The sequence below is a fragment of the Jatropha curcas genome, chromosome 11 (genome assembly GCF_041381405.1).
Source record: "Jatropha curcas cultivar XTBG-Jc1 chromosome 11, XTBG_Jcur_1.0, whole genome shotgun sequence".
Lineage (NCBI taxonomy): Eukaryota > Viridiplantae > Streptophyta > Magnoliopsida > Malpighiales > Euphorbiaceae > Jatropha > Jatropha curcas.
In genome coordinates, this window is record NC_143161.1 from 26,881,619 (window position 1) to 26,953,081 (window position 71,463).

Below are 71,463 nucleotides of genomic sequence, written 5' to 3' on the forward strand. Positions count from 1 at the left end.
AGAACATAAGTCAAAAAGTGAAGATAGTGATGAGAGTGAGTACCTAGAGGAGAGTGAAGCTTCATCTGAGGAACGTTCTGAATGTGAGGATGAGGAAGCAGAAGATGTAAGTGATATGCATCACAAAATGTACAAGAGTTACAGCAGCACAAAATCCAACTCAAGCAAGTTAGAGTAGCAACCCTATGGTTAGAGGAACACAACAAATACCTCCATAAAATAGAAAGAGATATGCAGATCCAACAATGGCTTCTCAGGCTAAAATATATGTTGCCCCAAGAGGGATAGGAGTTTACATAAATGAAGGGATTGGTGCAACAACATATCACGTTTCATATTTACCGTCAATTATTTTGTTTTGGTTGAATGAATTTTTTAATTCTTTCCAAATATTGTGAAATTCTTAGTTTTTTATGGTAATTTCCCCATTATGGTAATTTCTGCACATTTGATCTTTATGCAGTCATCACTAAACAGTGGCCGCAGAGTTATAAGTTATGGATCACAGCTGAAAACTCTATTGTTGTAACTGGGGATTTGGGGTTCAAAGCTCCTAGATTGAAGTGGAAGGAAAAAAATGCAGTCACAGCTAGGCAACTACAGCAGCAGAGACTTGATATTCAGCATCAGCATAGGCAGTCCCAACCTGCAAGACCACCAGCCAACTCTTCTGCAATGAGTCAGCCATCACAAGGAAGCAACTACCCATCTCAGCGTAGCACAAACCTTTAATGAAATTGATATTTTGCTATTTTGTCCACTGTATTTGGTAGTTGTGAAATGATTATAACTACTACAAATAATTACTCTTTTTGTCATTTTGATATGTCTATTGGATTCAGGTTTTTGTCCATTGTAGTTGGTACTTATGAACTCTGCTGTTGTAAAGAGTACCAATATTTAGTCCTTTTGGGATTTAGATTGGATTCGGGTTTTTGTTAATGGAAATTGACCAATTCCAGAAATTGCATTTGTTGTATTCTGTTAATTTCATTGAAGAGTACCAATTCCAGAAATTGCATTTGTTCTCTTCTGTTAAATTCATTAAAGAGAAGCCACATTACTACATTGTAAATTACAGGGAAAAACAGCAAGCAACAACCAACGTATATCTTCTCAAAATATTACCACTTTCATTTCGAACTTAAAAATTACAAAGTAATAGGAGATGAATAATGACGAGGAGTACAAACTACATAAAAAGTACCAACCCCAATGTGACATCCTACCGAGTCGAGTCTTAGCATAGAGTCGAGTCGAGTCGAGTCGAGTCGAGTTGAACCAAACCCGGTTGGGGTAGAATGAGTTTATAAGTGGACTTATTTGAGTGAGAGAAAAAGATAAAGCATGTGGGTGAGGATTGATTTGTATTAAACGATTGAGCTTGGGTCCTTAGTAGTAACCTGTTAATAATTGAGGTACCATTTAGGAAGTTTTCCATAAAATCCTTTGATTTTGATGGCCTACCCGTAATACACATTTTCACTTTCCCATTTTCATGTTTATCTTCATCTTCTTCCTTTCCTCTTCCACCTTCTTTTCAATTTTCATGGTAGTTAAGCCTTAACTTCAACTTTTCTTCTATCCAAGTAAGTAAACCTTCTTTAAGTTCATGATTGAATCATTCGGTGCTATTATTTTAGAATTCATAAGAATTCTTATTTATAGGTGAAGGGAGTTCTAAGAGTGTAGAGAAGAGAAGCTAAAGAGGAGCTCAAGCTTTGTGGAGTAAAGGTTTGATATCTCTTGTTATTTTCCATTTTTCCTTGTATGAGAATTGTGTGGTGTGTTGCTATTGAGACAATCTTGCTTTATGTTGAGTGGGAGGACTGGTAATGGTGAGAAAACAGGGGAAAACAGGGGAAGTATTGAATAAATGAAGTGAATATTGAGTTTATGTTGAAACAGAGTTTGCTGGAAATTTTACCAGTAACTTCATCTTGATTTTGACCCCATTTATTGATGGAATTAGGAAGTGTCATAGAATAGTTATTTGTTCCTCTATGTGTTAGCTTTACATGGGTTTTTGAATCATCCAAATCGGAGTTGTATATTGAGAGTTATGATCAAAAGAGTACAGACAGTGCAGGCTGGAAACGCGCGCGAATTGCATGATGAGTTCGCGTTGCCTTCTCGCGCTCGCGAATTTGAGTTACGCGCTCGCGACTTTCACCTGAAACTCTCTGACTCTCATTTGGCACATCTCGCGCTCGCGACTTTCAAGTGCGCGCTCGCGACTTGTGCTCGCAAACTCTCTGACTCTCATTTGGTACATCTCGCGCTCGCGACTGTGAAGTGCGCGCTCGCGAACTTGGCCCTTGGCCTGTAAGAGCTCGCGTCCTTCATCGCGCGCTCACGTATTTGGCCTGGGAACTTACTGTCTTTCATTTTGCACACTACGCGCTCGCGACTTTCAAGTACGCGCTCGCGACCTTCACCCGATAACTCACTGTCTCTCATCTGGTGCTTTACGCGCTCGCGACCTTGCAAGGCGCGCTCGCGACTTGGCCTTTCATGCACTTTTGGATTTCATTTTCAATGCAATTGTATTCCTTTGCTTCACTTACATGCCTCCAATCATTTTAACATCAAAATACAACATTAAATCATGTATCAAAACAACATTCAAGCATGCAAATGATATGAAATCAAATATACATTATGATTTATGAAGTTATGAGCTATTATTATGATGTTGTGTTATATTATTTGACATACCAACATTATGCTCCATTGAGGTTAGGTAGAAACCATGTAGATAAGGCTATGTCGCGACATAGGATAGCAGATCTGCGCCCCATACAGTTTGGTACTCCGGCTACAGGCCGTTGAGTGGATATGATTATACAGGCTATAGCAGCCAAGCATACAGTATTCATCCAGTTTCATACAGTTTTTCTTATCACTTTGGTTTCACTATAACCTGATGGAGCCATACAGATATCTTGACATAACATTTCATAAATTATACAGTATGATAAACAGTACAAAGGATAATCAAGGTATCATGAAAGTATCATGATGTGTGTGCTTATATGTGCCATATGTGTTTACATGGTTCTTTCTACACATGTATGTGTTTCTTTGTTTCTTTATTTGTTGAGATATCCACTGAGCTTTATTTGCTCAGCGAGTTACCTGTTTAACTCGCAGGTTTTGAGACTGGTCAGTAGAGAGTCAGCTTACAACTGCTGCAGTTCATCTGTAGAAGACTCAGTCTTCAGGGTAGCTACTCATTTGGATGTGTATTTTTGTCTACCCATTTTATGGCGTGTACAGGGCACACAGTTGGGCCCATTTCATTTTGTAAACTAGTATCATGTTTTATAAATATAAAGTACATTATTTTTGTATACAGTATCAGCATGCTATTATATTCAATATACATTATGTTTTCAGCATGTCAGACCATACAGTCAACCAATTTGTAGCGCCTCGGTTCGGTTCATTCGGGTTTACGGGTGGACCGGGAAGGGGTGTTACACCCAATGCCAAAAACCACTACACAATCAGCCTATTCTACCTTAAATGAAGGCTAAAACCTACTTCCCCAATCCACACTACTGTAGTTTCACATAACCCATTTCTTCACTCTATCCCACATTATCATCACAACAAACAACACAAAAGACCAATGCCAATTTGATAGATAGTCTTGTGCTTCTTCCTCTCTTCTTCATATTCACTGATACGCCTGAGTAAGCCCATAATTGCATGTTGAACATTGTCTAGCAATGGTGGATCCAACCATTGAAAAAAATGCATGTGCTCGATTTCTAAGATAAACACAGCAAATAATGATTTCTTAAATCTCTATTATTTAAAAATAAAAAATAAAAATTCGAACTTCAATACATGACTTACCCTATATCTCCTGCAACCAAAAGACCTCCTTCCTGGGTTCGCATTGGTGCAGGAGACCTTAATCACTGTTACGTGATCACAATTACAACTCAAAATTCGGAACTCTGAAGTGAATTCCATCTAATTACAAGAACCCTAATTTATTATTCTTGGGAGAAATAGAGAACCAAGAGAGAGAGAAGGAAGAAGAGAAGGGATTAGTTAGTTGATTAAAGGCGTTGGATTTGTGCTAAACAGTGTGCAATACAACGTCATTTCTTACACGTCGGATTCAAAAATCATTGTTCAAGCTCTGTACAACGATTTTCCCCACGCTCCACTGATCCAGCGTGGCAAGGGGTACAATAACTACAAAAAAAAGCAAGTTAAGGAGCATAAATGACAATTCAATGAAAGTTCAGAGGGAAAATTATGCATTCGGCCAATAAGAAATATAAACATAGAAAATTGAAATCTTCTATTTGGAGATGATCTTGGTCTCGGTAGAAGATGCTAATCTTCCAAGTAAAAATTAGCTCGTTTTCAAATATAACGACAAAAGAAACTTTTCATAATAATGTTCCCGACATTATTTTTTCGAAAATTTGTTACAACTGATACCCCACAGAAGAGTTTAATATCAAATTTTAATGGAGGAACAAACCACACAGCTAAGCTCCATTGGTAAAGAAACTTACCTGAACTTTAAGATCTGAAGTCTCCAACTACAAACAACCAATAATCCATCTTGTATTTCGAACTGCCAAAGAAATAAAAGATCCACATAAAAGCTCCTCAATAACCACAAACAATCTCATAAAAGGAGAGAAATTAATAACCCCACTAAGAGGGTACCAAAAACATGAAAGGAGAGAAATTAATAACCTCATTAAGAGGGTACCAAAAATACTAAATATCTACTGACTATTAAGATCTGAAAGACTAAATTTAAGTTTTGTTCCAAACGATCATATGTTTAGAAATTATTAGAAAGAAAATTAAATAAACTAAGAGAAATAATAGAAAAGAATGAAAAGAAACCATTATCGACCAACAAAGACGATCGGCGGTGGTTCAAAAAATAAAATCTAAGAAAATGTCAAAATAGAGAGAGAGGATGACCAGATTAAATTTGAGTTGAACACATAAATATTATCAAAAAGAGATAGGAAAAACTTAGTGTTACTAATCTAAAAACCCAAATATCATGTCTTTCCCACACCAAGGCTAATTAATTTACATTTTCAAAGTTGCCATCCCATCATCATGAAAAGAAGTCCATCTCCTTCTTTTTCTATCACTTCATGTCTTTCCTTCGTTTTTTTCCCCTTTCCTTTTAACCAAACAACTCAAAAGCCTAATCTAAACTTAAATTTACCAATTTTCTTCTCATAATGAATGTTAGATAACCAATGCCAAGCATATTGAATCCATCTCAAAAACTCAAGCAATATCACACAAGCTATGAGATTCCTTATAGTTCGGCTTCAATGAAGGGTTGTTTAGCAATATTAATTGTTGTAGTAGCAGTTAGCTGTTAGCTATTAGCTTTTAACTGGTTATTGTTTATATAGCTGTTCAGTAACAATAACTGTTCAATTAACTATTTAACTTAAAATGACAAAAAAGACAACAATTGTTTAATTAGATGAATTCGGAGGGAAACATAACGGATATGATTGTTAAAAAAATTTGATTAAATGGTAAACACTAAACATTAAAAGCTAAATATTTGAGTATTTAAGATTTCATAAAAAGTCTCTTCAACCTTTCATTAATCATCGTTATTATTTTTTAGAGCCTATAACTTATTCGCATTTATTCATTACTAGTGTTTTTTATGATGTACGTTGCACGTTATTATTATTCGGTATTACTTATTGTTTATACTCATTAATTTATTCTTATATAGTATTAAGTATGATTATATTATTTCTCTTTTATTCTCTAAATATTTATATAATGTTAAGACATGATGTTGTGTATAACAACTTTAAATTAAAATTTATTTCTATTTAAATAATATTTATATTATAAGCGAATAATATTTTTCTTAAACTAATTTTAATATGATAGACAACATTAAAAGTCAAGTATATTTAATAAAATAATTATAGATGATAAAATGAAAAAATTATTATTAATTATAAGATTAGACTTCAATTTTTTTGAAAGTGATAAGGTTAGATTTTAATTAGCATCGATTTCTTTAAAAAAACTAAATAGTAATATGATCCTATGTTATTAGATGTTGATTTGAGTTCATGAAAATCAAATAAAAGAAACAAAATTCTAAAATAAATAATAAAAAAGAACTCAAATATACCTCAACCTCCGAATGAACAAATTCCGATCTGTGAAAAAAAAAAATCAAAATTTTAAAAGTGATATATATATAAAATGTGTGAAACAATACTTTTTTTTATAGATGTTTATATATATATATATATATATATATATATATATATATATATATATTGCATTTTGAAGTTTATTTTAAAAATTAAAATAATAATCTACTTTTTGAAACAATTAATATCGTAATAATCAATGATTGAAAATTCAATTAAAATAATATATAATAAAAATAGTGTCCATAAAACATTCATGGTGTACTTGGATGACACTAGCTAGTATAGAATTTTTTTAATTATTTTAACATAAAAGATCAAATTAGAGTGTACTTAAGTGAAATACCCCGAATTTTTATTTTCAAAGATTTTTCATTTAAATTTAATAAACTGACAGCTTGGAAATGAGTTTAATTAATTAAATGCAAATTAATAATTCGTACACTGATAAACCGAATCAAAAATCAACTGAAAAATCAAAAAAAAATCAAATGGAAATCGAGATTTGGGCTGAATCGAACCGAATCAGCCCAAACCTTCTAGAATCCTTTTCATCCTTTTATCTCCAACGCATACTTCACCCTCACCCCTTAGCATTTCTGCACCTCCACTCCACCGACACTGCCACTGCCTCCTCCTCCTCTCTTCTTTCTTTCTTTCTTTCTTTTCTGTTTCTTTTTCTTTCCTGCGCCTGCGACTCCACTGCCGGCAGAAGCAGATCGTGCCTCCATCAGCTCGATCGGACTCCGCCGCGCGCCACAGCCATTCTCCTTCGCTCGATCGCTGCTCCTCGCGACCCCGGCCACAGCTCTGCCACCAGATCGCGCAGCGCCACCACTGCAGCTCAACTTCTCCTGCGTCGATCTCAGGTGGTCCAGCCGCTTCCAGTGCGCGTAGCTCCGATCCGGCACGCGTAAATTCCCGATCTAGCGAAATCCAACAAGAAAAAGTATATTTGCGGTATAAATCAATTTTTGATAATTCCCAGAATTTATTTTAGTAATTTGGGTATAATTTAACTTAGTAATTTTAGTTAATTAAATTAATTTTAGTAATCTTGATTAGTTAATTTAATTTAGCAATTGATTAATTAATTTAATTTAATTTTAGTATTGATCTATTGCTTAGTTAAATTAAAAGTAATTAGTGTTGATTTATTAATTTATTAAAAAAAATATTTAAAATTTTATACGGTATTAAACTAAATTAATTGAAAAGTCAGATAAGTTAGATATATGGAATTAAAGAAAATTTATAAATTTATGTTGGTACGGAAAATGTGGAGGATGAGATTTGTTGATTGAATTGATTGCCCGATGGATGGGCTGTGTGGTTGGAATTAATTGATATAATGTTGATATTTTAACAGGTGGATAATCCAATTTTTAGGGGAGATGCTGCCGAAAAGTCAGTAGAAAATAAATTTTATTTTAGAAATTAAATTACTTAGAGATTAAATTATTCATAGAAATTAAAAATATAGAATAAGATTATGAGAGTGATAAATAAACAAATAAATAAATAAACTAGAGGAACGAATTTATATATAGTTCAGTAAATTAAATACCGACTAAAGGTATTAACGTTATGAATATTATATGATCAATTGTATTATCATTATTAATATTATTATTCTTATTATTAATCATACTAATATTTTGATTAGTATTATCATAAAATATTAATTACCGAATAATTAGACGTTTTACTTAATAAATGAATCAGAAGAAATAAATCAAACAAAGATGCACTATAGGCATACAGTTTAGTTTGATAAGTCAGTGAACCGACGAGTAACGAAAACAAATAAATGAATGTCAACTGCATTTCCCAAATTAGAATTCTTATGTAGAATTTTCTTATTATATAGATACTTATAAAGTTTCGGACTGTGAAGACAAAGGCTGGAAGCGCACAATAAGAAAGGCAGTCCTTTTAAGGACAACAAAAACTGTGAGTAGTGTTAGATAACTAGTATCATCCGCCTGCATTCATGCATTCACGGCTAAATGTTATCATGCATTATTTTGTTGAATTGCCATATTATGATGCACTATTTGTTGATATAAAAAAATTATTTGATTACTTGTGCTATGAATGTATTGTGCCTTGTTTGTGTGGAATTGGGATGACGTGGACCACCATGGGTTTGTGAGGACGGTCTGTGATATGGATCCTGAATATGATATGATATGGAATTTGACCGTCGGCCGGGAAAATGGGAGATCGGCGCCCCCGTGTGCACCTGATGATATGGATTATATGGAAAACCACAGGATGGCCTCTTGTTGTTGCGCACCTGATAATCTAGATTTGATTGTAGCCCGCAGGGTGGCCTCCTGTTGTGAGCACTTGATGATCTAGATTGGATGGAGACCACCGAGTTGCCTCCTGTTGGTATAGAAAAGAAAAGAGAGAATGGAAAAACAATGAGAGGACTGGTCAGTGAGGATTAGACCAGTTGGCCGTATGGGGGATCGGCTCCCTGGTGCACATGTATGAGAGGGCGAGCCATGTGTGAGGACGGCTCGTTGGGGTTTTAGGTGGTGCCACTGACTAATTTTCACGTGATGTGATTAAATGAAGGTGATAATAATTGTGATTGCTATTGTATTGTCATTTGTGTGACACTGCATGATCATAAAATTAATCGGTGATCAAATAAAATATTTCAGCATTTGTATGATTGTGTGGGGTGAGAGGGTTATCTAACCCTACTCATTGAGTTTGGCGCTCACCCCTGCCTACCTATTTTTTTCAGGTAATAGAAGAAAGAAAAATCCTATGGAGTTGAATTATAGAAGATTGTTAATGATAAACGAAAAATGATGTAAATGTACAGGTAGAGTTCCGCAATTGTATTATAGTTGGGTTGTAAATGAACTTTATTAGGGATGCATAATTGAAATAAATTATTGGGCCTGTATCCACACTTATGAATAGGAAACGAGGCTTACATAATATAGGCTTACTACGGGCTTCGGGGGCCTTAAGCCCACCCAGGTCCTAGTGCCGGTCCGGTCCATGGAAATGGGTCGTGACAAAAAAGACAACAATTGTTTAATTAGATGAATTCGGAGGGAAACATAACGGATATGATTGTTAAAAAAATTTGATTAAATGGTAAACACTAAACATTAAAAGCTAAATATTTGAGTATTTAAGATTTCATAAAAAGTCTCTTCAACCTTTCATTAATCATCGTTATTATTTTTTAGAGCCTATAACTTATTCGCATTTATTCATTACTAGTGTTTTTTATGATGTACGTTGCACGTTATTATTATTCGGTATTACTTATTGTTTATACTCATTAATTTATTCTTATATAGTATTAAGTATGATTATATTATTTCTCTTTTATTCTCTAAATATTTATATAATGTTAAGACATGATGTTGTGTATAACAACTTTAAATTAAAATTTATTTCTATTTAAATAATATTTATATTATAAGCGAATAATATTTTTCTTAAACTAATTTTAATATGATAGACAACATTAAAAGTCAAGTATATTTAATAAAATAATTATAGATGATAAAATGAAAAAATTATTATTAATTATAAGATTAGACTTCAATTTTTTTGAAAGTGATAAGGTTAGATTTTAATTAGCATCGATTTCTTTAAAAAAACTAAATAGTAATATGATCCTATGTTATTAGATGTTGATTTGAGTTCATGAAAATCAAATAAAAGAAACAAAATTCTAAAATAAATAATAAAAAAGAACTCAAATATACCTCAACCTCCGAATGAACAAATTCCGATCTGTGAAAAAAAAAAATCAAAATTTTAAAAGTGATATATATATAAAATGTGTGAAACAATACTTTTTTTTATAGATGTTTATATATATATATATATATATATATATATATATATATATTGCATTTTGAAGTTTATTTTAAAAATTAAAATAATAATCTACTTTTTGAAACAATTAATATCGTAATAATCAATGATTGAAAATTCAATTAAAATAATATATAATAAAAATAGTGTCCATAAAACATTCATGGTGTACTTGGATGACACTAGCTAGTATAGAATTTTTTTAATTATTTTAACATAAAAGATCAAATTAGAGTGTACTTAAGTCAGCTGGATTAAGTAGTAGGTCACACTATTTATAGCCAAACCTAAATTGATTTTAGGATACAATTGCTATTAAAGCTAAAAATTGAAGTGTCCAATCCAAGGGAGAGAAGTCAATTTAGGGTGAAATTAAAAAATAATTGAAAAGTTTGGGGTGAATATATGATTTAGCCAACTGCTTTTGGTAGGTAACTAGCAGAATATTAAATTCTAATTCTAACAGCCTAAACTAACTTTGAAAAGTTGTCTTTTATGAGTATTTTGGAAATTCTGGAAATTTTAAATAACCTCACGAAAATCTGGAGCAAAATTTATAAATTTCCTCTTATTTATATTTTCCAATCAGTAGCATAGCTGGCTTCTCTAGAGACATGCCTGCTGTCCTCTCCGGCTGGTCTTGTGAATTAATTAACTGAGACTTTAGAGTTGAAAAAGCTACGCTGCTGTTGCTACATTTCACCTGTATCCCATTAGCACCTCTTTTCAATGTGCTTATAATTGGGGAGACTGCAAGGTAATTTCACTTCATTCTGTAGTCTTCTCTTGCTTTCGTACTTTGGCTGTCTTTAATTTGGAGTCAAGGTGTTCGATAAAATGCCTGTTTAACTATTGGCTCATTTTTGCTGCTGCTGTTACTCCTATGACTTCTGTTACATTGATGTAGGAGATATTTCAGGGCGTAATGTTATTGATTTTGAGATACCCATAGGTTTGCCTAGAAGCAAAATTGAGAAAAGGTACGGCCTTTTACTTTGTTGTCGCAAGTGGGTTTTGGATGAATTGTGTATAGGTAGGTGGGAAAACAAATTTATGTGTTCTTAAGTGTTTGAGATTTCCCCATGTTGATTTGAGTGTTTTGTTCTCAACTTAAATTTGGCATTTTGGTCAAAGACATACATATGCTATAGAAGGAATTTAAAAAACGACATTACTTTTATGCAGGTTCAAACTAGATTTGACGACTCTTGATTGTTGTTTCAGCAAATTCTAAATTCTGATAGCTTCTTCTGCATTGACATATCTTACCTTGCTTCCCTTGTTAGAGGCCAAAGAAAATACTGATTCCCATTCGTGTATGAGCTTTAGCTGCATTATTCAATGCAACAAAACCTTCTAATTGTTCTTCAAATTTTATACATGCTTTAAGCCTAAATTCAGTTTCTGAAAAAAGTTCCTCATTAAGTTAAATTTCTGTATTAGTTCGACTATAATCCTAGTTCAGGTTGAATTTCGTGGAATCAATGTGGAAGTCTTGATTGGATGGAATTTTGATGAGAAATGGTGCACAATTGGTGGCTTTTCTTTGGCACTTGTGTAGTTGATTCGTTCTTGCACATGTGATGCAAGTTCTAGATTGAAGAAAGTTATCGTCCATTGTTTAATTATACAATTCTGAAATTTGACTTTAATATAAGTTGATTCACAAATTTAATTTTTTCAATTTAAGTTAAAATCAAGCAGTTCTTGGCCTTTCTCTCTTTCATTTCTGCAGAAACAAGCAAGACCTTCTTTTCTTATTCTTCTATTAAGAAGCACGAAAGGAATATATAAAATGGGTTGCAGTTGCAAGTCCTTGTTCTTTTGTGGAAAGTTGATGTCTACTTCCATTGCTATTACCCTGCCACCAACTACTCTCAATAGAAGTTATAGTCATAGAAGCTCCGTTATGCAATCATTGCCTCTTTTTCCTTTCCATCTTTCATCAAAAGCCCTTCATGCTGATGCTATACTTCATCTCAAGGCATTACCAGAAACTAGGACCAAATGTTGCAATCGGGAAATAGCAATTACTGAAAGCAACCCTTTACCTTTCAATTTTCCTTTGGAGAGTAGTGATGGTGGTCAGAATAACAACAACAACAACAACAATAACAATAACAATAATCCTGATGATCCATGGTGGTGGAATGATGGTTGTGATTCTTCCAAGAATCAAAATCCCTTTGTCTGGTTATTAAGCTGCTCTGTGGTGTTTTTGTGCTTTATCCACTTGCAGTTTGCTTCTGCTTCACTTGCAAGAATAATTCTCTCTTCAGATAGCGAGAAAGAAGATGCTGTTGATGCTAGCATCTGGGAAATTAGAGGAAGCAAGTGGATTAGGATCATTCCTGATTTCTTCAAAGATGAATTCCTCATTGCTTCATCATTGCATGATAATGCATCACTATCATGGTTGAATATTGGGGAAAACTTATGGCTGCAATGCAAAGTGCTCTTTATTCGTCTTATGCTTCCTGAAGGATTTCCTCTCAGTGTTACATCTGATTACTTGGATTACTCTCTTTGGCGGGGTGTCCAAGGTATTGCCAGCCAAATAAGTGGTGTTCTTGCCACCCAGGTACACATCATTCTTAAAGTATTATTTGTAATATTTTTTTCCCTTTTCTTTCAATTCATTCCCTTTCATTTGTGGTGCTGCAGCTACTTAAATTTTTTCTTCTGCTTATTAACAAATAAATAGGCATTGCTTTATGCTGTTGGGTTGGGGAAAGGAGCAATTCCAACAGCAGCTGCCATCAATTGGGTCCTCAAGGATGGACTTGGGTATCTCAGCAAAATCATCTTATCCAAATTTGGGCGCCATTTTGATGTAAATCCCAAAGGATGGAGGTTGTTTGCAGATCTTTTGGAAAATGCTGCCTTTGGATTGGAGATTTTGACTCCTGCTTTTCCTAACCTATTTGTTTTCATTGGTGCTGCTGCTGGAGCTGGACGCTCTGCTGCTTCTCTTATCCAGGTATTTCAACCTACTAATGCTGATATGCAGTGTTAAACAAGACCAACAATTTCTGGACTTGAAACGTCATTACTTTCATGTGAACCTATTTTTAGTTCTGCCTATAAAGCACTTTACAATATTTTTTTGCTACTTCTATAACGATGTGGTAGATAATTAGGACAATAGAATATATTGCCAAAAGAAAACTTTGGCAAATTTTTCTTGGAATATGATTTTTCATGTTACGTGTAAGTTTCAAGTTGTGACAGGTATATACTTTATTTTGGCTCTTTTTTTTTTTCCAATTTTTTTTTCTTTCATATGCAATTGGCATTGAGCATTTCTTTTACTTTCCTAGGGTGAAGCTCTATTAAATACTGTATGCAATCGTAATATCACTTTCAGCATAACCTATGTCATGATGTAGAGTTGCTGATAGTTCACATAATTTACAGGCTGCTACTAGAAGCTGTTTCTACGCTGGTTTTGCTGCTCAAAGGAACTTTGCTGAGGTAAAACAACATTGTTTGGGGTTACCAATCCTGAAATGCAATTGAAGCTGATAGTAGAGGAATCTCTTGCTCCTATCAGTCTTCATGAATTCATGTGCCATGCCTCTTAGCTAATGCTAGCATGTGCCGATTTTTTTTTTTTTTTTTTTTTTTTTGGTACATTTCTACCTTGGTCTGTAGTATCTCTTTCTGAAGCAATTATTAATTTTAGGTAATTGCAAAGGGTGAAGCTCAAGGAATGGTGAGCAAGTTTATTGGTATCATGCTTGGGATAGCACTGGCTAACTGCATAGGCTCTTCTACTCCACTTGCCCTTGCTTCTTTCAGTGTGGTAACATGGATCCACATGTTCTGCAATCTGAAGTCATATCAATCCATTCAACTGAGAACCTTAAACCCCTATCGTGCAAGTAATTTTTGTCTATTCTCTCGTTCATCCTTTCCCTCAATTGGATTAGTTTCCTAATGATGTCTTGGACCAGCTCAACATTTGAAATATGTCTACAACAATTAATTTGAAAAAAAGGATTTTATGATGAACCAGCCTGACCCTGAGACTGCTGCTGGGGTTCACTGATTTAGCTGTAACTGACAAACATTATTCTCCTCCTCACTATTGTCATCAGACTGAATTAGTTCATCAATATATATATACATATATCGTATCATGGAGAAAAATTCCCTTCCATTATTTTTGCAGGTTTAGTTTTTAGTGAATATCTGCTTAGTGGCCAAGCTCCTTCCATCAAAGAGGTTAATGATGAGGAACCACTTTTTCCAGCTGTACCTTTCCTTAATATTAACTCTGTGGGCAAAGTGAGTTGCTTTCTGTGTGGAAGTCTGAAGTTCCTCCTTAAATAGTTGATGTTATTTCTGCCATGAAAAATTATAATGTTTTAAATTGCAAGTTCATTTAGTTATATTCTATTTGTGTGGATTTATGTCTCAGCCGCACTTAGTTGTACTATCTTCAGAAGCAAGGGCTGCAGCTGCTGAGATTGAGAATCGGCTGCAGCTAGGGTCAAAGCTCAGTGATGTTGTGAACAGCAAGGATGAAGTGCTTGCACTGTTTAATCTGTATAGAGATGAAAGCTACATTTTGACTGAGCACAAAGGAAGATTCTGTGTAAGCTTTTGTACCTCCTTTACTTTAAGTCTGAATTTTTTGGTCTCACTTACTGTCTCAACTGAAGGAGCAAATTAGTGCTAAAAGTTTTCTTTTCTTCACCTCTATACATAGTTTTATATGCTTCACACTTTGAGTGTTAGTTTGTATCTTCTTCGTTCTGCGTGCTCTATGGAAGAGGTGAAAAAGGCCCGAAATCCCTGCATTAATGATCCTGCTTCAGATTTTTCTTGTTTGAAAATTGTTCCTTTCAACTGGAAGCCATTGAACTTCTTGCATTCTCGGAGTGGGCTATCTTGGATTAAATGATTTCAGGGAATATGACCACCCTAGTTTGATTTGTATGGCATACATGTGTCTATTGTTTAAATACCATTTTCTTCTCTTTTTGAAGGGGAGAAAAAAGGGAAAAGGATTAGCACTCACACTGTTGCTGCCTTTATTTGAGAGGCAAGTTTAATACAACGCATTGAACTTACTAGTGTTTTTGAATGTTGTGTTCGAATATTGGCTGGGATCAGGTGGTGCTTAAAGAAAGTTGTTCAGGGCAAGACATGCTCAAGGCACTGTTCCAAGTGAATTATTTGTACTGGTTAGAGGGAAATGCTGGACTTGAAGCCAGAGGTACATCTGCTGATTGCAGACCAGGCGGGAGGCTACAGATATCTTTGGAATATATGCAACGGGAGTTCAGCCATGTCAGAAATGATAGTGAATCTGTTGGTTGGATTGCAGATGGACTTATTGCAAGGCCTTTACCAAATAGGATATCTCCAGGTAATTTGGCATCTCCGATGGCAAGCTGACAGGCGATATCTCTATATCAGGTGAGAGTTTTGCTGGCAAAAGATGGACATGCAAATGAGGTATCTTGATTATCATGTGGCTTGTTGATATCTTGATGCAAACTGCTACTGATTCTCATACAATTGAAAACTGACTTGCTCAATAATCATTAAAACAGAGGTAGGAAGCGACAGTGAACACAAATATGTCCTCTTTTTACAGTTAGGCTCTTGTATTGAATTTTGGTTGTTAGAGTGAGTTAGGCTCTTTTCACTCCCCATATCTCTCTCATATGATCAAATTAGCCCAGGCGAACTTTTCATGATATAATAATGCGTTCCAAACCCCCGCACCATTACATTAAACGGATCGATGCTTCGTAAAGAACTACTGCGAAAAATAAATTTGTATTTTGGTATTGCTTCTCTTCTTTATTGTTCCACACAGCTATTCCATGTCATCACTGAGCTTTCAACACAAAGGATCATACTTTCTTTATACAACATTCCTTCTCTTATCTACTACATATTATCATTATCTATTCAATCACCCACCTTCTTACACACAGAGGTTTACATTAATTTATTACACATTTACACAGAGGATTACAACTTTATATTATTAATTTATTACACATGCAAACGCTTATTAGTTTTTTTACCTGAAGTTGTACAATAAATTCTGCGGAGGAATACTACAAATAAAATACTGTACTAAAAAGTAAAAATTACAAGCTAAATAACCAATTATGATTACTAATTAATTTTATTCTCATTATTTAATTTAAATTTAAATTTTAAGTAAATATAATTTTTATGTATTAATTATCAGAATTTAAGTATTTGAATGTTTTATTATTATTATTATTAAATATTATATTTTTATCAATCATCAAACTATATATTAATCATTTAATTTGATAAGGGGATTTTATGTGATTTTGCTTAGCTCAATCATTTTTTTTTTTTTTGAGGGTATTCAGTTGAATTTATTTTTAAGTATTAATTATGGCATAAAATTAAAGGAAGCAGAGAGTATATAGTGAGAATGTTGAAAAAAATAGTTGAACAAAACTCTAATTATTTAATTAATTATTTCCTGCTGAACATTGGAATTAACATTAAAAAAAAAAAAAAAAAGACTAGTTGGACTTGGACTTGATTAGTGCTTGAGCTTCAGAAGGGGATGGAAGGGCAGGAATTGCTCCTTTCTGAGTTGTACAAATTGCTCCACATGCATTAGCAAATGTCAATGCCGCCTTCAATTTCTCTTCATTCTGCAATTCATTCATAATAATAATACTAATTAGCCTTACAACTTGAATAAATTATTATTTAACATATATATAATATAAAGGAAAAAAGGAAAAGTACCTCAAAAATTGAAGTATCTTTAGCAACAGAGCACAAAAATGAACCGACAAAAGCGTCACCTGCTCCAGTTGTGTCAACTGTCTTAACAGAAAACCCACCCAACTTTCCTTTGCAACTCTTGGTGAAGTATCTGCAACCCTTTTCTCCATCTGTCACTACTAGTAACTTGAGGCCTTCATGCCACAATTGAAGCACCACTTCTTCTTTGCTAGGATCTCCTTGTGTCAAGAATGCCACCTCATCATCACTCACCTAAACCAAATTATTATAAATTAACCAACATCCGGTTCGATCTGCAAGCAAAAGTGAATTTATTACATATTATAAAGAATTGATTACCTTGATAAAATCAGCTTCTTTCCATATGCTTTTGATGCCGTCTCTAGCAGCATCAGAAGAAGGCCAAAGAGGAAGCCTTAAATTAGGATCATAAGAAAGCAAAACTCCGGCGGCTTTGGCGGCTTTCATGGCTGCCATGTGAGCCGATCTGCACGGCTCAGTTATCAAACTAATAGATCCATAATGGAATATCTTGGCTTGCTTAATAAGATCAAGATTCAATTCAGATTCTTTCAAGAGCATATCAGCACTAGGGTTTCTGTAAAACATGAACTCTCTTTCTCCATTTTTCTTCAACGTCACAAAAGCCAATGCAGTTCTTGCATTCTCGTCGAAACGCACGCCTTCGCTGTTAACTCCATTCTTCTTCAAGATATTGACCAGCATGTGCCCAAACTCATCGTCTCCGAACTTGCCAATGAAGGCAGAGCTACCACCAAGCTTGGTTATGGCACAAGCAACATTGGCGGGTGCACCGCCAGGTGCTTTGATAAAACCACCGGACTCCGCCAAGGAAACGCCAGCTACGTCCGGCACAAAATCAATGAGCATCTCTCCAAAACACACAATCAATGGGCTGGAGTTTGTCATTTTGTTCTCTTCTTTTGCTTTGCTATTTCAACTCTTTTGCTTTGTATAAACACACAACGAATGGACGAAGAGGGCTCTGTGTATTTATAGGCAGGCAGTAAGCGGAGCAAGTAAGGAAGATCTCTATCTAGCGATGCATATCTTAGTAATATCCATATGGATAGTGTTTAGCTGTATAAGTAATCTTCGGTTAAAAAACCAAAACACTATCTTAATATTATAATCCAATTTTCCACAAAATAAAAATGGTCTCAATATTATTATTATTATTATTATTATTCTAGCCAAAACTTAATTACCAAAAAAACTAAATATATTCTCAAAATAATAATAATAATATAATTCTGAAATATATTAAACTTTATGGTTCTCATTTTCATTGGGTGCTTTTTTTTTTTTTTCTTCCTCTAGTTTACTGGTTTGATATTTAATAATTTAACTAAATTTGATAAATTTTCTTTGACTTTAATAGTGATTTTGCGAAAAATTTATAAGTTCTGGATCGATATAATTTTATGTTTCTTCATTTTTTATTTTACTATCAAAATTAGGATAATTAGAGAATATTTTTTTAATAAAGGATAATTAAAGAATAGTTAATTTTTGAAAATTTTTTATACAAAAAAAAAAAAAAAAAAAAAAGGTAGTTGGACCCATAACTAAAATTTCTGAATTTTTTCTTTTGACAACTTAGATATATTTAAGTATCATTTCCAATATGTAAACTTAAATAAACTAATGAGGGAAAGAAGTAGATAAGCCATTCAGATAAAGCAAAATTAAGAGGAAAGAAACAACTTTGCCGATTTTACTGTATTCCATCTAAATTAAAGATTTTATTGGCTTTTTGACAGATGAGATAAACATTAAACAACCAAAAGCACACAAATTTAGATATATTTAAATATCCTGTTTAGGATAAATTAGTTCCACAAAATCTGTATAATTTTTTTTTTTTTTTTTTTTTTTTTTAGTTTCAGATTTCCATATTTGATAACTTAAAAAAGAAATTCTATTATTTATAAATGAAATTATATATTTTGGTTGTATTTTATAAAAAAAAAAAAGGAATTTAGTAATTTTGATATTTCAATTTTTGAATTTCACATTTCCATCTTTGGCCCACCTAATCCTTGGTATTTATCTATAATTAGAAATTCTACTCCCTCAAATATTAGTTCATTTTTAACCGAATATTGCTCTCTCCTAACCGCACCATACCTTCCTTCCCTTCGCTTCAAGAAGCCTTCCCTCGTACCATCCATACATTAAAGAAGTACCTCAAATATCCACAATTCATAGGTTTAGGTAGAAAGAACAACCTTGCAAAAGACATTAGTATTATGATTAAGCCAACACATGGGAAAAAGTAACTAACTACTTACAGTTAGAAAGCTTGTAATTTTGAATAGAGTGCAATTTACAAGAGGGAAAAGAAAAATAACGATACAGCATCCGATAAAACCATATGAAACCGAAATCACAAGAGATAAAATTTCAGAAATTGATAAATTTAATCAAATTGAAGCGAAATTTTTGTACAGTGTGCTGCTTAAACTAGCAATGTACATTTTCCTTTTCATTTTCTTTATGATCATCAGAAGCTATGCTGTTTTTACATGGAGATAATTTACATTCAATTATGAAATGTGAGACTTTTACAAATAAAGAGCAATTTTACAAATAGTAACAGTGGCTGACTACCGTATAAGTAAACATTACATGCTCATGGCTCTGGATGATACTTCTGCTTCGCCTTCTTGCAACTCCGTGTCTGCAGCCTCAACATTTTCCTACAAACATAACCATAAATATTTGTGCACATGAGAACCCGATTACTACCAAATAATAACATTACAGCAGGAAATATATTGTGTCCGGAAATTTCCCATTGCCCTAAAGATGATCCAAAATCGAAACTTGAACCCAATACTTTATTTATATCAGCATATGCATAGTGATACATGCATCATGCCGCGTACATTTATTGAGGTAGAATTCAAATGAATTCCGCAAATTTCATGAAAATTCATTTACACTGAATAGGATCTTAGTATATAGACAAGAAATGTACCATTGCTTGCTTCATCTTATATTCTGCAAGGTAATGCTCAAGTGCACCCTCTCCACGAAGAATTTTCCCACCACATCCAGGAGCATTTACGGAACCTACAGACTCCTCATCGACTACAACAGTATCTATTCTATCATTTCCTGTTCTTACATCGGGAATCTGAAACATGGAAGCAATGAGATCAGTTAGATGCATGTTTGGCATTGCGTTTGAATTGTAACTTTAACAAACTGCGATTTGGGAGAAGTTAGATCTCTTAGCCTTCTCCAAATCATGATTTTTCTAAAGCAGTTGAAAAAAAATTTTCTATGTAGGTTTGAAAAGCAGCTTCAAACTCAATGCCAAACAGCGCCTTAATCTTTGTATATAACAATCACGTCGTGGTGACATTATGTGTCCCTTCTAATCCAAATAAGTTTTTTGGAGTCTTGTATACCTCATACATGGCTTCAGTTAGAATATTCTCCAATATGGCTCTTAAACCCCTGGCACCAGTATTCTTAGCCATTGCCTTTTTGGCAATTAATCTTAGTGCTTTTTCTGTAAAATGAAGCGTCACCTGAAAATTTAAATTCTAATAGTTAGAGAGAGAGAGAGAGAGAGAGAACCACTAAAAAAAAGAGGCACAGTGAAAGAGAGCATCATACATTATTCATGCTAAATAATTTCTTGTACTGCTTGCCAAGAGCATTTTTTGGTTCTGTGAGGATCTGTCAACAAAAACCAATCAAATCGCACCAAAAAATTTCCCACAAAGTTCTAAATTCAAGAATGTGCCTTGCTTATTTTTTAAGCAAAAGAAAGAAGTCTATATCATGCTCAAGGCATCATAAACGGTAATGTAGCCATGCATTTGAGAAGTGGATTATAATCAGCATCTGATTGAACCCAGTTGAAGCGGAAGTGAAGTCAGAAATAATAATTATTTCCAACTTGGAGCTAAAGTCAAGCCAAACTTAAGCCAGTAAACTAGGTTAATATTTTCTAAATTCAAAATTTTCAAAGTTGGTATCATCAAGTGTTTTATTTACCAGCAATTACTTTTCAGTCCCCAATAACAATAAATGAGTATTTATATGCAACCAGAAAACATGGATGAGGGGAGAAGAAACACAATTGTTCGGTGAACTGAAGTATTACCCGCACAAGTTGGTCCTCTGTAAGAGCTAACAAACTAACTAATATGGGAAAACGCCCAACAAACTCTGGTATAAGGCCGTATGCTATAAGATCAGAACTCTCAACCTGCAATGCAAATTAAATTTCATGTTTATATATAGGAAGAATTTCAGCCATAACCTTTTTACTTCTAAATAACCACCATACTTAATTATGTCATCAAGAAACAAAAGGCATTGTAATTTTAAGCTCCCATGTAATTGACTTAGAATATCTTCAGTCTTACTGATTCAAGCAAAGATGATGTGACTGCAGCATTGATTACTCGACCTGCTCTCATGTTAGCACGAACAGGTGCTCCAAATCCAATCGATGAATCTTGCCGTCTGTTAAAATATAACAAATAGTTTCAACTTTCAAATTCATAATGCCCTGAAACAGAAACAAATTAAATTTCACAGTATTCATGCAGGGAATATTATTAGAGAAGGGAATACCTCTCTGATATGGTCTTCTCAAGATCGACGAACGCTCCTCCACATATAAACAGGATATCCTTAGTATCTATCTGCATAATGTATAAAAGCGACAGATAATTTAGAATAATGATTATCCTCATAGTATGATGATGATAACAAAAAATTTCATGGGTCAACATAAATTCATTTCAGAAAAGTCACAAGTAACACGTGAGAACAAATTAAATGTCAACACAATGTAAACCGGTGATTTAGACGACAGTTTTTAAGAGTAGTAGTTGCATTTAGCAATGATGAGAAGGAATTGACACTGGTTTCAAACCCTACTGAAAAGAACATCCTCTGCATATACAGATCAAAGGGAGTCCACTCCTCCAAATATCCGCTATAATATGTCAGCATTGTATGGAACAGTTACCATTTCCTTCACCTCACCTAAAACTTTGCTCCCAAATTAGTTGCACGGGTTAGACTGGTCCTTTTGGACGATTATATTAACATTGAGACTATATATTCTGACTTAATGTTTTACTAGGTATGCATCAGGATGGTGTTTAGGCTGTTTTGGGCGACCTCTTTTTCTGGTATTTACAGTTTAATAAATCACAGTTTAGAAAGTTGCATTTTTCTGCTTTTTAAAACATGGTTTCCCAAGCAGTTAAAAAAATGTTTAGAAAAACCAAAATAAAACACAATTTTGAAGAACATCTCTAAACTCAAATCTGAAATCAATTATACCACTTGAACCCATGTCATGATTATTCTATCAGTCCTATCATCTTCAACTTGAATCTACTCGCCCTTCTACATCCATGCACCAATATGTCCATATCTTACATATCCGAACAATTCAGAAAACCCACCTCAAAACATGTTTTCTTACAGGAAAAATATTAATTGAAAAAATAATTTTGTCCATTACAAGGAGAAACCCCTTGTGTTTGTCTCTGGAAGAAGAATCCACTCTACCATGAAATCATATAAAATAACCATCAACATGATAGAACTAGAAGCAAAAACATTCGAGAAGATAAAGGAACTGAGGATTTGATGCTAGTCAAGCCACAAGCCAGACAAGATGCATGGAAAGGCTGTTGAAGGACTGTCGATAAAAGCCAATAAAATGGATATCCAAAATGCATCAATAATCACTAATCAGTAGAACCCACATGCAAGTTTTGTAAAGACAGCAAGCTTCTCCTCCTTAAAAAAAATAAAAAAAGAAAAAAAAAAATAAGAAAAGAATGAAAAGAATACATAACCAAAAGAGGAACATCTGGAACCCTGAAGAACAATAAAAGAAGCAATGCTATCATTCCTAAATAAAATTAGGAGAATACCCACTGCATCTTAAAAATGACATCATAAATCAGGGTGGGATTTTGGGCCCGTTACCTGTATGTTATCACCCCGAGGATGCTTCCTCGCCCCTTTCTCAGGAACATTCACTATCTGCATGAAATCAAAAGTCAAAACCATAGTTTTATGCCGCAAGAAAAGTTGACACAAATAGCTCTAAAGAATTCCTGTTGTTTTCTGGAAACACTCAACTACAAATGATGAATACAAAGAGGAGATTTCCTCAGCAGCAATGGCAATAGACACTCCACAGGAAGAGAGATGTATGCTAATACGAAACAAAAGCGCTAAAAGAAAGGCAAGGTGTGAAACCAGTAAAATCATTAGAATGTGAGAAACTAGAGGACCAATGTGTGCAAATATGTATGGTCTAGCCGTTTAGCAGTTGGACCCAAAGGAATTCTTCAGTGAAACAGAAACATACCAAAATCACACACATTACAGGCAATGGCAATTTAATTCCTTTATATAGTTTCCCTAAATTTTGTCCTTCTAAAGCAAGAATTAACATGGGATGTAAAATTAGACCCCCAGTTCTTGCTTTTCAGTCAATTCCAAAAAATACAAATAGGACTCAGTATGTGGTACGGATATCATTGAAATTACATAATTCGCTAAAGGAGTAAGCTGTGAAAGTCTGTCAACCATGACTTGAACCTTTAATTTGTTACGACACACTCACCTTCTAGATGCGTTGATACAATCAATGGACTACAAAGCATGCTAGATTTATGTTTGTAGAATAAAGAGATCCACTTATCCTGCCTCAATACAATAACAGATCATCTCTTCAGGTTAGCAAAAGAGATGAAGTTTGATTACACGATAATTGGTTTTATATTTGGTCCAACACCCACTCAATTATAATCCTTTGTTATATTTTACATTTAATTCAACGTGAAATTTATTTTCCAACAGACTCCCTCGATTGCAGAAAGGAGGGCCCAATACAACTTAACATCAACAGGCCAATTGACACTTTATGATATCGTAGAAATCTCAAAGCATAAAAAAATACAATTTTTAATGTTCTATGATATAGTAGCAACAGAATTAGAAGCTTGTAAATATCTATGTCAAGGAACCTGCATGTTTCTACAGTTACAAAATCTAAGCAATAATTTCTATGAATGCATTGATGCTTAAGTCACAATGTTACCATCATTAATAACGAGAGACATTCAACTTGTGACAATGTAAAACTTGGAAAGAGATTTCTCCCTGAGTCTAGCTTTAAGAACAAAACAAAACATCTAAATCTAGAATTGTTATACTATCACATCTTGAAATTTCCAGGATTTCTCCTTGTTTAGAATCTATCAGAGGTCTTCTTTAGCCTACAACTTTTCCGCAATGCACTCGATAAAAAACTCCAGTTCTCAATGCTAGTATTGAAACCAGACATAGTCTTTCAAATCCTAAAGAATGCTCAAGTTTTATTGCATTATTTTATGTTACCTCTTCATTAATTCCTAGTATAAGCAATGAATTTTTTTTTTACAATATTTTTTACATATTGCTAGACACTATATGATATGATTGCATGGTAATTTGGCTGCATTTACATGTAATTTGGACTGAATTGTTAAGTATGTGTATATGTGGCAGTTATTGGGCTTAGTTACGACAAATACTGTCATCGTTTTGTATGAGCAGTTAAGACATTTTACAATCAATAATACTTTCTCCAAAATCCATCAATTCTCTATATCCTTGATTCCATCTCTTTCTCTCCCTTTCTTTCCCTTTCTCTGCGTTTCCTTCTCTTTTCTCAGTTAACAAACACAAGTAAGGGCATTACAGGTCTCCAATTCCTAACAAAGTGGTATCAGAACTATGATCCTTCTCTTCTGTTTCTTCTCAATTATCTGTTAAAAAATCTCATTCCATGCTTCAAAAAACAAAAGAAGCGAGTTGAAACGACTATTCATCTCTTTTACAAGCCCTCAGAGAAATCTCCTCCAAAATCAGATTATGGAAAGCTTACAATTTAAGATGTAAGAATATTTTAGAAAGATAGAAGAGAAAATGACAGAGGCTCAGTCTGTGCAAGCTAAGAAAATGGATGATTATCACAACCAATGGCACAACGGTCCAAAAAGGTAATGCCTCTGCAAATCCTACCTTTGATAATGGTTTGAGAACATTGAATGAAGGTCGAGGGTTATAGTAGAGCATTGCATGTCTATAATTCTCCTCTTTTCCCAGTTAACAAACACAAAGTTAGAGTATTGCCTGTCAGCAATTCCTAAAACTCTAACCTATGTAAGTGTGACCTTAGTGATATCGTATTTAGCCAATCCCAAGCCTAAAACAAAGGACAAGAGTTACGGTAGGTGGCAACCGCCAAAACATTTTGTCCCATCTTCATGATATGGTTATAAACAGATAAACCCTTGGACAATTCCCATCAAGTGATAGGGCGATTTGCTACAATATGAGCTCAAGTATTAAAAAAAAAGGGACAGGGATGTATAAAGTGCACATGCCCATGCATATGTTATGTTAAACAGGTAACGATCTCTACTTTTCAGAGACGGGTGGTGGTAAATAAGTTGGTCTAGAGAATTTTTATTATCATATCGATGCCTAGATGAGGTGAGAAATAAGGAAAAGCCTCCGGAACACAATGGACAAGTGCATGAGAAGAAGTTGAGACATGAGAGCTAGACAACAAAAACTATCAAGGCAAAAGAAACCTTCCATCGACCAAACATATAGGTGAACCCAACTGCAGTTGGTTTGATGCTTATTTCAACTTAGTTGAAAAGACTACCAAAATTATTTCTAAGAAGTACAAGAAAGTTAAGCAGCAAGACATAACAGAAGCAGCAAGACATAACAGAAGCAGGCAGAAATTTTAGGTGGAGGCAATTAAAAAATATATGGAAAAACAATAAGTGTGAGTGTGTGTGATGGACTGCAGTAGTATATTATCTTTCTTAAATAAGATTGGTCTTAGAACTGAAAAGAACACACAGATTCAAATATCATTGCCAATTAACCAAGAACCAACAACTAACATAATACAGACTGCAAACTAAGAATCAAGACTACTATTTGAAGTAGGTGAAAATTCCTAGATTTTCATATTGATAAATTTGTTACTAGATTATACTTCGAGTATCTACTTTTCTCTTCAAGTACGTCAACTATATTTCGGAAGAGTGATTGGAGTAGGTTGGCATTGGAAATGTTAACTACTTGTTTGAAGAGTTCATTAAAATAAGTGTTTGAAAATCCAAGGATTAGCACTTCAAAGTTTAGGTTTTCAATAATTAGTGCCGCCTCTCAATATTTAACCACTAGCTGCAGTCATCAACAAGTGACCAAAACCACTAACTCAAACAAATACTTTATTTATCACTTTTGCTTTATAGAAAAATCCAAAAATATTATGATAAGTAATTTTTTGAAAAGCACATGATAAAATAGTTCCTAAAATTTCTACAATCAACATCCTATAAGTTAGGTCAAGACACGTGACCGGAAGATTTTAAACAAGCATTAACAGTCAACCAGTGGTGTAGAGACGAGTTACTCACTGTTCCCTCCAGCATTTTCAATAACGCTTGTTGCACTCCCTCACCTGAAACATCTCTGCTAATATTTAAGCTCTCAGCCTGAAAAATAACTGCAATTAAGAAAAGTTTGGACAAAAAGAACACCTAACTATTAAATTACCCAAATCACAGGACAGAAAATTCAGAGAACCTTCTTAGTTATCTTATCAACTTCATCAATGTAGACCATCCCTTGCTGAGCTGCTTGCACATTGAACTCGGCCACCTAAAGCGACAAGGGCAAAGACCCAGTACATACTTGAATACCAATTTATATTAAAAGAAATACAATGTTGAAAAAAAAAAAATGGACGAACAGAACGTTAGAAAAAAAAACACCATTTTACATAGAATAGAGCATTTCAGGACACACTTAAACATAGCTCTAATGGATGATTTCCAACTAAACCACCTGGAAATGCATCCGTAAAGAATGGCATAAGCACTCGATTCCAGGCTTCACATTTGACAAGTGCCAGCTCAGGCATTCATCAAATGCAATTTATCTTCCTCAAAAGAAGGTACCTTTCCATGTAAAAGGGCAAAGGTGCACTTAACAACGTGATGAATTCATAGAATAGCCTCTTTTGTCATCAAGATGAGGATAGGAAATGGATAAGAATTTGTAGAATCTATCCATAAAAGAAGCTTCCCTCAAAGTGACTGAATAATTGCTTAATTAATTATACATACTTAAAATATCATTCATTTTCATCTCTAAATTTTTAAATAGAAAGAACTTTTTTCCTTCCTAAGTTTTTGCATGGATGGCCTTTTAATACCTAAGTTATCATAAATTGCACATTTAGAACACTTTAGATGGAATTAAGTATAAAATACGTGAAGAAAATGCATTAAAAGTTTGTTTTCATTAAAGTGGGAAATTAGATGTGACTAAAATATTAAAGTGGGGTGTATTTATAGTTTTAATACGAAAAACTTAGGTCGTTGCTTTAATTCCAATTCCCTAACTCCCAAGTTAATGAGTTTATTCTTTGCCTCGGCCTTTTATATAGTTAATATAGCATCTTTGCAGCTTCAGAGCATCAAATTTAGGAGAAACACAATACCCTTGTTCCCTTCATCAAGTAAAGGAACAGGAATCTCAACCCAAAAAATAAAGGGTTTTATATATTAGAAATAATTTATTTAAAAGAAAAAGATAAGAAAAAAAATATTAATGAACAGGACTTCAAATAAAATAGAAGAAATAGAACTATCTGCTGGACATCCAGAACAGGACTAAGAATGTAGTGTAATGTCATTGAAAGCATATGAAACAACAAAAAGAAGCCAAATGTGAGGTATACCGTGAGTAATTTATATAATATTGATTCAACATCTTCACCAACATAACCTGCCTGCAAAAAATGCCTCTTTCAGATGGATGCTAATAAGAAAGAAAAAAAAAAAAAAAAAAAAAGACTAGACACATGAATGGGAAAGCATTAAAATCAAAAAATGGATAAACAAAAATCTTGCTTTGCAATTTCACTTTTACAGAGTGAAACACTGCTATTAGAGTCAAGTGAAATTCCAACCATTCTGGTGCCAAGTTTGCCTTTCCAATAAAACTTTATAACAGTAAAAAGAGCATGACAGAACACCAAAAACCGAGGAAATAAAAGAATTAGACCAAAAGTTGACAGGAATTTAAAGGTTCTGCATGGATGTGCAACACTAAATAAGAGAGAAAGAAAATGACACTTTCACTTATTCACAATAAGACAATGATATAAAATTGACTTGCCTGAGTCAAGGCTGTTGCATCGGCAATGACAAATGGCACATTGACAAAGCGTGCTAGTGTTTTTGCAAGCAACGTCTTGCCTGTTTAACACTCAAAACAGAAAGTCAGAAAGTCTAGTATTCTAAATTCTGAAGCTTCACTGGAGGGCTAACAATATAAGAATGCAGGAAGTGATGGTTTTCACTGCTTTGCTTGCTGATGGTAAAAACATGTAAACAAAGAGTAAAGACCATACCCGAGCCAGTCGGACCCATCAGGAGCACATTACTCTTTTCTAGCTCCACATTATCGTCATCGTCTATTGCATCTGAATTTCCTGCTTCTGCTGCTGACCTAGTATCAGAACACAAAGGTCATGTTTCGCAATAGCTTGATTTCATATGCAAATTAAGATAGAGACTGCAATATGATAAGGTAAGAAAATAAACCAATACTAACCCTTTTGGCAAAGAGGCATGGTAAATCCTCTTATAGTGGTTGTATACAGCCACAGAAAGTACCTGCAATACAAATGTTAACCACTTGTTTACTATGCCCATTGAAACTTCATATAACAAGCTAATTGAATGGATCATCACAAAATCTTCAAAAGCCTAAGTACTAACAATGTCATATTGACAATAACCCACAGAAAAACAATAAATGAAAGTTAATAGAATCAAGTCAAAGTGACAAGCAAGAAAAATAACTTCTTGATTAAGTAGACACTAAGATGACATAACAACTACAATCAGGACATGTAAATATATTGACCTAACATGCTACCAGAAGACACATGATCTACAATACCCAAAGAAGTAGTGTATATGTTTTCAATGCATTCAGGGAAATCACAAACTCTGGAAAAGAGAAATATATCCTTAACGCCAGCATGCCTTCTATTGCAAATATCAGAAACCCAATTACGTCACCTATCAAAAACTCAATCCAGCATAATGTCAATTAATGCACTGAAATATAGAATTTAGCAATTGACCAAACAACCCAAGCCAGCATAATGTCATTGTCAATTAATGACGCTGAAATATAGAATTTGTCAATTGATCAAACAACCCTGTCCAGCATAATATCTATTGATGACGCTGAAATACAGAATTTAGCAATTGTTCAAGCGAAATAAATAAAATACAGATACAAGGGCAAACCTTTTTGGCTTTATCTTGACCAATAACAAATTTATCAAGACCTTTGCAAATCTCCTTTGGCGTAGGTAATTCCTTGCCCAAATTAGACCCACCCCATCCATTACTCCTTTCTCCTCCTCCAGCTGCTCCTTCAGCTCCACCACCACCACCATTTGAGCCACCACCTCCTCCACCTGGCCCTGCGGTTCTAATAACATTAACCCCAGGAGCAAACGGAGGCCCAGGTGGAGTATGGACCGCAAGAACATTCCCACCAGGGGGAGGCCAATTCTCAGGTGGTTCCCCTGCATAGGACCTAAGAGTATTCCAAAATGACGCCCTGAGTCTATTACTAATAGCATTAGCATTGGTACTAGTGTTATAATCCTCCAAGGAATTTTCAATGCCATTATTGGAGTTCTTGATGGATGTGTTTCTGGTATTATGTCTATGATTATTATTGTTACTTACCCTCCCAATCTCAATAAAGCTACCCTGAAGAGGAGCAATTTTGTACGGACGGAAGTAATAAGCGGTTTTACAACTGGGGCAAAAATTAACGGCCTCATAACTACTATTACTATTACTAGTGGTATTGTTAGTGTCTGTACTATTACTACGATTCGAGTAATGATGGTAATTGGGATTCAAATCAAGATTAGGGTTATTAGAGGAAGGGAAGTGACGATTGGAGAAACGGAGATCCATATGCTTAGAACAACGAGGGCAATTAGTCTCAGCCCTAATTTTCCTTATATCATTGGAATCGCCGTCACTGGAATTGCCGCTGCCACCACCGCCAAATCCATGGTCCCATTTGTACCTCTCTTGAAGTCCAATGAGCGACTCTCTCCGGCGGTTGCATCCAATATTGAGATAGTTGAAATGAGTGGAGATTGTGGAGAGCTGAGTCAAGCGATGGAGATAGCGATTGATTAGACGATCTGGATGAGCAAATATGAGAGGGAAATGCTTGACCTTGTTCCATTTTCTCAATCCAGACATAACTAGAATTGTGAAAATGGGAATTGGGATACAGAAGAAGAAGAAGAAGAAGAAGAGTTGCGGTTATGGCAATTGCAAAGGAGAGTTTATAGGATGAAACATGGAGAGAAGAGGAAAACCAGATACATATACATATACAGCCTGCCTTTATTTTTTGTTTCTATTTGATTATCTTCTTTGATATTATTTTGTTTTTTGTTTTTACTGCGGCTGCGACCTTTTTACTATTATTTAACATTTTGACCGCATGTGGGTTAATTCTACCTCACGTCTTCGCCTATTTTTGAGGATTATTTTCAAAACAATGTTTTTTTTAGGAAACCTTTCAAAACATTGTTAAATTTTGTACGGAGTTATCGTGAGATGACATTTGTTAAAACTTGTGTTTAAAGGCGCCTAATTTATAAATTTTCTCCCTGAACTATCCTCGTTTTTCCTAGTGGTTCATGTATTTTACGAGTGTTTAGCTAACCATGTTTCTAGCCACATAGGATAAGGAAAGTGAACGCAATTGCAAATTGGAGCATGAGAACATATTTTTTTGAGCCACGTAAGTAGTCAAGTGTGTTGAATGGGCAATGACTAACTTGGGGAAGAAGAGACATTAATAGCTTTGTACTTTCTTAATTTAAATCTCCAAAATCGATCCTAAAGACGTCTTTAACCTCTTTCCCTCTTCATAACCTAATTGTGTTTCTCCGACTTGAATCAAACTGGAAAGAGCAACATTTGTGAAGGATTAAGAAGCTTGCTACAGAAAGGGAAACTTGGGTTATCACATTTGAAATCTAGGGTTTTTGACATAAATGGATCATCCCTCGATTACCTAATTTTAAAGTGCAATTGTGGGCAAATTGCTCTATTGAAGATATTATACACCGAATCAAATTGTGGACGTCGATTCTTTTGGTGTCCACAATATGAGATAAGTGGAGATAAGTTCATTGTAGCTCATTTTGCAATAGTGTATCACTTAATAAGCTTTTTGCTTGTACTCCTACGTATAGAAACTTGTGTCCTACAACTTCTTTCGGTAGCATGTCCACCAATGCGTGACTTTAATGAGAAAAATAAAGATGAACAAAGAAGAAAGGAGGAGGAGGTGGGTGCTTCGCTGGATTATTAGTGTTGTGTTGTTGTTTGCGCTGCAGGATGTTAAATGTTTATTGCATTGTTAGCATTTTTTTTTTATGTTAGTGCAATATGTTTTGGGCTAGTTTAAATAAAGAAAATGGTTAGTTGTAAAGAAATGTAGTGTTGTTGTTTTGTCTAGTTTAGGTCTGGATAGAGCCAAGGTTATTTTATTGAGAAAGATAGCATGGGGGCTTGGTTGTAAGTGACTATATTATACATAATTTTCCTAGAATGCAATGAATTTGCTTTAGTTACCAAGTTTTATTTTCAATGAGCTTTAAGTGACAAAAACATAATTATATATCAAACATTGTAATGAATTTAACAATAAATTTATTTCAAATCACTAAATTATCATTAACTAACACAAATCATTGTTCAAATATAACATTAAACTTTCCTTGCATATGGGAATAAGTCAACATGACCAAATAATATAAATAGGACAGAACATACAAAAAAAAAAAAAAAAAAAAAAAACACTAGTTTTCAGTCTTCTAGATGCCAAAACTAAATTTTCACAAATCCTAACATCTAAACATATGGATTGTTGACAGCTTGTGAAGGTTGGCTACTTCCTCTTTCCTTGAAGTTTTGAAATTGGGCTTGTCTATTGTTTGCTCTTTATGCAGTTGCTCTATCTCTTTGCTCTTGCAGTTACCTTGTTATAACTGTATTTTTCCCCTTCCACTTCAACCCTAGTAGTTTAAATCCCAAATCTCCAGTCACAACTATTTAGCTCCTAAGTTGCTTTGGTGTCGTTATAATTTTGGAGCCATAGTCATTGAATACAAAACAAAAAGGACAACCCTTTAGGCATCATTCAATATGCATTGGTTTAAGTTAATTAGTTAATTCTAAAAATTTTACCTAGTATGTTGAAAAACTTGATGCTTCATTGATGTATACACCACTCATCTGGGAATGAATTGCCTTTTTGCTTGTGAACTGGCTGTAGGCTCATAAAACCTTCTCTTATTTCTGACTGCATTTGCATTTGCTACACCTCTACTATTTCCTCTGCCATCTCCTCTACCAACATGCATTATAAGACTTGCGTTTCTCAGAAGGTGATCCATTTCTCCTTCCCACATTAACAGTTGCATTATCTTGATACAAACCTCTTCGACTTCCCCTACCAGCTCCATTTCTAATCCCTGTATCAATAGTTGCACTCCCTCTTTCATCCATTAATGGTGTCTTTTCCATATAACTTAAAATTGTTTCACTACTCCTAATATCTGTGTAATACAACTCATTGACCTATACAAACAATTTCATGCATAAGCGCACATGATAAAAAAAAAATCTTCAAACATATTGTACATATTTGAACTAGATGAGTTGGAGTTGACATAATGGGTATCCCAATTCTTGGATTTGAAGATCCTGCTTCAGTTGAAGGCTACTATAGTTGAAGTTCCTGTTACAGTTGATGTCCCAAATTGTGTCTATGAAGCTTGTCAATTAAAGTTAACATAATTATTTTAGTATAATAATACATTTATACATAATATCAAAAAAGTGAAGTAACAGAATACCTAAGGAGTTGTTTTTCCTTTGAGAAGGCATCCTCTTGTATTATGCCCTAGTTGTTTACATTTTCCACATTTCATAACTTAGCTCTTCCTACTTGCCTTTCCAATCTTTCTTTTTAGGTTCATCATTATCCCTTCTCCTTGACAGCTTCTTTCTCCCTGGTTTTCTTTTTCTCTCTATAGTTGAAGGCAAGACTACTGGATTGTTAGATTCAGGCCATAATAGCATGCTTAACACAGGCTAAATGTCGTTTGCATAAGCCTTCAAATATGTGTCTTTTCTGTACCAATGTACTATATAATTTTCTAGATCAAGCTTCCTATGAGACATAGCACAAATGACATATTGACAAGGTATTACCCTTTAATTCCCATGACCTATAAGTACAGGTCTTGGCTCTAAGTTCAACTATATGTCCCTACTCCCCTTCAACAATTTGAAAGCCATGATTTCCATTCCACCTTGGTGTGCAATGCATTGCAGAAATCTTATTGGTCTCAAGACGATCTGAAGGAAGCCTTTGGAGTACTCAAGGAATTCAACATGAAACTCAATCTAAAGAAGTGCACGTTTAGTGACCGAGCTAGCAAATTCCTTAGCTTCATGATATTATAAAGAGGCATAAAGGCGACTTCTAAAAAATCAAAGTTGTATTAGACATGAAGCCCCTTTCGAATATACATGAAGTACAATAGTTAAATGGGAGAATAACTACACTAGTATGGTTTATCTCATGTTCGGCTAAGAGATGCATGCCTTTTTATAGGCCCTAAAAAAACTCAAAGGGTTTAACTAGGATGAAGACAGCCAGCTCACCTTTGATAGAATAAAGGAGTTCCTCTCTTCACCACCTCTACTCAGCCGCCTAAAGAAAGACGAACCTTTGTTTCTATACCTGGCCACCACACGAGACACTGTAGCATCGGTGTTAGTCAGAGAAGAAGAAGGAAAATAGTATCCCGTATACTCCACTAGCAAAGTTCTTCGAGGAGCCAAACTCTGATACCTAAACATCGAGAAGCTAACATTTCTCGTGCTAACTTCCTCTGCCATGTTATGTCATTATTTTCAATCTCATGTTATATTTGTGAGAACTAACCATTCTTTTAAGAAAATATTACATCGAGGCGAGACCTTAGGACAACTTGTAGAATGTTCTATTAGGGTAGGAAATTTGACATCAGGTACATGCCTCACCCATCTATGAAGGCAAGTCTTGACGGACTTCGTGGCAGAATTCTCTAAAGATCCTGACCAAGAGCAAAACGAAGTAGAACTCAATAACAAATATAAAAAGGTGTGGAATTTATACAATGATGGAGCACTAGGAAACTCGAGAGCTGGAGCAGACATCATAATACAAGGGCAAATAAAGTCAGAATACAATATGCAATTCAACTCAACTTTTCAATTACAAATAATAGAGCAGAATATGATTGATTGCTAGGCTAAAACTAGCCCTTGAGGTCCATAACCTCACCTGATCATTACTCAGCCAATTGAAAGTGAAGGGAGCACCTGGCAAATAATAAGGATTGATCGAGCAAATAATAAAGAAGTTTATTCAATTGCTAAGTCACCTCCAGAAAAGAAGCACTCCCAGAAGGTATGTTACTTGAGCAAAATAGGATCAATCGAGCTTCGAACAAGTTGAAGTTTATACTGCAGAGACAGACAAAAGCTGGATGAAGCCTCTCATAGACTACATACAAGCCGACATCTGACCGAAGGATTGAAAAAAGCAATTAAGTTAAAGCAAGAATGTAGCTAATTACACCTTCTGAGATGGAATCTTATATAGAATGTCCAAGGTTCACCCTTAGGGGAGGTGCCTAACCAAAGAAGAAGGTGACTACATCATCTGATAAGCACATAAAGGCTACTACGATTCGCATGAAGGCTGAGATGCTATCATCAGAAAGGTATTATTGCTAGGTTATTATTGGCCCACACTAAAGAAAGATGTGCGCCAATTCACTCATGGTTGTGTAGCTTGCTAGAAATATGACTTAATCCTAAAAAAGTCATCAGTACAATTACAACTTCTAGGCTCCACCTGGCCTGACCTTTTGGTCGGTGTGACATTGATATCTCGGGTCCATTCCTCATGACATCTGGATAAAGAAAGAGTATCATGGTCGCCATTGATCATTTTTTCAAGTGGGCAAAAGCTGAAGCCCTTAGCACCATAACACCAGCTCGGATTATCAGCTTCTTCAGGAACAAAGTGATATTTAGGTATGAAATACCAAACAAGCTCGTCATCGACAATGGCAAACAGTTCGATTCAGCAGCCTTCAAACCTTTTGCTCTAATTGGCATATTGAGCTCCACTTTACCTTGGTCGCCCACCCACAAATCAACAGACTTACCGAGGTAACAAACCGAAATGTTCTCCAAGGATTAAAGAAAAGACTTGATGGAGAGCAAGCGAACTTGGCTGAAGAACTTTATAGTGTACTCTAGGCTTATAGAACTACACCAAGACAGACCATTGGAGAAGCCCTTTTTCTCAAGTATATGGATTGAAGCAGTCATTCCCATTAAGATCGGCATTCCGAGCAAGTAAACACCAACCTACAATGAGCAGGATAGCAATGAAAGTTTAAAAATAAACTTGGACTTAGTAAAGGAGAAAAGAAACGAGGCGGCAATCAAAGTCAAAGCTTACTAATAGAGAATGAAGAAACATCCCAACGAAAGAGTCATTAGCAGACAATTTAAGGTGGAAGATAAAGTCTGGAGAAAAGCAAAAATAATTAAGGGTTCAGTCGATGTCAGCAAGCTCGACTAGAACTGGGAGGGACCCTATAAGATAACGAGGCAGTTAAGCCCTGGCACATACAAACTCAAGAAGCATGATGGGATCGAATTACCCTAAACATGGAACTCGGACAACTTGAAAAAAAGCTTATTATGTATCTACTTGCTAAAAAGTGTAACTTAGTTCTAATAATTTTTTCAAAAAATCATATCCTTCTTATATTGCATATTAATACATATATATTTGTAGATTATTATTATGTTGTAGATGCCGGTTATCCCAACGTTCCAGGATTTTTAACACCTTATCGTGGAGAAATATATTATTTGAATGACTTTCGTGGAAGATGACACATTACAAGAAAATATGAATTATTTAACCAGAGACATTCATCGGTACGTAATATGATATAAAGGGCTTTTTACATATTGAAAGCAAGATTTCCAATTTTAAAATCAATACCAAATGATCCTTTATGTTGGCAAGAACTAATTCTCATCGCATGTTGTGCGTTGCATAATTTTATTAAAGTAGAAGATAGAGCTGATGAACTATTCATGTTATACAGTAGAGAAGGATTGGACATGCAAGAAGAAGCAGGTCTTGGAGTAGAACAAGATAGCGTTGAAGTTGATTTGTTACCACAAATGCAAATGAGAATAAATAGAGCTAATTATATTTTATCACGTTACTATTATATTTTATATTGTATAACTATACATTTTGAAATAAAAATATCCATAGTTATTTTCAAATTATATTTTATCATGTAATATATATTAATTATTTAAGTGAATTATCAAAATATATTGTCTTTCCTAATTAAAATTTTAAAGTGTTGTTAATTTATATTTTTATCAATTGAATCATTAATAGCAATTTTTATAATTTAAATTTTGGAAAATAGTTTCTTGTTTTCAATTAATGAATACATTCTCTAATTTTCCAAAAGAGAAATTATTTTCTGTTTTTTATAAATGAAAGCGTTTCCTAATTTTCCATAACTGAAAATTATTTTTTATACTTATATAAATGAATATGTTCTAAATTTTCTACTGAAAACTAATACTCTAATTTCCTAAAAAAAATTGAAAACTGAAAATTGTTTTCTCTAAGTGAACAGCCCCTTAGATTTTCAACCATTTAAAACTTGAGGATCTACAGCAATAATTTTGTAAATAGCTGAACTGCCCCTTAGATTTTCAACCATTTAAAACTTGAGGATCTACAACAATAATTTTGTAAATAGCTGAACACCGTTCTACTTAAAATTAATTTTGTAAATAATTTTAAAAGGTGTTTAATTTGATATTTAAGTAAGTAAAATTTATTTTAAAATAAAAATTAAAAAATAAATTAATATTTAGTTTGACTTTTAAATTAAAAAAATCTACTTAAAATAATTGCAAAATCCATACTTATGATCATCTATTTATTTTAAACATTTTTTTACGACAAAATAAAAAATTATTTATCCTAAAAAATATGAATAATGTCAATACTATCCATTTTTAATCAGCGTACTTTTCTTTTTGATAATTATGATAAATTAAGTTACATTTAAAAATAACTTTCAAATAATCTTACCAAATATTTATTTATTTATTTATTTATTTATTCAAAAGAGAGTATTTCTGATCGTACATTTGAAAAAATAAAATAAAATATGAACAATTTTGTAAAAAATCAAGGCCATAAACCCGATATAGAAAAATATTTTTCTTATGAATTTATAAATTAAACATGTATTTTTAAGTTAAAAATTAAAATATTCAATAAAAAATGAAAATCAAAGCAGAGAAGCCGTGAAGCCTCTGGAAGAATGGAGGCTAGAAGAACCGTTAATGAATCATGTAGTCACAAAGCACCTGGAACCTTCCACATTTCTCTGAAAATTTACCGGTTCTACTTCCATCACACACACACACACACACATATATATACCTGTCTTGTTTCTTTCTTGTTTCAGGCATCAGCTTAAGTTACTCAACAAACACTTTCACCTATCCTTGCAAAACCTTTCCTAAAAAGAAACACCCCATAAGAGAAGAGATAGGAAACTTCAAAAATGAAACAGGCGTTGGTATCCTTCTCTTTCAGCATCCTCTTGCTCTTGCTCTGCTTTCCTGTGTCCTCTAATGGATCAATTCTGCCCTTTGTGGATAGTCCAGGAAGTCGGCTGACTGATTTCTGGGCAGACCGCTTCTCCGACCCATTTAGAATTTTGGAGCAGATACCATTTGAGATTGAGAGAGATGATAGTGTGGCACTCTCTCCGGCCAGAGTAGACTGGAAAGAAACACCTGAGGGTCATCTTATCATGTTAGATGTTCCTGGTTTGAAGAAGGAAGAGCTGAAGATTGAAGTGGAAGAGAATAGGGTACTCAGAGTGAGTGGAGAAAGGAAAAGAGAGGAAGAGAAGAAAGGGGATCATTGGCATAGGGTAGAAAGATCATATGGCAAGTTTTGGAGACAGTTTAAGTTGCCAGACAATGTGGATTTGGACTCTGTTAAGGCTAAGCTTGAAAATGGTGTGCTTACTTTATCTTTCTCCAAGTTGTCTCCTGATAAGATCAAAGGTCCAAGGGTCGTTAGCATTGCTGGAGAAGAAAATGCCATGCTCACAGATAGTGGGGCCAAACAAGAGCTGTAGATCTTCTTATGTGATAATCATGAGTCACCTGTTTCAGAGAAAATAAGAGTTGTGCTTACTCTGCTAGTTTCGTCTGTGTCTGCGTTGTTCATGTAGTATTATATGTGCATTTTGTTAAAACCATAATGAGAAATTAAAAGCTTAATGCATCTTTTATCCATGCCTATCTGAAAAGCTTATTATATCTCTCATCTCAGGCCTGTACTGTTTCTTGTCAAAGTGTGTGCTGAATGCTCTATGTAAACGGAATCCGACAAAGCAAATAACAGAATCCTCCACGGGGCTTTTCTTGTTCATAAAGTAGCGACCCAGCATGCAAGTTGGGTTTCTGATTTAGAATCAATATCACAAAACTCATCTATCGCTTTGTATCCAGTCAATATCTGGACAACGCCAGAACCTCAATCTACTTTTAGACTATCAGAGTTTCCAATACACTGTATATCTCCTCTGATCTAGGATGAGTTTTGTCTACAGAGTAGAACTGATAAACTTCATTATCAACCTCAATCCAACTGCAACCTGGAGTCTTGTAAGCATTCTGCTCCTTCAACATCTTTCTTACTTTCCGAACCTCATCCCATTTCCCTAACTGACCGTATAAATTTGCTAACATTGTACCATAGCCTCCATTTTTTGGGTTAATTTCAATAAGTTTTTTAACCGAAAATTCTGCCAAATCTGTATGACCATGTACTTTACATCCATTAAGCAGAGAACCCCAAACAACTTCATCAGGTTCAATCTTCATTCTTCTCACAACTTCCAAGGCTTCTTCAAACCTTCCAGCACGGCCAAGAATATCTATCAAGCATCCATAATGTTCAATCTGAGGCTCAAGCCCATAATTCTGAGTCATCATATGGAAATACGAACGTCCTTTTTCAACTAGTCCTCCATGGTTACAAGCATTCAACAAGCCAACAAAAGTAACTTCATCTGGTCTTACATCATCTCCATGTTGCATCATCTCCTCAAATATGCCTATCGCTCTCTCGCTTTGTCCATGGAGAGCAAAACAATTTATCATGGAATTCCAAGATGTCAAGCTTTTCTTCGAGGTCATATCAAAAACCCTCCGAGCCTCTTTCAAACTCCCACACTTGCCATACATATCCATTAGAGCACTTGACACAAATGAACCATAACCAAGGTTATTTCTATACACATAACCATGGATCCATTTCCCCAGCTGAAGCATGCCAGTGTGACCACAAGCAGAGAGAGCACACACAACTGTTACCTGATTAGGTCTGTCCTGCTGGTGTTCTGCCGTTTGAGAAACAAGTACCATCTTTTTGAAAAGTGAAATAGCATCCGAGAACAACCCATTTTGAGTACATCCGGCAATAACAGCATTCCAAGAAGGAACATCTCTTTCGGGCATTTGTTGAAAAAGAGAAATAGCATTTCCAACCTCCCCAAATCTAGCATATCCAGAAATCATAGCAGTCCAAGAAACAACATTTCTTTCAGACATTTCATCAAACAGCTTCCGCGCAAACCCAATATCAGATGGAGACCGCGAGTATGAATCAACAAGAGCTGTTTGCACAACTGGGTATTGGCTAAAACCCGATTTAGCAATCTGGGCATGCACCAATTTAGTGGTTTGACAAGATTTCAGGACGTGGGGGAATATAAAATGATTGGGTTTAGGGTGTCCTCCACGAACCATGTTGCGATACAATTCAAATGCAGAAAGATGATCCGGCTTAGAGGCATAGGCAGTGACCATAGCGGTGCAGAGGTAGATATTGGGATAGTAGAGATGATCGAATATATAGCGAGCGTAATTAAGATCGCAGAGCTTGAGAATACAAAAACGGACTAATTTGAAGGCGTAGAATTGGGTTTGGGAGTGGCCGAGAGCTGTGAGGAAAGATTGGAGTTGCTTGAGATGACTAAAATTGTTGCATTTTGAAAGAATTGCTAAGACAAGTTGATTTAGATTTGGTGGGTTCAAAATTTGGAGAGACTGCATGTCTGCATTTGCATGTTTCGTTCGTTGTGGCAGTTACGCAGTATATGTATTATAATAAGGGAAACATACACTTAATCCCTAAATTACATGGTAATTAAACTTGAAAAAATTACTATAACGTTCTTAAATTTGCTTAAATGTTCAAAAAATAAGTTTTTTACTGTTAACTAGGTTTTGGACAGAAATGTTCATTTTTTTGATAGAAAATCTCATTTTTCAAATGAGAAGAACCGATTATAAATTTATAGTAAATATTAAGGATGTTATAATAATTTATTAAAAATAGAAAAATAAAAATATTAATTAGGATATAATTTTTGAACAAAAAGTATATCTTACTCTTATAATAATCGTGCAAACTAATCTATCATTGGATCATAATAAATTTTAGTACTTTTTAAGAATTTAAGATACAACTTGGCTTTTTCTTTTTTTTTTTTTCTTTTTTACTGAATTTTCATTTAGACTAAATAATTATTTAGTCCCTATTTTTTAAATTATATAATCTAAATGTCCTCTGTCACTTTTCAATATAGGATTGTTTAATTCTGTTCGTCAAGAGCAATTAGATTAGTATTTAGTGTTTTAGTTGAATTAAAACACTGTTTTAATTAATTATTGTATTCAGTATGTCACATGAATCCTAATGTTTAGAGTTTGAGACAGTGTATATCTCATTAGCGTTTGGCGTTTTATAAATTTTTATCAAGATTATATCCATTATTTGTCTTTGTCTTGTTCTCTATGACTTTATCCTTTTTTTGTTTTTTATATTAACCACCTAATCAAATACTTATTTTTACTGAACACTTTTATTTTACTTTAAACCGCTATATAAACAACTAATTACCAATAGCTATCTATTTTTACTAAACACTTTTATTTTATTTTAAACAGCTATATAAACAACTAATCACTAATAGCCAATATCTAACCCCTACAAATAGCTAATATCTAACTCCTATCAGCTAGTAAAACAGCTGACAGTTACCACAACAGCTAACATCTACATAAACAACTAATCATTAATAGCTAATATCGAACACAACTAATCATTAATAGCTAATATCGAACTTCTAAGAAATAATAAATCAGTTGATATCTACTACAACAGCTAACATTTACTAGGATCGTTGAGATTGCCGAACAAGGACTACTACAACAGCTAACATTTACTAGGATCGTTGAGATTGCCGAACAAGGACTATAGCGGTAGTAAAATATAAAATTACTATTAACAATTTACATATCATCGTGTGTTGTGTACATATTTTCTATTTTTTTTTAAGATGAATCTTTTATATTTTATTGTGCTACACAAATAAAAAAATATTAGCTAAAATTTTACAATATCTCAATATTTATTTGTTATTTTAAAAAGATATCAATAGACTAATCGCATAACAGTATTAATTTGGAAAAAAAAATTTTCAATAGTAATTTTTTTTAATTGTTTTCAAAAAAATATAATATATATTCATATTAATTACAACTGATAGCAAAAATTTTCAGAATGCAGCTGATTGATTATTAGCTACAGATTAAAATCTCTTAACCTAAAACTCACAGATTTTGGAGTTAGAAAGAATATCCAACTCTACCAATAAAACTCACAGTATTTGTTCAATTGTGAATAATTTGATCCAACACCAAATCAACATATCCAAGTATAACCTTCTCAATGTCTATCATAGAAGAACATCACAAAAGTATACATTACTAGCAATGAGCCTCGCTAAGTCGGTGCAGAATGATACTAGGGCCTTCTTTATAATTCTAGAAGCTTCTAGAATTATAGTTTTATTTTCACTATCAGAAACTTTATTATTTAAATTTGGAGGGATATAGAATATTCACATTCAATCCTTATCTTTCCAGTACACAATTAAATATCCCAATGTTAAGATAACTCCCATAATTATAAAGTACAAACAGGTACTCTTAAGGGTGCGGCTAAGTCAATCCGTGATGCCACCAATGTTCGATGATAAAAATAAACAAAGTTCTGAATATAAATACTATGCATTGGTCATACAATTTAGTTAGGCACAAGAATTAAACATAAGCTTCCATTGAGCTGAACAGGGAGCCAACAAACACGGAGGCCATACCTGACATTTTAATCCAACTCCATGGGATCCTATAGCATAGGAAAATACATTAGGAACCTTTTGTGGATTCATCCCCAGGCATGTCATCTTCATCGTGGTAGATATTCTCTGCCATTTGCCATATCTGAAGGATGTTATCTTCAGCCACACTTGCAATAACCCAGTCTTCACAAGGATTCCACGAAAAATCTGATATTTTACTTGTGTGACCACCATGAATAAAAAGCAGTTCTGGAGGACCATCTTCAGCATCTTCTGGTGTCTGTTCTTCATCAATCCTGCAAAAGGAACTCCATGTTAACAAAACACACGCTGGCCACATATCCCAGTTGCTTCTTCATGTCAATCAGAGTAAAATATTTCTTAAAAACAAAGGCAAACACAAAGGATGGAGGTGGTAGGGATTTTTAACAATCCCAATTCTCACTAAGAAGTGATCCAGCTACCTCCTTTTTTTAAGCCAAGAACATTGTAGGATTTCAATTAATGAAGTGAAAACTATTCAATCACAAATCTCAACTAAACAATTCACAGATTTATTCAAGCCCAAACCTGCTAAGATCCCACACCATGAGCCTTCTACCGAGGCAACAAGAAGCTAAGATAGTTTCATTCTTAGGATTCCATCCAACTTGGAAAACCTCCTCCCTGATGACATCACATAAAAAAATGAGTTCATGAGACAAATAGCAAGTTTTCCAGTTGATACATGGTGTTCAAAAATGGGGTGTACGAGTGTGTGTGTGTGTGCATGCCATGCAACATTGTTATTAGAGCTCTACAAGAGTGTCAAAGAAATGCACCATATAGAAAGACTACTTACTTGTGACAGTCAAATGTGTGAAGCGCTGTGTTGATCTTACGTATATCAAATAACTTCACAGTTTTATCAGTGGATCCCGTTGCAACAACCCATTCATTGAAAGGATTAAAAGCTAAGCAATTAACCTATCACATAACAAAAAGAAATCACATAATAAATACAACTCAAAAATCTAAGCCTAAGATATGTATAAGATAGCAAAGAATATAGTATTTAGACTAACAATAATTACTCTTCACCACTCAGCTAAGAAAAAGTGTACATAGAAAACATGAGTACAGCAGAAAAATACAAGTTCCTCAGTAACATTTTCATATACAACATCCAAAGAAGATAAAAGAATGTACATGGAACAAGCCAGCGAATAGATAACCAAATTCACTATTCTAGTGATGTAGTGGCCTAAATAGGCAACTACAAGAAAATCATAAGAAATATCATATAATCATAGCGTATAAGAGAGAGGTAGAAACTGTCATTGGACATATAAGCAGTCACGAAAAGGTGAAGGTAAAAGGCTCTGCTTGGTTTTATCACTAAAGGAAACAGCTGAGATGAAAATCATTGCAACAGGCATAAAAGGCCAAAAGTATCCTTGTCAAAGAAATGGATTTGTCATAATATCTAAACTGCAACTTCTGCGGAACATATAAACAATAGACACGAAATTTGATCTAATAAGAAAGAGAAGTAAGGGATTGATAGCATGGAACTTGATAAAGGAAAATAGCATGAGAAGTGGGAACTTATCACAGCAATCAATAACAAAATTCATATGAACAATCCTTCAGCCTGCAAAAATACATGTTTACTAGTTTATGACAGAAGCATTAAATAGTTAGAAACCTACCTCACTCTGGTGCGCAACAACGGATTGGACAGGCTTGGTGGCTGCTGGAGTTCTGAGATCCCATATAAGCAGGTATTGATCATCCCCGACAGAGCCAAATAAGTATTCATGTCTAAGATGCCATGCTACATCTTCTACAACGCCTTCATGAACCTATTTTTAGCACAAAGTTGGAAGATTGACATAAATTCTTATCAGAAATTGAAGCAAAGATCTAGTGAAGTATAGTAGAATAAAAGGGGACTGTATTCCATGGATAGACAAGCAGACCTTAAAAGTTAGCATAGCATCCAGGGCCTTGTTCTTGGGAGTGGAATTGATGTCCCACAAGCAAATTTGAGCATCATCAGAACCGCTAAGCAAGTGGCCTTGTTTGAACTTACTCCAAGACAAACCATAACCTTCAGTGCTGTGGCCCCTCAATCTCAAATCGGGAGAACAAGCACCGTCAAGAGGCGGCTTAGATGGGTGCTTGCTGTAGTCAAAAACATAAACTTCAGCACTAACAGTCTTGGTGGCAATTATAAAAGGGTTTTGAGGCATATAACGAGCCCTGTTAACCTCTCCATCGTGATTGATTTGCTGAATTATTTGCACCTGCAAAAAGACAACAATTTTATAAAAACTTAAGTTAAAAAAAAAAAAAAAAAAAAAAAAAAAAAAAAAAAAGAAAGCGTAAAAGCAGAAGCATTAAAAGGAAGAACCTTGCCGTTGGCGGCTCCAAAGCCACCAAATTCAGAGCGATCATCGTCGTAGTGGCGGGCATCATTCTCGGCATCATCGAGGGGAAGCTGGACCTGGGCGAGCATAAGGTAGTTGGGCTCATTCTCAGAGGTGTGAGTGCCGAGAATCATCTTCTGGACAGAGTAGTCCTTGCCAGGAGGCTCTTCGCGGTCGGGTAACCACTCGACGGTAAGGGAAGGCCATTCGAGGGCATGAGTTATAACCAGATCGTAAAGAAAAGGAGTGTTCTTTTTCCATATTTTGTATTCTTCGTTTATGAGCCTCTCCTCTATCTCCCCTCTCATCTCCTCTTCGTCTTTCCCCATTATTCAAAATTGGAGATATTGGAATTTGTGATTTCAGAACAATGGACCAAAGTTAAGTTATTCCCGCCAAAAGCAAGCTAATCTAATACGCTAAGTCCGAACAAACCCTAGAGGGGAGCGGAAGAAGTATCTATCGTTGTATTGTATGCTTGGTGGTTTTTTTAACTAAATTTTTTTTTTTTTTTTAAATGTAGTAGTGGAATTTTTTATGAAGCAACAAAACTGACCAGCTGAAACCAAAGCCCAGGCCCCAGACGAGGTTAGTACTGTAACTCTAAAAAACTCTCCCAAGACAAAAACGAAACGTAAATGAAGGAAATTACTAAATAAAACCAGTTCCCAATACCCAAGTGCTTTGAAAAAGCCACAAACAAACAACAATTTTTGTTCGAGATTGTAGAAGTGGTGCTAGTGATGGCGGCAGAGGGCCAGAGGGAGTGGTGGTAGTACCAGGTGGGTAAGGAAGGGACTAGTGGAGGATGCCGCGAGAGAAAGCCGGGAGAGGGAGAGGGAGAGTTTGACTCACCCTGAGTTAAAGCTTAACCCAATTAGTTTTTTTTTTTTATTTTATTTACCCATCAAAAGTAGCATAAAAAATAAACATTAAAAACATTGATTTTGAAGTTTTTTTGGGAAAAATTATTATTTTAGCCCTGAAGTTTTATCAAATTAATTAAATAGTCCAATAATTTAATCATATATCTAAATCCTCCCTCAGATATATAATCCTTCCGTCCATATTTAGATGTTTTTTTCATTAAAACACAATAAAAAGTAAAATAAAAATGAGATGAATCTTTTAAAATAATAAAGGAAACAAACAAATCTTATTCTAGAGATATTAACTACTCAGTTTGGAAAAAGCTTTTTTGTATTATTCATTGAAAATTACCCACGAAATGCCCTGTCACTGCTGTAATCCCTTGTTCATCTTCCCCAAAAGTTAGCTTACAAATTTTGAAACAGACCATTGGTAGTGATATTGCTAACGTTTTTAGTGAGCTGGAAAGTGCAGTTGCTATTGGATCTGATGATGTATATACCCAAAAGCAATTATTGGTAATAATCTAATCAATAAAATGGAGAGGAGAAGAGGTGACCAGAAAAGACATGCTTGAGTTCTTCTGATTTCTTCTAGAGGTTATATTCAAGATATGAGAAATGGTCACAGACTCACAACTCCTTCTTGAGAAGAGTATAGCTCGTCATGAGAGAGTTTTGACAATGGGACTTGTCAAAACTAGGTTGAGCCAATTCCATTAACTTACTACCATTGAAGATCTACCCCATGGTTGGCAAGAATCAAACAACGCATAAGTAATTCCAGTTACAAAGAGGAAGAGAGAGAAAAATGAAAACCTTTGAAAGGAGGAGGAAGAGGAATAGAGCCAGAGGGAGGGATGATAAAGCTAGGGGTATTAAAGTTATTTTTATTTGTGTTTCAGCTGTGAAAATCCATAAAATAGACGGCAGGACTGTATAATCTGACTGAGGCAAACTTCGAGGATGACTTAGGCGTTGGATCAAATTGTAGGGACTATTTAAATGCAATGAATTTATTAACTTATCATATTATTTAAATACATATAAATTTATCTTATGAATATAGTCTATTAGGAAGTTAATTTACATACATACTAAAAAAAGTTATACTTCCCGAAATAAATAAACAATACAGAGTAATTCAGTATAATCGTGTAGGACTGACTAGGATGCATTTGCTTAACAAAATCAATTAAATGCTGAGGAGTCACAAACTTAGAGAGAATTAAAAGCATAGCAGAAGGAAGGGCGTCTAACACAAAATTGATCGAACAAAATCAACTATAAGAATTTCCTCATTAAGAAATCGGGGGGCTTAAAAACATTGGAGTCTATTTCAATTTCAAGCTATCAAAAACTTTCTGAACAACCCTTACTCATGTTGTATCGAGCTCTAGATACAAACCGAAAGTGAATGGTCTTGTAGACAGAACCTTTGATTTTTGCTATAATTTTGATTACACTTTCTGAAGGCAGCTAAAAATGGCAGCAGCGCGAGCTGGGAGACAAACCGCTGCTTGTGAATTGATCAGTCAATGCCCAAGCTGGAATAGGGTTCAAAGGTACCCTGGCAATGAGAGAGAAAAGAATCCAGAATGAATCTTACTCTATTGCTATCATAACATTTCCAACATAAATCTATGTATATAGATGATGTCAGCTTCCAATAACTAGGATGATTTAGATTGATCTATCTCTAATGGAAGAATTAGGACAAGGAAGAGCATGGAGAGATGGCCAATGTTGAAAATGCATCTTTAAATGCTTTCTATTTACTGAACTTTTTTTTTTTTTCCTATTTAAAATTTCTCAAATGTGATTTAGGGCATATAATATGCTTGCGTAATCTCATTACGCCAGGTGTGTGTATCGCAAAATAAATAAATAAAAGGAAAACTGCAACATACCGACACCCTTGTGCACAAAATAAATAAATAAATTAATTAATTTCATTCCTAGTTCAGGTAAATGGTTCAACTTAGTTGACTATCATATTACTTCAATTCTACTGGAAGATGCTACTCACAGAGCAGTCATCATGAACACGCCATATGGTCTCGCCAAGGAGATTTGCTACTGACAAGACTGTGAGTTGAGGAAAATAGTTCTGCTCTGCCACTGGAATTGTGTTGGTTATGATCACCTCTTGAAAAAGACCGCTCGATAACCTTTCTATAGCAGGAGGGCTGCAAATAAAAACACACAGTACTAACGAAATCAGTGTAAACAACAATAAGATGCATAGATCTTGCAGCTCCAGATTTGAAATGCTGTTTTCAGCCAAAAGGTTATTCTGAATTACTTCAGCTACAATCAGTGACTGAAAATTGATGGTCACAGACACGGTTAAACAATGATCTAACTTTGACTTGGTTTTGCAGCAAACCGAAACTGCACAAAGGTAACAGACAGATTTTGACAGCCAGTTTTAGTCCATATCATATGAATTCCTAAACATTAAAGATTCTAAAACAAGTTTCTTAATCCTTCTCCAAAGTTGTTCAAAATGCATATAGATATTAAAGGCTAAATGCTGATTACTGCTTGTTCCAGTTGACACCAGACACACTCCACTGGACCTTCTGATACCAAAACTTATTTCCATTGGATATCTTCCCAGAAAGGGTTCAGATACCTGAAAACAGCATGTGTACTGCAAGCATAGACCTCTCTAGCTCCCTCTTGATGCAATAGAGCTGCACCTTTGGTAATAGTCCCTGCAACAAACCAGCCAGAGAGTAGCCAAATACGTTAGGGTGTTAAACAATAACGACGACAAGACAAATAGTACTTGCAAACTATAAAATCAAAACATAACAAAATAGGTGGCCAGATCAGTTGAACCATGAATCACATTACTTTTTCCAACTCAGTTCTCTTGCCTGAGAAATAATCAGGTAAAAAAACGGTCACACACAATGAGAATGACAACTCTTTAATAAAAACTATAACTAATCACCAAACCAAGACAATTTAACCGGCAAAGTTAGAAATACTACAAAGAAAATTTCACAAGTCAAACAATAGACTAATGACTGAATTTACGCTTGCATAAAAGATCAATGCCTCCAAGTCAACAGCGATTTTTTGCATAAATCTTGACTATCTAAATATATATTATACAATTAACAAGCCACGAAAATGACATAAAAATAAGCATACTTTTCATATTGTTTTAGATGATCTTGTTTTATCCTTGATTGAAATTACAAAAAAGAGTTGAGATAACCACATCAAATTGATAACTTTCATGAAATCATATTCAATTTGCACATGAACAAATTTTTGTTCTACCAACAGTTCAATGTTTATCAATGGTTAAACCACTCAAACTGCCTTCCTCAACTTGATGCTCAGTGCAGTTTTGATAGCTATACCTACAAATCTAAACACATTCCTCGGACATGAAAAAATATTTGTATCATGCATTTCCGGTAGGGAAAAAGCAAAAAATTATATTTTTGAGCAAAGCTTACCAGCTGTGTCAATCATGTCATCCACCATGACTGCAACCTTTCCCTTTACATCCCCTATCAAATTCATAACCTGCAAGATTTCATTCAGAAAATTCTCACATTTTACAACTTCAAACTTGACTAAATCACTAGTGAACTTGTAATGTCAATTCAAACAAGTAAAACAACACAAGTAGACATGAACAGACAGCTGCTAATACTTTCAGTGAAATGTAATATGACAAATTAACAGTTTCCCTCATCATCATAATTGTGGCTGCATCACTTAGGGAAAGTGAAGAAAATGGACAGATTTATTAGTCTAAGTTCAGAAAATAGAAAACAAAAGTGAAATGAAGCGTGAGTAAGATTTATGGAACCACTTTATTCAGTTTCACTTTCAAGCATTTTGCCACAAAAATATAGACAATGCTCTTCACTCTATCATGATCAGAACAACATCTATGTAGACCTATGAAGCATGGTGTTATGGTCCCAAATTTGGATCTAGTTATGGGTCTTTGCATTAGGGGATCAGGTTTGAGATGACTATAGTAGAAGGAGTTTTCTTCCTTCTATCAGTGGTGACAGACTTAGAGAGAATCTGCAATCTCCTAGAGCTTGTTAAGAGAGAACTCTACAATCTCTGAGTTTTAGGAACTCAAAACATTTTCATAAAATTCTGCTTACATTTTTCCTGATATCACAACCTTTTAAACAACTAAATGCAAAGCTAAGACTACCCACTACCCACTAATAACTACCCATTACGATAAATAACTTGCTTAACCACCCCACTAATACCCATTAACAAAGAAACTGATAATAACATGATAAACACTGAATAACTAAATAAAAACACCGTAAATAGCAGTAAAACTACCCTAAGTCCAGCAGCCCTATAACACATGGATACAAATACAGGGTGGATAGTGGAAACATCTGAGAGAGCGCTTTGTCGATGCGGCATGGTTAGATGTGACTCAACACAGACACACAAATATAGGTACTTTTGAAAAATTAGAACATGACACATGAGGAAGAAGATTAACAAAAAAAATATGTATTTTGTCATATTTTTAAACATAATACTCCCTCTGTCCCATTTTGTTTGCATGGTTTGACAAAACACGCATATTAAAAATTTAGTCAACAAAAGTTATTTTGTCCTTTTTTACCCTTAACTCATTGAAAATATTAATAAAAGTCCCTCATTTAATGAAGGGTCATTAAGGTTATCATGGGAAAAATAATTGCTTACATTAAATTTAGAAACCTTGCAAACATTTTGGGACATCCAAAAAGGGAATAACAAGCGAACAAAATGGGACGGAGGAAGTATATAATAATTTTTATTTAAACTATAAAGTTCAAACATAAAAGTAAGATGTTTCTATCAAACGATATTTCTCAACATATCACTTTAAATCCCTCAACCATCCCATTAGAAAGCAGGTTATAAGTAGATTTTACCTCTGCAACATTGTGTCCATGACGCCTTTTATCCACAATAGCCAGAGGTGCATCAGATAATTTCTTGGCAAAAGCACGTGCTCTTGCTACGCCACCAACATCAGGAGAGACCACAACCAAGTCATCGGCACATATAGTCTTGCTAGCAAGGTAATCGAGTATCACAGGCTGGTGGTGAACAAAGAAGTAAGCATGATTATTACACTGACAAACAAAAGTTTGTAATTAAATGTTCCAAATGAAGCAATGTCACATTAGCCAAAAGAAAAGGCTTGAATACAGTGCTAGACAAAAACATCACCCTACCATGAAAACCTATTTTAACCACTTGAATTGACAACATTAAACTCAAGTCCATTTAGGTCTCAGCGTAAGATGCCAGACCTCTGCGTCACACCCCAAAAACCGTGTCTTTGGATGAGGTGTCAGTCACAGATGCAATGATTCATTACCTGACCATATACATGATCCACAGGAATGTCAAAATACCCCATTGACTGCCCAGAGTGAAGGTCACAAGCAAGAACACGGTTTACACCAGCTTCTGTAATCAAATTTGCAACAAGTTTGGCAGCAATGGATTCACGCCCTTGAGTCTGAAACACCAAAAGATGGAATAAGGACAAAAAAAAGAGTAGAACAAGAGACTTATGTGGCTAGTGATGAATGAATAAGGAACAAATTATATATTATTGCTCTCTAGTACTTATAATTATTAGACAGAAGGCCCCAAGAAAGGAGTGCTTCTATGTTTCAGTAGACAAGCTATAGGCGTATTTAAAACGGCTAATTCTGTAAATACTCAAATCACCAGAGTTACCTTCCTATCAGCCCTGGCATAACCAAAATATGGAATCACAGCAGTAATATTTTTGGCCGATGCTCTCCGACAAGCATCAATCATTATCAGAAGCTCCATAAGATTCTCATTTGCAGGAGGACATGTGGGTTGAACAAGATAAACATCACATCCTCTGACGCTTTCTTGCAATTGGACATAAATTTCACCATCAGCAAAACGCTTTATTTTGATCTTTCCAAGCTCCAGGCCCATGTAGCATGCAATTTCCTATACGATAAACAAAAATATATCAGAGACTGAACAAAAAGGAAAAAAAAGTTCTAATATGTGCAGAAGATTGTAAAATTTAGGGATAAAACTAAACACATAACATAAATAAGAGCACTCAAATGATTAAGAATAAACTGCGTATGAGCCTGTAGACAGAAAACTGTGGTAGAAGTTCAGTGGGCACAATCTGTTTGGATTATATTAAAGATGTGGTTGTAACTTGTAAATCCAAAAAAACAATCACTTTATTTTGCTTGTGAGTACTATTGAAATCAGAAGTTGAACACCAAGCAAAGGCATCAGAACAGCAGCTTTTCTAATTCACAATTTTACAATCATTGATCACACGAGCTCCAAGTCATCTGCCACAGGTTTTAGCCCTTAGCAGTATAATTTTAGCATCCAACACTCTGTAAAAACATGTATCATAAAATGAAAATCAAAATTTTGTTACTATTAGATTTGCTTCATGATAAAATAAAATCAAAACTTGTTAGAATGCACTTTTCAGACTAGCACCAAAAAATTGAACCAACTGAGTTGCTTTTTTTTGCACAAGGTAAAATTATTGGGCGCTGGGGGAAGACAAATACTGTGAAGGAGCATCCATTGATGTTAGGAAGGACGATGCGAAGAGATTACCTGAGAAAGTGCAGGATTAGCAGTGCCAGAGAAAATGCGGAGCCTGGTGTAATGCTTGTTAGCAATACAGCTCTCCAAGTCGGTATTCGAAGCTAAGAAACTTGGGAAGGATTGTGCGCTAGGACTAAGCAGCGGGACGCAAGGCTTGCCGTTGTCAAAATTGAGCGGCTCCACCACATTACACCTCTACACAGACACAAGCGAAGCGAGCATACACATGATACAAATAGACGCATATTCAGGGATTAAAAAAAAAAAAACAAAACGAAAAGGAGAAGGCAGTTAGTTACCACGCCGTGCCGGAGTGGGAAGCGACGTTGCTTGGTAACAAAACTCGAAGAGATTAGTAAAGAAGTGGATAGGTGAAGCAGAGATGCCATTACTGATATTAAGTATTTGATCAGAGCTACTTGAGAGTTAGGGTTTCACTTTCATTTTCGTACTTGTCTCAGCCTTTGAGAAGAAATTAAGGACGGACTCACTGGTCACCGTTCAGCCTTTCATAATTTTGCATTCATTTCCGATTTTTCTTGCTTTCTTTTTTTTTTTTTTTTCCTCATTCATTTGATATGATTATTACCATTGGCCGTTACAGAATTCCATTCCAGTATTCCAGTCAGTGCCTTTTAGGAAAACAGAATTTACCTTCAATTTAAATTTGTTCTAAGAGAAACTTAACTGCCTTTTGGGAAAATAACTATTTTGTACGTAGATTTTATAAAATTAATTAACTCGTTCACATATTTTTTACTATTAAATATCTAGTTTTCAAAATTTAATTTCATTTTATTAAATAGTCATTAGTCTAAAATTAAAGAAATTGTCTATTAAATGAGATTAAAAAGTCAAAAATACCCTAAAGCTAAAAGACAAAATTATTATCTCTCCATCTCATTTTTGGCATGCTCTTGCACTCGTCACTGCCATCACATTATTACTGCCCATTTGTATATAAAATGAAAATATCATATGAGCATAATTTAGATTCCAACAAATAGGAGAAAAATAAGAAATAAATCATATCAAATACAACTACAGTCCCGATTAAATACAAGTACCATATTAGATGGTACAAATCCAGTTTACCCAATATACTGATGATTCCATTTTTTTTTTTTTTTTAATTTTTCAAACCCAATTTACCCAAAAAAATCAAGAAGTCATGGCATAAGAAACTCACACGACAACAGCACGCTACCGTCAAAAGAGGAAGTGGCGTTAGTGGAAAAATCTATTACTGTAAAATATGGACGCCGGCACCGACAAAGCCCTCCGATTATTGTTGAAGAGGATGTTAAAAACTGAGAAATTAAAAGAAACTGAGGAAGTGAAATTAAGCAGTTGGTGCTCTTTTTCAGTTGAAACAACTAATCCAAGGAGCGATTAATAAGCATGAGTTTACTGCTCCACCGTTGCGCCGCCAATCAAAGAGAAGGAGAAGTCGAATGAACCAAAGAGTGTAGAAGAGAAAGTTAAAGTGGAGAGGAAGAGAAAATTAAATCCGGCTTCTACTAGTGAAGAACTGAAAATTGTAGAGGTTGAGACAACTACCACACCACCGCCGTAGTCAAAGAAGAGACAAAGATGGAAGTAAAAGACAATGTGGACGTGGTGGCAAAGATCTGATCGTTGATGGTGGTGACGCTACTCTTTTGGTCCATGAAGAAGCTAAAGGCTAGAGAACAAATATCAAATAAAAAGAAAATAATAAAAAATTAATTTTTCGAGGGCTAGTTTGATCTTTTCATTGTTTTATTCATGTTATTAAGGGTAGCAATGTCAATTTAAAATATTTCTCTCTCTTTTTTGTTGCTTTTTAGTCTCATTTAACCGAAATTTTCTCTAATTTTGGACGAAAAGACTATTTAATAAGACAAAAATTAAATTTCGAGAACTAAATGTTGGATTTAATTTTCTATTGTGGGCTTAATATGTAAAATAAATATGTGCAGCAGTCTAATTGTAAAGTCAATTTCAAATGTGATCTTGATTGTGAATAATTAACTATTGAGATATCAACTGATTATAGATATTAAGTGTAGAGACCATTATATAATTTCTATTTTGTTAAAGGACCGAAATAGGAATTGTACTAACGCTACAGGTATATAAAGGTCGTGGTCCCCAGAGGATTTGGATACGATTCAGTTTTACGTTCCTTTCGTACTACTTCCGCTAAATCGATTCTTCAATTCTCTGGAAGGCTGCAAACCTAATTCTACACATCAAGATCGACCAACAACGATGTCAGGTACGCAACCTTTTTTATTCAATCTATTTTGTTGAATCTAGTGGTTTGCATGATCTGGGTTATTGTGGAATTATTTGAGATTAATTCATAACAAGTGGTATCAGAGCCTTGTGCATAATTGCTAGATTTTAGATTGATTTTCGTTTTTTTTTTTTTATTTGTTTTCCCTACTGTTTTCGGATTGAGGGTTTTGTTTAATAAAAAAAAAAAAAATTTGTTCTCACTGCTCTTGGGGAATACGAAGAACAGGTAAGAGGTTTTGATATTTAGTGTTTTGTGTTTTCTTTTGATTCAATCATGTACTGGACCCTGATTTTCACGTCGGTGGTATTTTCACGATGGTGGTATTTTATTTTTTGCTGGCCAGATTTTGTTTAAAAATTAAAAAAAAAAACCAGTATAGGTTTGTGAATTTTGATCGAAATTTTGGCTTGAGTATAACGCCATTGACGATTTCAGGGAATTATTGAACAAAGATTGTGTTTATTTCATGGTTGCCGTCGGTTTAACACCTGAAAACATCCATTGTTGCCGGCGGATTTGTTTTGAAATTGCAGTTTAGGGATTTGTGATTTCAACACCGGTTTTTGACTCCCTTGGCTGCCGTTCACCGTCCAATGGCGACCGGAGCTTGTCTTCGGTTGGAACTGGTGGTGTTGGCGGCGGAAAGGGTCTAGAACGGCAGGTGGAGAGAGTTGGCGGCGGACCTGTTATTTTCCGTCTCTGATCGTTTTTTGGTTTTAAGGTTAGGGATGGAAAATAACGGTTAGGTCCCTGGAAAATTTCAGATTAGGCCCCTAATTTTCTGTTTTTTTTTTCGTCTAGACCCATAGACATATATTTAATTATATTAGACCCCCGAACTTTATTTATTCAAATTTATTTAGCCCAATTTTATAACTTAGTCTCTAATTTAGTGACTTAAAGACTAGATTATAATTTTTTTTTTGGGCTAAATAATTTTAGATTATTAAATATTTAGTCAATCAATTCATTTAATTGCAATTGTTTTGTTTTAATTACAATTAAATGAATTAATTTGTCGACTTGAGATTAAATTTTAGAGTGATTAAGTCCCTATTGTGTTTGATATTTGTTAAAATAAATTGATTTGATCAATAAGTCACCAAAGTGACCTCTATTGCTTGAATTGATTTATTTTAGAATATTAGACAGGTGTATTAGAATTCGTTGCGGATAGTTAATCGGCCCAAAGGAAGGTTGCTATCTGGCTGAGTTTTAAATACATGTTTGGCAATAAGTATGTGATAATTGTTTGATTATTTTCCATGACAATGATATATCGGCCCAAAGGAAGATTTATTATTTGTCAGGACTATGTTATCAATATTTGATTGCTGCGTTGAGATACTAATTACAAGTTAATGTTTTACATCCAAAGATGAGAATATTAATGTTGTGTCTATATCTTATTTCCATTTTTGATCTCTACTTATGTGAATTGTTTCATTTGTGGATTGTGAGCTTATACTTATCTATTTATTTATTTTCTCTGATGTCAGCTAACATGTCATTTAATCCTGATTGTGTCCCTAAACTTGAGGGATCAAATTTTGAGTCTTGGAAATCAGACATTATGATCTTTCTGGGCTGTATGGATTTGGATCTTGCATTCAGGATGGACGAACCTGCTCCTCTTATTGATACGAGCACTGATGTTCAAAGGGTTCAGTATGAAAAGTGGGAGCGTTCTAATCGCTTAGGTCTGATGATCATGCAGAAAGGAGTCCCAGAACATGTTCGAGACTCTGTCTCAGCTGAAAAGAACAATGCTCAAAATTATCTTGCCGAGCTGGAGAGCGCTTATGTCAAGAATGACAAAGCCGAAGTGGGAACACTTTTAGGAAAATTAACCTCCATGAAGTTTGCTGGCAATGGTGGTGTTCGGGAGCATATTCTTAGCATGTCTCAGATTGCAAAGAGACTGAAGGCGCTGGGTATGGCTTTACCAAATGACCTTTTAGTCCATTTGGTTATGAATTCTCTTCCTTCTCAGTATGGACAAATTAGAACTTCCTATAATTGTCAGCCGAATAAATGGACTCTTAACCAGCTCATTTCTCATTGTGTTGATGAGGAGGAAAAGATGAATTCTAACAAAAGAGAGAATGCTCATTTTGTTTCTTCAGCTGGGAAGGGCAAGAACAAGAAAAGAAAGAAGCCTTCTGCAAAGACTGTTGAAAAGGCTATTGAGAAACCTGCTGCTGCTACTGCTGTAGATCCAGTACAAAAGAAGCCTTATGTGCCAAAATGCTTCTTTTGTGGAAAGACGGATCACTTGAGAAAGGACTGTCCTAAATTTGCTAATTGGCTTGCAAAGAAGGGTAAGTACCTTGTTTTAGTCTGTTGTGAAGTTAATTTAACTTCAGCTCCTAAAAACACTTATTAGATGGATTCTGGTGCTACCGCTCATATAAGTGTTTCATTGCAGGGCTGCCTCAACTACAGAAAGCCAACTGACGGTGAAAGATACGTCTATGTGGGAAATGGCGATCCGGTTGAAGTAGAGGCAATTGAACATTTTAGATTATGTTTAAGTACTGGTTATTTTTTGGATCTTATAGATACTTTTGTTAGTCCCTCTTTTAGAAGGAATTTGATTTCTGTTTCCTTTTTGGACAAATCTGGTTTTCATTGTTCTTTTGGAGACAGTGTATTCACTTTATCTATGAATTCAAAAGTTTTGGGTACTGGTTGCTTGAATGAATGTGATAATCTATATATGTTAGACATTGATACTAGTTATCATGAATCCCTGCATGTTACTACAAGAGGTACCAAAAGAAAGTTGAATATTGATAACTCAGCTGTACTTTGGCATAGACATTTGGGTCATGTATCTAAATCAAGAATTGAGCATCTTGTTTCTGATGGTATCTTAGATACACTTGATTACACAGGTTTGGATTCTTGTATTGAGTGTATTAAAGGAAAACAGACTAAACAAAAGAGACTAGGTGCCATTCGGTCATCCAATGTTTTAGAACTGATTCATACAGATATTTGCGGTCCATTCCATATTGCAGCTAGAAATGGCCAAAGATATTTTATATCATTCATTGATGACTATTCTCGTTATGGTTACTTATATCTCATTCATGAAAAATCTGAGTCTTTGGACGTGTTTAAATCTTATAAAGCCGAAGTTGAAAATCAACTAGGAAAGAAGATTAAATCTGTTCGATCTGACCGTGGTGGTGAATATTATGGTAAATATGACGGTTCAGGCGAACAACGTCCAGGACCTTTTGCGCTTTTCCTACAGAAATGTGGAATTGTCCCTCAATATACAATGCCTGGTACTCCCAGCATGAATGGTGTATCTGAGAGACGTAGTAGGACTCTTATGGATATGGTAAGAAGTATGATTAGTCATTCTACTTTACCAGAGTCTCTGTGGGGTGAAGCGTTAAAGACAGCAGCTTATCTTCTCAATAGGATTCCATCTAAAGCAGTTGCTAAAACACCTTATGAACTTTGGACTGGACGTAAGCCTAGTCTAAAGCATCTTCATGTTTGGGGATGTCCAGCTGAAGCAAGGCCTTACAAGCCGAATGAAACAAAACTGGACTCCAAAACTATCAGCAACTACTTTGTTGGATATTTTGAGCGGTCTAGGGGTTACAAGTTTTATAATCCTACTTCCAGAACTTTTTTTGAAACGAGAATTGCAACATTTTTTGAGGATGTTGATTTTGGAGGGAGAAATAAAGAAAGAAACATTGTCTTTGAAGAAGAACCAAGTAAGGATGATTCGGTTCTCATTCCTTTTGTTGTTTCTGATAGCGTACAGACTCCAGTTGCTCCTGTCGCTATTCAAGATCCAATTCAAGACAATGCTATTCTTCCTCAAGAACAAATTCAACAACCTCAAGAATTAGAGCCTGTTCAAATGCCTTTGAGGAGATCTACTAGGGAGAGAAGAAGTGCTATTCCAGATGATTATATAGTGTTTCTTCAGGAACATGAGGATACTGTAGACATGATAGATGATGATCCAGTTAGTTTCTGTCATGCCATGCAGAGTTCTGACTCTCATAAGTGGATTGAGGCAATGAACGAAGAGTATAAGTCTATGCAAGACAATCAAGTTTGGGATCTTGTTCAATTACCTGAAGGAAAGAAACCCATTGGTTGCAAATGGATATTTAAAACCAAAAGGGATTCTCAAGGTAATGTGGAAAGATATAAAGCACGTCTTGTAGCAAAAGACTTTACTCAAAAGGAAGGGATTGACTATAAAGAAACCTTCTCTCCAATTTCTTCGAAGGATTCTTTTAGGACAATCATGGCCTTAGTTGCAAATCTTGATCTTGAGCTTCATCAAATGGATGTTAAGACTGCGTTTCTCAATAGCGACATTGATGAAACAATATATATGGTGCAACCAGAAAATTTTGTAATTGGAGATCCAAAACATCTGGTATGCAAATTAAAGAAATCCATTTATGGACTCAAGCAAGCTTCTCGTCAATGGTACTTTAAGTTCAACCAAGTAATTGTCTCGTTTGGCTTTGAGGCAAATGCTGTTGAAAATTGTGTGTACCATAAGTTCAGTGGGAGTAGGTTTATCCTTTTGGTCTTATATGTGGATGACATACTTCTTGCTACTAATTGTAAAGTCTTGCTGCATGAAACCAAAGTTTTTCTTTCAAAGCATTTTGAGATGAAAAATTTAGGTGAAGCTTCTTTTGTTTTAGGGATTCAGATACATCGAGACCGTTCTTGAGGTATTCTTGGATTATCACAAAAGAGCTATATTGATAAAGTGCTCAAGAGATTTAGTATGCAGAATTCTAGACCATTGGATACCCCTATTGCAAAAGGTGATAAATTTAGTAATCAACTATGTCCAAAGAGTGAACTTGAAATTCAGGAAATGCAAAAGGTTCCTTATGCGTCAGCTGTAGGAAGTCTTATGTATGTTCAAGTTTGTACTCGTCCAGACACTTCTTTTATAGTTGGCATGTTAGGCAGATATCTCAGCAATCCAGGAATGGATCATTGGAAAGCAGCCAAAAGAGTCATGAGATATCTTCAGAGGACTAAGGGACATATGCTCACATATAGGAGATCAGATCAGCTTGAGATCATTGGGTATACTGATTCTGATTTCGCTGGATGCCAAGACAGTAGAAAATCCACATATGGCTACGTTTTTCTATTGGCTGGCGGTGCTATTTCTTGGAAGAGTGTGAAACAAACTCTAGTGGCAACCTCCACCATGGAAGCTGAATTTGTAGCATCTTATGAGGCATCCAATCAAGCTATTTGGCTGAGAAACCTTGTCACTGGGCTGCGTGTAGTAGGTGGAATAGAAAGACCACTGAAGTTGTATTGTGACAGCAGGTCAGCCGTTTTATTCTCCAACAACAACAGGAGCTCTTCTCGATCAAAACACATTGAGATTAAGTTCTTGGCTGTGAAGGAGAGGGTACAGAGTGGACAGATATCCTTAGAGCATATTGGAACAAACTCTATGATTGTGGATCCGCTTACAAAGGCAGTGATACCGAAAGTTTTCCATGAGCACACCGCTCATATGGGTATCGTTTTGTTTGAGACTGTCTAGTTTTAGTGGGAGTTTGCTCTTTATGTATACATTATGTTTTTGAATGCTCTATTTTGTTTTGGATATGTTTTATTATGTTAATGAAATTTTGTTGAGTACTCATTTTGGTTGATGGTTACACTCTGTATTATTATTGTTTTGCCTGATCTCACTTTTATTGGTGACCAGTTGGAAACAGACATGATGATTACATTACATGTAGTTTTCATGCTACACTTCTATAATGAATCTATGTCATTTAGGGGTATTGGTAATGTAGTTGATGATGAACTTAGTCATGAGATCTATGGCGAATGTTTCTTCAGTTCTTTATCAATATAACTAATGGACGAGATTGTTTTTGGATACCTTGTATGACTGCATTTGTTGAGCTCATTTTGGTGTATGTATTTTATTTAACATATGTTCGCCCAAGTGGGAGATTGTTGGATTTAATTTTCTATTGTGGGCTTAATATGTAAAATAAATACGTACAGCAGTCTAATTGTAAAGTCAATTTCAAATGTGGTCTTGATTGTGAATAATTGACTATTGAGGTATCAACTGATTATAAATATTAAGTGTAGAGACCATTATATAATTTCTATTTTGTTAAAGGACCGAAATAGGAATTGTACTAACGCTACAGGTATATAAAGGTCGTGGTCCCCATAGGAGTTGGATACGATTCAGTTTTATGTTCCTTTCGCACTGCTTCCGCTAAATCGATTCTTCAATTCTCTAGAAGGCTGCAAACCTAATTCTACACATCAAGATCGACCAACAACGATGTCAGGTACGCAACCCTTTTTTATTCAATCTATTTTGTTGAATTTAGTGGTTTGCATGATCTGGGTTATTGTGGAATTATTTGAGATTAATTCATAACACTAAATACATAATAGTCAGAATGCACAAATTAGTTAATTAATTTTGTAAAACTTCAGGACGAAATAATTATTTTTCCCCAATTTATTTTTTACTAATTGTGAAGCATTCAATTGGTTTGACTCAGCTCCTGTGAGAAAAAGTATTTCAACAAAGTCAAGATAACGCAGGTGTTGGTTTGGATTAATGGAATTTAGTTAAGGTAAGTTAATGTATTGAAACAAATAGAGCTCAAGTGATAAAATTTTAATATTTTTTATGTTCCATAATACCCCTCTGTCCCAATATATATGTTGTTTTTATGTGATTATTTGGTTTCAAAATATAAGTCGTTTTGAGTATTTTAAGGAGTAACAAATGTTTTCAACGTCATCCTTATTTATATTAGATATAATAAATATTTTCACAATTACTTAACTATTTATTTTAAGATAAAGGATAATCTGGTCAAATTACTTTTGATTTTATTATAATCTAGGAGAGTTAATTGCTTCCTTAATTTTTATGCAAAAACTTTAAACCACTTACATTATGGATAGAGGATGTACTTGTCACATTTTAGAATTTCATATTCCTTGAGAAAACCAGTAAATTTGTGTAAGTTACAATATATTATTGAGTAAATTGATTATGTTACCCTTAATTTAATATATCCAAACACTAAATATTGAATAAATTGACTATATTTCCTTTAATTTAATATATCCAAATACCAAATTAAATTTTAGACTCCTCAGTTTCCATGTTTTGTTCAATCATAGTAGTGGAAAGATTTTGGGAAAGCAAATAGGTAGCAATAAATAAAGAGCAAATTTTTTTTTTTGAAAAATTAGAGTAATAATTATTGGTCATATACAAAGGGTAAGCATGAAAAAATAAATTTATTATTTCTTGAAACCACAAATACGATAAATATTTTGGAACAAACTATCGATATTATACTATATATAAAAGTAGGAATGAGGGGTAATAATGAGATTGTCAATATTGTACTTGTAAAATTTAAGATCTCCTAAAATAACCTTAGTCTTAGCTAATTAAAAAATTTAACATAAATATATATATATATATTACTTTTATAATTTGATTGGATTTTTTTTTTTTTTGCTTTTTTTAATAGACAAATGTATATAGATAATTGAACATTTCAAAATTTTAAATTTTTTTATTATTATCTTATTATGTCTAATTATATTTTATTTCATTATATTATTATGTAAATTGTTAATAATAATTAATAGTTTTTAATTTAGCTTCAACATTATTATTTTAAATAACATATGTAAATGTGAAGCATTTGAAAATTTTTATATTTTTTTAAATTTGTTTTAAATAAATACATATAGATGATTCAGATTTTGATTTAAAAAGGGTCTAATTAAATGTACTCTAATTTGGTTGGCCAAAAAATAAGATAAAAAATTATTATTTTTAAACATCTTGAATTTGATTAGTTATATTAATAATTTATATAATTCAAATCTTATTTCTATTAAAGAATATAATTTTATTAATAATTTTTTAAATGCTTTCATTATTGATTGGCTAAAAAAATAAAAATAAAAATATATAAATTTATATATATATTTAATTTAATTTATTAGATTGATTTCTTATTTTATTGTTAAAGTATATTTATTTACTAAAGGGGTTACTGTGAAAGTTATTAAAAAACATGTAAATTAATTATAAAATGTATAATGTAAGCTATATGATGATTTTTATACATCAAATTTGATTTTTCCTTAAAAAAGAAAATGAAATCAATTAACGTATGATAAAAACTTAGTGAATCAGTACATGACATATAACCAAAAAAAAATTTATTGTATATATAAAGTGTAATATAATTTAACCACTCAATCTGAATAAAAATTTATACAAATTAAACGAGTATAAAGAATGAACATATAACAAGTATAGTCAACATGCAATGCACGTCATAAAAAAAGACTAATTTTCTCAAATGTAATAGTATTATAGAATAGGGTAATAGTAAATTTTGTTAACATCAGAGCACAAAATCTTGTAGAATATTACATTGACTTATTGCTCCTTACTAAATTAAATAAAATCTTAATCTTAATTTTCTCAAATCTTATTGCTCCTAACCAATTTTCTTTTATTTCTCTCTCTCTATTTTCTTTCTTTCTTCAAGCATATAAGATTGGATCATCAATATATCAACAACAATTTCCACTCACATGATTTCGTAGGATATAATTTTACCTATGCTCCGTTTGTTTCCATAAATTAATTTGCAAAAAAATAATTTGCTAAAAATATTTTCTATGGGAAACATTTTCCTTGAAAAATATTTTCCAAATGACTTATTTTCAGTTGTTTGATTGTAATATTGTAAATTAGTTAAAAATATTAAAGTTTTTATTTCATAAGCTCCATAAAAATATTAACAATAACAGAAATTTTATAATTTAAAAATTTTATTGTTAAATATGAGAAGTATAAAAAAAATATAAATTATGAAAAAGCCGCCGGTGGCCGGTGGTGGTAGCCGATGGTGCTAGTGTAACATCCCTTCCCGGTCCACCCGTTAATCCGAATGAACCGAGCCGAGACGCTACAATCTGGTTGAACTTATATCATGTCATGCTGATATCATCCTGTATGCTAAATATGAATATAAAACACTCCCAATTAAACTTCAAACTTTCAATATCTCCAACTAATCATCATAACACAACAACACTTTATATATATAGTCATAACTGTATAAATCCTCAATAGCATTTAAAATCCAGCAATTAATTGCATTCATGATCTATATCAAGTTTTCATGACCTAATCATACCAACTATAGTAAAATATTTCAATCATTTCCTCCAAATACTTACACCACAATAATTACATGCTTCAATTATATTTCCAATCACATAAGCTCTAACAAATGTAATAATTATACATGCCATAAATCTTAATACATGCCATAATTCTTAATATTACAACTCTCAATCTACTATGACCAAGTTAGTCACTTCTGCTTTGAACGTACTCCTCAAGTCTTCAAGTACCAACCACGATCTTCAACCTACGCGTGATAAAAATCGACGCGCTGAGTATAAAACTCAGTGGTGCTCATAATTCACATATTAAACAAAGTGCGATGGCAACTAACTTAAAATACAAATTTCATAAAGCATTGATACTCATAGAATCAGTAAATTTCAACATAAATGTCTCTTTATAGCAACGAATAAACTTCTAATTCATAAACATCAATAATTTAGTTCTAATTATCTCATAACTCCTTTACATGAACCTTAAATCACACCTTATGATACTATCATGATCTTACCTGCTGTTCATTGTGTTGTATGAATGAAATCAATAAACATGTAAGATTACATAACAGTATATGTTCATTATCTTACTTGCTATTCATTATGCTGTATGACTTATGCACTTTTAGTCACATCATATAAGTTATGATTAATAACATCTCATGACTGTATGGCTCCTTAAAAATTAAATAAATAAACTTGTAAGCATATATAACATGATACTTTCATGATCTTACCTGATGTTATTTATGTTGTATGAACTCTGCAACTTTGATTAAACTCAGTGAATATCACAATGAATGAAGAAACATATAAGCACATACATATGTAGAAATAAACATTTACTCACATATGGAATGTAAGCACACATATCATGATACTTTCATTTTCCCTTGATGATCTTTCTTGCCGTTTAGTATACTGTATGATTATGCAATTTGTAGTCGATATAATTGTATAGCTCCATAAGGTTATAGTGAAACCGAAGTGATAAAAAAAACTGTATGAAACTGGATGAAACTGTATGCTTGGCTGCTATGGCCTGTATAATCATATCCACTCAACGGCCTGTAGCCGGAGTACCAAACTGTATGGGGCGCAGATCTACTATTCTATGTCGCGACATAGCCTTATCTACATGGTTTCTACCTAACCTCAATGGAGCATATTAATGGAATGACAATAGATAAAACAAAAGCAAAGTAACTGTGTCATAATTTGCATGCTTGTGTCATGTTATTTTCACATCATTTGCATGCTTGCATTTTGTGTTTATACATGTGTTCATGTTGTCTTTTTGCTTTAAAATGGTTGAAGACATACAAGTTGAGAAAGGAATACAATTGCATAGAATTCATGACTTCATACACCATTTCACATCATTTCACAATTGCATAGAATACAATTACAAGTTGTGTTTACCTCATTTCACATCGTTTGCATGCTTGCATGTTGTTTTGATACATGATTTAATGTTGTATTTTTGTTGTAAAATGATTGGAGGCATACAAAGTGAGCAAAGGAATCCAATTGCATAGAAAAAGAAGTCCAAAAGTGCATGAAAACACAAGTCGCGAGCGCGCCTTGCAAGGTCGCGAGCGCGTAAAGCACCAAATGAGAGACAGTGAGTTATCGGGCATAAGTTGCGAGCGCGCACTTGAAAGTCACGAGCGCGTAGAGTGCAAAATGAGAGACAGTGAGTTCCCAGGCCAAATTCGCGAGCGAGCGATGAAGGTCGCGAGTGCTTACAGGCCAAGGGCCAAGTCGCGAGCGCGCACCTGAAAGTCGCGAGCGCGAGAAGTGCCAAATGAGAGGCAGAGAGTTTCAGGTGAAAGTCGCGAGCGCGCAAATGAAAGTCGCGAGCGCGTACAGTGCAAAATGGGAGTCGGTGAGTTTCAGGCACAAGTCGCGAGCTCTTCATGCAATTCGCGCGCGCGCGCGTCGCGTTTTCCAGCCTGCACTGTCTGTACTCTTTTGATCCTATCTCTCAATATACAACTCCGATTTGAATGATTCAAAAACCCATGTAAAGCTAACACATAGAGGAACAAATAACTCTTCTATGACACTTCCTAATTCCATCATTAAATGGGGTCAAAATCAAGATGAAGTTACTGGTAAAATTTCCAGTACCAGTAACTCCCCTGTTTCAGCATAAACTCACTATTTACTTCATTTATTCAATACCTTCCCTGTTTTCTCACCATTACCAGTCCTCCCACTCAACATGAAGCAATATTGTCTCATTAGCAACACACCACACAATTTCTCATGCAAAGAAAATGGTAAATGAAAAGAGATATCACACCTTCACTTAACAAGCTTGGAATCTTCTTCTTAGCTTCCTTTTTCTTCTACCTTTGAGCTCACCTCTCCTATACATGAGAATTCTTATGAATCATCTAAAAATATCACCAAATGATTTAAGTATGAAATTCAAGAAGGTTTACTTACTTGGATAGAATAGAAGTTGAATTAATGTTTGAATCCCATTAACATCTTCACTACCATTAAAAGTGATGGAGAAAGGAAAGTGGAAGAGGAAAGTAGAGGAAGAAGATGAAGATAAGGATGAAGAAATGAAAATGAAATGGAACTCACGGGTAGTCTCTAGAATATCATGGATTTTTATGTGAAAATTACCAAATGGTACCTCAAGTGTCAAAATGGTACAACTTCATACCTCAACTTTATATTTTAGTGCAAGCAAGTCCTAATCCTTATACTTTGATCTTTTTGTTTCCTTCAAGTAAGTCCACTTCTTCTCCTTATTTCATTCTAGCCCACTCTAGACTCTAATGGCTCGAACCGGGTTTTGGATCAGCCCGACTCGACTCTAAGCAACGAATCGATTCAATAGAAAAATGGGACGTTACAGCTAGTCGGTGGTAAATGATGACAGGTGGTAATGACTACGGTGATTAATAAATTAAAAAATATAGATTTATAAAGTTTGTCATATCCGAAAAATATTTTACTCTCTAAAAAATAAGAAGTTATTTTCCTTAAAAAATGACTTAATTTTGCTTTGACCAGAAAAATATTTTCCGTTGACTTATTTTCCTGAGTGCTCAAAACAACGAAAAATTGTGAAAAATATTATCCTGCAAGTTATTTTACGGAAATAAACGTAACCTTAGATCAGCAGTATTTAATTTTTTTTTTTTTTGGTAATTAATTTACTTAGATGATTGAGTTATTGATGTTATATTATGTATCTTCTATGCTTAATTAATGTTTTCTTCTTTGCTTATTTGGATACTAGATGCTATGTACAAATAATTTAATGAATATTAATTTTTAATATTTAGTTTAAATTTTTATATCTTAATTTTATTAAAATATTTTGTTAATATTTATGGACAATTAATTTTAAAATTTTGCAATTTTCAAATTTAATTTTAATAAATAGAGTTAAAAATTTTATAAATTGTAGTTAGGATATTAATCATTTTTTAAAAATATATGATAATAATATTACAAAATAAATTCTGTTTGAATTTATTTAATTATATAGTTAATAGACATTTATGATTTTGAAATGGCTATTTCATTTAGTAGATAAATTTTTATTATGCTAATTATTTATTTAGTTAAATGATTATTATTTCTTACTATATTATTGATTATTATGTATTGACATTTATATATTTGCATTTAATCACAAATTAATTTTAATTAATAGGAAAACAAAGACAAAATAATTAATACATCATAATTACAAATTTTGGACCATTTTTTTAATTCTTGGAATCCTACGTGGTATAATCTAACTATTATAATCCTACATAATATTACCAAACTAGTTCTGAACCTGCGTGATATGCAGATTGTATAATTTTCTGTTTTTTCTAATTAAATTGAATGTAATTTTCAAGAAAATTATTTTAATTTATATTTGCGTTGTATCAATTAAAATAATTTGCTTATGTACTTTTGATTAAATGATGGAAGGTAAAATTATAGGTTCTTGTTTAAATTCTCAAATATTGACTGAAATATTAATTAACACAATTAATTATTATAAGCAAATTATTGTTATTCAAGTGATATATTTAGTTAATTATTTATTTTTTTAAATCCTCGTATATTCAAATTAAATGAAGTATAAGAATATTTAATTTTAATGAAATAAATTTTAGTGAATTGAAATTAATATCTTAATTCTATTTGTTAATCTAATTAAATTATTTAATTAATTTTTATTAACTATAGCTCTATTTTAACTCAATTATTTTTTTTATATAATAAAAAATATTCAATAAAAAACTTTATATTTATTATATATTTATTATAATGAAATCTTATTAGTTGAATTGTAACTCCACTATTTAATAAAGAACATTTAATTTTATTTAAATATAAAGATATTAATTATAATGAAAAATAAAATGTTATATCATCACTTTCTATCACGACCAGTTTTCAAAGGCTTGGGTGGGCGTAAGGCTTCCTAAGCACATAGTATGCCTAAATAAGTTAAGTTCATAATCGTGGCCTCAGGCCTAATGATTATATTCTCATAATCAAAGCCCAATCTGATAGTTTATAGATGTATCAAAATACAACTTATATAATTAATACATATATTCATACTATTGAATTACAACCCATTTGAAATACAATTGTGAAACTCTATAATATACAATCTTTTACATTTACATGTTTAATATAACTACTATTTTTTTTTTCCTTCATCTGTTTTTCTGCTCAATTTGATCCATATGGTTCTTCTTTTCTCCTATTACCTGGAAAAAATTAAGGAGGTGGGGGTGAGAACCAAACTCAATGAGTAGAGTTAGATAATTCTCTCACCCCACACAATCACACGTATAATAATCGTATTATACAATCGGTATCCCTTCGGCTAATTATGAATGAACATGTAGGCATGAATTTCACACTTAACAAATAAATCACAATATTTTAAGTAATCAAATAGTGGACATCAGTCCATGGAATCACCCACTATAACAAGGATCATCCTCACCCTAAAGCATACTTTAAAATGATTTTGGAAAAATAATCTATGATCCTTGTGTTAAGTGTACTCAGGGAGCCCACCCCTATTCGGGCTTGACGGATCTCATCCGTCTAATTCTCCTTATTTTCCTTTTTTTTTTTTTTTTTTATCATCAATGCACATCAAATCATAGAGTGCACAGAGGGGGACGCCACTTTACTCGCTTACTACTGACGGCATTCTCACCATGCCCATGCTCTCACCCCAGAGTGATCCACATCATTTTAACTCCATGGCACACCACAAATAAATAATGTCAATCACAAAACTTCATATCATTCACAATGTATAATATCCAATATCTCCATATACTTCAATATATAAGTGTATATATTTAATGTGACTCATGGCACATACGCCTATGTGGTATTTCTAAATGTATGTGTGCTTCATGTAGATATCATATTATTCATGTATTCATAAATGTAAAATGCATGAGCGATGCACATTATTCAACTCTACTCACAGTTCTTTATCATCCTTAATAGGATTATCTTTTTTATTAAAGCTTCTTTTGAGCTTTTGCCTTGTCATTTTAGAACTTTATAAGCATCTAAAAAGGAAAATTCTAAGAATTTTAATTTGAGAAATTTAATTCTCATTCATTTTTCAATTTTGGCTAATATAATAGTTCGTTTTAACTTATCAAATTATATATCTACTATTCCTTTATTTACTTATTTACTCTAATACATAAACTTCAATAAATCTTATAATGCCTTGGTAAGTAATGTTTTTTAATAATAATAATAATAATTTTTAAAATTTTTTTTTGTTTCATACATACACATGTATATATTGATTTTGGGTTGAAGCATATTGTAAGGAAGGTAAATTATAATTATTTAAGTTGACAAAAATTGTTTAATAACCAATAATATCTTCTTTTTCATGTAGAGTTTTTCTTTGAAGGTTTAATAATCAAAAATATTTGTGTAGCATGTTTGAGATTTGAAGAGAGAGATTTACAAGAGATAGAAAAAGACAAAAATAGAAGGAAGACTTTATGTTATAGCTTTCCTTAAAATCAATAAAGGCAAACCAATCATTTAGTTTTATAGAAGATTTAATTTTTGTCCTTAATAAAACATGATTTGGAAATAATGTTATCATTTTAATTTGTTAAATTCTTTTATTTAATTTGAAAAAAATATGTCTTAATGCTTAAATTAATAAAATTCCTTGAACCACTATGAGTTGATTTAAATAGACAGGAGTCGGTCATTTTAAGTGATATTGGATTTTTTTCTAATCTTGTGTTTAAATAAAATTCACTTGGGAGAGCTCCTTATTTCAACATCTAACAATATCTCTTATATCAAATGATGCATTGTGATAAATGTGATAAATTTCATAATTCATTACTTAAGTAACTTTTATCATTTGCACTCAGCAAACATAATATAGAGATAAATACATATAACACTGCATCTCAAAAAAACTGGTATAATAATATTTGCACCAAATGATTAAATATAATAGATTTTGTAGTTCACTATTTGCATATGTAAATATAATCTAACAGTAAGCACATATAAGACATAAATAAGAAATAAGTATGATAAATTTCATTATTCATTGTTCAATTAATTTTTACTACTTACACTTGCAAACATAGGGTATTCGGGAATACTAGTTGTTTTAGTAGCTGTCAGCGGTTTTAATAGTTGTCAGCGGTTAGATATTAATTGTTAATTGTTTATATAGCTGTGTAAAGCAAGAGTGTTCGGTAAAAATAGCTGTTTTATTAGCTGTTGAATTTAAAATGACAAAATGACATTTGAATATTGTGTTAGAATTTTAACTTATGGCTACAGAGAACTCATTATCTATATATATATAAAAGCAGAGCAATTTGCATTATATGGAAGTCAAGTATAAGCCTCTGAAATTGCCAAGTATTAGGAGGACAATAATTATTTAGCACAGTTATAAGAAGATAAGGTGTAATGAAAGCAATTGTAAGAAAATAAGTTGTTTTATAGTTTTAGATAATGTCTTTATCATGATAATGATAATACGTATTAGTTACATCCCATTAAGATAATTCATTAAATTGAATTAAAATTTAATTAAAATACAAATAACACAAGCCATAAAATAAGAACTACTTATACTAGGAGCTAGGTTGCACAGACACATGACACGGGATATGAAACGTACGAGATATATGATAATAAATCATTTATAATAAATAAAAAATAAAAAATAAATAATTTTTATTTTAATATAATTAGTTTAAATTAAAATTAAATTAAAAGACATATAACCCAAACTATAAAATAAAAAATATTTAATTGTTTATTTTAATGATTACCTTGACGTATGTGGTAGTCTTATAAATCAGAAGTTAGGTTGCATAGACACGGGACACGTGATACGGTACATACGGATATGATAATAAATAAACAATCATTTACAATAAATAATAAACATAAAATAAAAAATACTTAATTTCTTATTTCAATATAATTAGTTAAATTCTCAAAATTATTATCACTATTGGAAAAATCTATATTTATAAATTCTCAAAATTATTATCATTATCGGAAAGTCTATATTTATCTATATCTATATAATATATAAAAGCATGGCAGTTTATTTTATATGAAAGTCATGTGT

The 71,463-nt window shown here is 33.6% G+C and overlaps 7 protein-coding genes across 22 annotated transcripts; 2 read left to right on the plus strand and 5 right to left on the minus strand.

The window, feature by feature from the left end:
• The first annotated feature begins 6,770 nt into the window (after positions 1-6,770).
• Positions 6,771-15,718, plus strand: RUS1 (root UVB sensitive-like protein (Protein of unknown function, DUF647)). Of its 16 annotated transcripts, none has more exons than XM_089716119.1 (10): positions 6,771-7,154; positions 8,065-8,147; positions 8,956-9,036; positions 10,642-12,633; positions 12,757-13,032; positions 13,470-13,526; positions 13,738-13,936; positions 14,227-14,342; positions 14,476-14,652; positions 15,174-15,718. In XM_089716119.1, exons 4-10 carry the CDS (start codon positions 11,848-11,850, stop codon positions 15,456-15,458), a joined length of 1,896 nt encoding a protein of 631 aa, XP_089572245.1. In that variant the 5' UTR covers positions 6,771-7,154; positions 8,065-8,147; positions 8,956-9,036; positions 10,642-11,847; the 3' UTR covers positions 15,459-15,718. The 16 variants fall into 16 exon arrangements, with proteins under 16 accessions (XP_089572245.1, XP_089572246.1, XP_089572247.1 ...); XM_089716120.1 differs by having other exon boundaries at positions 10,645-12,633; XM_089716121.1 differs by lacking the exon at positions 8,956-9,036.
• A 783-nt stretch (positions 15,719-16,501) lies between these two features.
• LOC105634391 (putative fructokinase-5) lies at positions 16,502-17,801 on the minus strand. The gene is made up of 3 exons (XM_089715840.1): positions 17,151-17,801; positions 16,812-17,063; positions 16,502-16,714 (listed from the first exon to the last, which is right to left on the minus strand). Exons 1-3 carry the CDS (start codon positions 17,739-17,741, stop codon positions 16,580-16,582), a joined length of 978 nt encoding a protein of 325 aa, XP_089571966.1. The 5' UTR covers positions 17,742-17,801; the 3' UTR covers positions 16,502-16,579.
• A 1,435-nt stretch (positions 17,802-19,236) lies between these two features.
• On the minus strand, positions 19,237-30,377 carry LOC105634390 (ATP-dependent Clp protease). The gene is made up of 15 exons (XM_089716318.1): positions 29,231-30,377; positions 28,524-28,585; positions 28,321-28,418; positions 28,082-28,165; positions 27,646-27,692; positions 26,487-26,561; positions 26,318-26,395; positions 22,809-22,865; positions 21,432-21,502; positions 21,221-21,320; positions 20,956-21,060; positions 20,463-20,525; positions 20,252-20,374; positions 19,816-19,974; positions 19,237-19,534 (listed from the first exon to the last, which is right to left on the minus strand). Exons 1-15 carry the CDS (start codon positions 30,212-30,214, stop codon positions 19,460-19,462), a joined length of 2,181 nt encoding a protein of 726 aa, XP_089572444.1. The 5' UTR covers positions 30,215-30,377; the 3' UTR covers positions 19,237-19,459.
• A 7,089-nt stretch (positions 30,378-37,466) lies between these two features.
• On the minus strand, positions 37,467-40,404 carry LOC149492855 (Pentatricopeptide repeat (PPR) superfamily protein). Its single transcript, XM_089716656.1, has one exon. It carries the CDS (start codon positions 40,286-40,288, stop codon positions 38,717-38,719), a length of 1,572 nt encoding a protein of 523 aa, XP_089572782.1. The 5' UTR covers positions 40,289-40,404; the 3' UTR covers positions 37,467-38,716.
• On the plus strand, positions 37,512-38,464 carry ATHSP22.0 (HSP20-like chaperones superfamily protein). The gene has a single exon (XM_089716658.1). It carries the CDS (start codon positions 37,720-37,722, stop codon positions 38,302-38,304), a length of 585 nt encoding a protein of 194 aa, XP_089572784.1. The 5' UTR covers positions 37,512-37,719; the 3' UTR covers positions 38,305-38,464.
• Positions 40,405-42,086: 1,682 nt separating the features above from the next.
• Positions 42,087-45,667, minus strand: LOC149492857 (histone-binding protein MSI1). Its single transcript, XM_089716659.1, has 6 exons — positions 44,777-45,667; positions 44,343-44,669; positions 44,073-44,225; positions 43,223-43,347; positions 42,952-43,047; positions 42,087-42,677 (listed from the first exon to the last, which is right to left on the minus strand). The coding sequence occupies exons 1-6, from the start codon at positions 45,119-45,121 to the stop codon at positions 42,449-42,451; spliced, it is 1,275 nt and encodes a 424-aa protein (XP_089572785.1). The 5' UTR covers positions 45,122-45,667; the 3' UTR covers positions 42,087-42,448.
• Positions 45,668-46,927: 1,260 nt separating this feature from the next.
• On the minus strand, positions 46,928-53,471 carry LOC149492858 (ribose-phosphate pyrophosphokinase 1). The gene is made up of 9 exons (XM_089716660.1): positions 52,597-53,471; positions 52,307-52,492; positions 51,413-51,661; positions 51,045-51,188; positions 50,593-50,760; positions 49,141-49,210; positions 48,300-48,381; positions 47,691-47,850; positions 46,928-47,231 (listed from the first exon to the last, which is right to left on the minus strand). The coding sequence occupies exons 1-9, from the start codon at positions 52,684-52,686 to the stop codon at positions 47,193-47,195; spliced, it is 1,188 nt and encodes a 395-aa protein (XP_089572786.1). The 5' UTR covers positions 52,687-53,471; the 3' UTR covers positions 46,928-47,192.
• Between the last annotated feature and the right edge of the window lie 17,992 nt (positions 53,472-71,463).

What these genes read in the sequence shown, in the direction of transcription:
- RUS1 (XM_089716119.1), top strand. Translation starts at nt 11,848, where the DNA reads ATGGGTTGCAGTTGCAAGTCCTTGTTCTTTTGTGGAAAGTTGATGTCT. An exon ending in CTCAAAGGAACTTTGCTGAG is followed by an intron (nt 13,527 to 13,737) that starts GTAAAACAACAT and finishes TATTAATTTTAG; the next exon opens with GTAATTGCAAAGGGTGAAGC. An exon ending in ATATTAACTCTGTGGGCAAA is followed by an intron (nt 14,343 to 14,475) that starts GTGAGTTGCTTT and finishes TTTATGTCTCAG; the next exon opens with CCGCACTTAGTTGTACTATC.
- LOC105634391 (XM_089715840.1), bottom strand. Translation starts at nt 17,741, where the DNA reads ATGACAAACTCCAGCCCATTGATTGTGTGTTTTGGAGAGATGCTCATT. An exon ending in AAGAAGCTGATTTTATCAAG is followed by an intron (nt 17,064 to 17,150) that starts GTAATCAATTCT and finishes AATTTGGTTTAG; the next exon opens with GTGAGTGATGATGAGGTGGC. An exon ending in AAGATACTTCAATTTTTGAG is followed by an intron (nt 16,715 to 16,811) that starts GTACTTTTCCTT and finishes AATGAATTGCAG; the next exon opens with AATGAAGAGAAATTGAAGGC.
- LOC105634390 (XM_089716318.1), bottom strand. Translation starts at nt 30,214, where the DNA reads ATGTCTGGATTGAGAAAATGGAACAAGGTCAAGCATTTCCCTCTCATA. An exon ending in GATGGGTCCGACTGGCTCGG is followed by an intron (nt 28,166 to 28,320) that starts GTATGGTCTTTA and finishes AGTGTTAAACAG; the next exon opens with GCAAGACGTTGCTTGCAAAA. An exon ending in TGAAAATGCTGGAGGGAACA is followed by an intron (nt 22,866 to 26,317) that starts GTGAGTAACTCG and finishes GATTTCATGCAG; the next exon opens with ATAGTGAATGTTCCTGAGAA.
- ATHSP22.0 (XM_089716658.1), top strand. Translation starts at nt 37,720, where the DNA reads ATGAAACAGGCGTTGGTATCCTTCTCTTTCAGCATCCTCTTGCTCTTG.
- LOC149492855 (XM_089716656.1), bottom strand. Translation starts at nt 40,288, where the DNA reads ATGCAGTCTCTCCAAATTTTGAACCCACCAAATCTAAATCAACTTGTC.
- LOC149492857 (XM_089716659.1), bottom strand. Translation starts at nt 45,121, where the DNA reads ATGGGGAAAGACGAAGAGGAGATGAGAGGGGAGATAGAGGAGAGGCTC. An exon ending in ATGCTATGCTAACTTTTAAG is followed by an intron (nt 44,226 to 44,342) that starts GTCTGCTTGTCT and finishes TGCTAAAAATAG; the next exon opens with GTTCATGAAGGCGTTGTAGA. An exon ending in TTGTTGCGCACCAGAGTGAG is followed by an intron (nt 43,348 to 44,072) that starts GTAGGTTTCTAA and finishes GTTATGTGATAG; the next exon opens with GTTAATTGCTTAGCTTTTAA.
- LOC149492858 (XM_089716660.1), bottom strand. Translation starts at nt 52,686, where the DNA reads ATGGCATCTCTGCTTCACCTATCCACTTCTTTACTAATCTCTTCGAGT. An exon ending in TGGATCATGTATATGGTCAG is followed by an intron (nt 50,761 to 51,044) that starts GTAATGAATCAT and finishes GTTCACCACCAG; the next exon opens with CCTGTGATACTCGATTACCT. An exon ending in AGTACACATGCTGTTTTCAG is followed by an intron (nt 47,851 to 48,299) that starts GTATCTGAACCC and finishes TTTTATTTGCAG; the next exon opens with CCCTCCTGCTATAGAAAGGT.